The following is a 66846-nucleotide window of genomic DNA, read 5'->3' on the forward strand; positions in this document are numbered from 1 at the left end:
GAAACCATTTAATGTGTGTGTGTGTGTGTGTGAGACCCCATCTCACTCTATCACTTAGGCTGGAGTGCAGTCACTGAAGTCTCAACCTTCCTGGCTCAAACAATCCTCCCACCTCAGCCCCCTGAGTAGCTGGGACTACAGACATGCCACTACGCCCGGCTAGTTTTTTTTTATTTTCAGTAGAGATAGAGTCTCACCATGTGACCCTGTCTGGTCTGGAACTCCTGGGCTCAAGCGGATCGATCCCCCCATCTCGACCTCCCAAAGTGTTGGGATTACAGGTGTGAGTCACCGTGCCCCGCCCCCCCAGCCTGTATTCTATTTCTTCTTCCTTTTTTTTTTTTTTTTGAGAGGGATTGTCCCTCTGTCCCCCAGGCTGTAATGCAGAGGCAAGATCGCGGCTCACTGCCACCTCCAGTCTCCTGGCCTCGGCCTCCCGAGTAGCTGGGATTTACAGGGGCCTGCCACCACGCCTGGCTAATTTTTGTATTTTTAGCAGAGACGGGGTTTCATTCACCACGTCGCCCAGGCTGGTCTGGAGCTCCTGGGCTCAAGTGACCCTCTTGCCTCGGCCTCTCAAAGCGCTGGGATTAGACACAAGCCACCACGCCCGGCCTGTATTTTACTTTTTAAGGGCGGGAGCCCTCTTCCGTTTTATAAAAGGAACAGTCGAATTCCTACTGGAAGCGACGTGCGCAGGGGAAGGCTTTGTAGACGCCGGCTAGGGTCTGGGATTTAAGGAACTGAATTTCGACGGGTGAAGACAGTGGGAAGAGGCGGTGGCACGATCCTCGTTTCACAGACTAGGAAGTCGAGCCTCAGGGGAGTGACGGGGCTTCTCCGCAGAAGAAATCGAGGCTAGGAGGACCCAGACGAGCGGCTACAACAGTCTCAGCGGCCAATTCAAGTCAGCCGGCAGAGGGCGCAGGGCGCAGCGAGCAGGCAGCGCCAGATCCGCTGGGGCGTGGCCTTCTGACGCACCGTCACAGTTCCCTCTGTGGCCACCCATTGGCTCCCTCTTACCGCCCTTTTCCGGGGCAAGGGAAGCTAGTAGCGGAGCCGGAAGTGAGGCACCCTTGGGCTCGAGACAGAGGCGGTGTTTAAAGCTGAGCGACCCAGTACCACTGGGACGGCCAGCTTTTCCACTCAGGCTCCTCCAGCCTGAGCCAGAAGACCCCCTCCCCCAGAATTCTGGGGGCCTATGGAAGGGAGCCGAGTCGGATCGCGAGGTACCCAGAGCCGACAAACCCGAGCCACAGAGTGTTGCCAGAAGCCCCGCCCCTAGGAGTGATCGGAAAGCCTCACCCATCCGGGTGAGGAACCTGGAGGGACCGCCTCAGGGCGGAGCTCGCCGACCATGGCTACGCCCCCGGGGGCCGGTCCTGCAGCTCTACGGTTCGCCGCCGCAGCTAGCTGGCAGGTTGTGCGCGGACGCTGTGTGGAACATTTTCCCCGAGTACTGGAGTTTCTGCGATCTCTGCGCGCTGTTGCCCCTGGCTTGGTTCGCTACCGGCACCACGAACGCCTTTGTATGGGCCTAAAGGCCAAGGTATTGGAGCAAGTAGGACCTGGAAGGGGAAAGAAAGGGGCGGGATGCGAGCACCTGAAAAGGGCCCACAGCTTGGGGATGAGACTAGTTGGAAAAGGTCAGCTTGCCCCGAAGTGGGGATTCTGAATTCAGTACCATACAGGTGGTGGTGGAGCTGATCCTGCAGGGCCGGCCTTGGGCCCAAGTCCTGAAAACCCTGAATCACCACTTTCCAGAATCTGGACCTATAGTGCGGGATCCCAAGGCTGTGAGTAATCCCCGAACAAGCCCTGACCCCAGTTCAACTTGGTGCAGCAAAGTTGCTCCTCCTGTCTACTGGATGTTGGTGTTAACTTCTCTGTCTTCTATATCCTCAACAGACAAAGCAGGATCTGAGGAAGATTTTGGAGGCACAGGAGACTTTTTACCAACAGGTGAAGCAGCTGTCAGAGGCTCCTGTGGATTTGGCCTCGAAGCTGCAGGTGAGACTGGTTTGAAGGCTATTATGTGACTATTTTCTCTAACCCACCCCTTTTTTTTTTTTTTTTTTTTTGAGAGGGAGTCTTGCTTTGTTGCCCAGGCTGGAGTGCAGTGGCACAATCTCAGCTCCCTGCAACCTCTGCCTCCCAGGTTCAAGCGGTTCTCCTGCTTCAGCCTCCTGAGTAACTGGTATTATAGATGCCCAGCTAATTTTTGTATTTTAGTAGAGATGGGGTTTCACCATGTTGGCCAGGCTGGTCTCGAACTCCTGACCTCAAGTGATCCTCCCACCTCGGCCTCCCAAAGTGCCAGGATTACAGGCGTGAGCCACCATGCCTGGCCACTAACCCACTTTTGATCTACTCTCCTCTGCTGCAGGAACTTGAACAAGAATATGGGGAACCCTTTCTGGCTGCCATGGAAAAACTGCTTTTTGAGTACTTGTGTCAGCTGGAGAAAGCACTGCCTACACCGCAGGCACAGCAGGTTTTATTGGGGCAAAACATGTAAGAGCAGAGTGTGGGGTGGTTGTATGAAGGACTGTGGTCTTTATACCTCTATCCCTGCCCACAGCTTCAGGATGTGCTGAGTTGGATGCAGCCTGGAGTCTCTATCACCTCTTCTCTTGCCTGGAGACAATATGGTGTGGACATGGGGTGGCCACTTCCAGGTACTGGGAATTTGGAGGTGTAGTGTTTAGCATGAGACCTTTTGAGGCAGTCCATTGGAATGGTTCCATGGGCTCCAGGCATAAGAAAGCAGTTATTCTGTTACTATCTGTTCTCTTTATAAGGGGCCTCATTTTCTTTTTCAGAGTGCTCTGTTACTGACTCAGTGAACCTGGCTGAGCTCATGGAACAGAATCCTCAGCAACAAAGACTAGCACTCCACAATCCTCTGCCAAAAGCCAAGCCTGGCCCATGTCTTCCTCAGGGACCATCTTCAAGGACGCACCCAGAACCTCTAGCTGGCCGCCACTTCAATCTGGCCCCTTTAGGCCGACGAAGAGTCCAGTCCCAATGGGCGTCCACTAGGGGAGGCCATAAGGAGCGCCCCACAGTCATGCTGTTTCCCTTTAGGAATCTGGGCTCACCAACCCAGGTCATATCTAAGCCTGAGAGCAAGGAAGAACATGCGATATACACAGCAGACCTAGCCGTGGGCACAAGAGCAGCCTCTACTGGGAAGTCTAAGAGTCCATGCCAGACCCTGGGGGGAAGGGCTCTGAAGGAGAACCCAGTTGACTTGCCTGCCACAGAGCAAAAGGAGTGAGTGGAACAGAGTTGCTTCTCTTTACTAGGAGCACATTCTTTGCCTGCCTTCCCTTCATCCTATCCTCTTTGCTTGCTCTCACCTCAGGAATTGCTTGGATTGCTACATGGACCCCCTGAGACTATCATTATTACCTCCTAGGGCCAGGAAGCCAGGTAGGTAGTCTGAGTCAGGATTGGATTAACAGCCTCCTCTCTTGGAGACTCTCAAGAGCCTGTGTTCATCTAGAAGTAGTAGTTTGATTCTGGTTTCCCTCCTACAGTGTGTCCTCCATCTCTGTGCAGCTCCATCATTACCATAGGGGACTTGGTTTTAGACTCTGATGAGGAAGAAAATGGCCAGGGGGAAGGAAAGGTGAGTAGGAAGAAGCAGAAAGCTGGGGAAGGCGGATGGGTAGAACAAGACTGAGAAATCCACATGCTTCAGAATTCCGAGGGCTCAGGGAATGGTTTCAGATGGTAGGATCTCCCTGCTCCCTTCTGTACAGGAATCTCTGGAAAACTATCAGAAGACAAAGTTTGACACCTTGATCCCCACTTTCTGTGAATACCTACCCTCTTCTGGCCACGGTGCCATGCCTGTTCCTTCCTATGACTGTAGAGACAGCTCTAGACCCCTGTGATAGAACTAAAATGCCCTTTGTACTCTGCCTGTCTCCTGCCTCTTCAGCTCTGCAAGTAGTTTAGTAGGAATGGAGTGGAAGTCCAGGCTTGGATTGCCTGACTACACTGCTAAAAATATTTGTAATGCTTAATAATTAAACTTTGGATTTGTTAAAATACTGCCTTGATGTGAAGGAGGGGAATTAAGGTTTCCGTAAGGTCAGCATAGGTCATTCCTTAGAAACAGAACTGGCCCTTCCAAACTGGAAGGATCCCTTTGCCTTTTTTACTTCCCTTGCTAAGTGTTGTTCAGCTGTGCCTAAAAGGGTTAGCAAGGTTGAGAGCCTGGAAGAGAAATGTCCTTTGGTATTCTGGAAATATGTGTCCTAATGCCAGAATATACTTTGTAAATTCTCATGCTGCCAGATTATCTGGGGGTGGTGGCACTAGAATGGAGATACTTCATGGGAATAATACTCATTGTTCTTGACCCCACTGGGTCAGTGCTGACCCTACCACCACCCACTCTGCAACAGCATCCAGATGCTAGCCTTGTACAGAAAGCCCCAGCATCTCTTTACAGTCAATGAGCTCTCTCTTTATTGAGGTATTTCAAATATACAAACACTTCAGAGCTTTTTAGATATGTGAAGGTCCCATTTAGTGAAGCAGATTAACAAAACATGATTCTAAAAGCCTGCCTCCTCTAGACCAAGGCCACATAAGAGACTTATGTACCAATCAGCATCTTTTCCTTTTAATAATCTTCAGGATGTTGGGTCCCCAGATTCCCATTTGATTATCTTGCATCATTTTCTCAGACTATTTTCTTCCTTGCTTCCTCCCCAGTGAGTGTCTTGGGCATTTTGTGTGTGCAGATAGAGAAGTACAGAGTTACTGCAGGAGCCCTCAGGAGTGAGACAACAGGAAATGACAAAGTAATACAGAGCTGCAGTAGCTGGGATGGGTGAGGAGCCCACTTGGGATGCCCCATGGTAGAGTACTTGTGCCTTGGGAGGGTAGAACTGCCCAGGTCTAGCGCACCTCACTGAAGATTGGATTCACCTGCTGGGTGACTCGGATGAAGGTAGTTCTTCTGCTCAACTCTTTGAGCTTAGCTGCTCCCACATAGGTACACGTAGAGCGGATCCCTCCTAGGATGTCTCGGATGGTATGTTCCACATCTCCTTTAAAAGGAACTTCCACTGTCTTTCCCTCTGAGGCTCTTAAAGTAGGAAAAACTTTATTATCTCCTCCTTCTGGATTCCTTAAGTCCAGGGACTTTTCCCTAGACCCTAGCATTGAGCCCTGGTTCACCATGCTTCTCCTCAGAACTGTACCATCCCCCTCTCAGCAGCCATGAGTTCTGCCTCCATACTATTACTAAGCTCCTGGGCCTCCACACATACCTGTACTCAGCCACGCCCCCAGCATACTTCTTCATGGCCATTTCAGAACTCATTCCATAGAAGAGCTTGTACTTCTTGCCGTCCCTCTCGATGAGCTCACCACCTGACTCACTATGTCCAGCCAGCATGCCACCTAGCATCACGAAGTCAGCTCCTGCCCCTGCCACCATCATGGAGAGGGAAAAGAGATTAATCTGGCCAAGGTGTTCATATGGCCACCCTCAAAAGCAACTCACACCATATTCTCAGTCCTGACAATGATCCCAGCATCTCCCTCTTTCTGCTCCCCTAGCTGACCCACAATCCATGCAGGTCTGATCTGCTCTGGCCTCTATTCCTCAGTGGGTATGATTTCCCCAAGATTTAAAAAAGAGCCTCTGGAGAGTCCCTGCCTGGCTTTCGCTTTCTCCTTTTGCTGTTTTTACCATCGTCTGGTCATTTCATTTTACTGTGCCCAGCTAAGTAAGACTCATTTCATGTGTCCCAAGAGCAAAGATCCCCAACTTTAACGGGAGTAATGGTCTCCTGGGAGGCTGTGCAAAATGAAAAATGCAGATGTGCTGTCCCATTCCTCAGCACCTAATATTTTTAGGTATGGCTGGGGCTCAGGAGTCTGCACTGTGCAGCAATCTAGGAGATGGTCAGATGGCCCTGGCCCACACTTGGAATCTCAGATGTCCCCTGCTGGCTGCCCCAGGTGATACCATAGACTTCAGAGTTACTAATTCATATTATGAAATAATCTGAATGACTTCCTGAGCCTCTCTTAGACCCTCAGAGGTGACTCATCCTCTTGTACAGAATCATCCTTCCGTGCCCTCAAGCTTCTTACCAAAAGCCTTGGCCACATCCCCAGGACAGCTGCAACCTCCATCCTGCAAAGTAAGAGCACTATGAACACAACATGGATTTCCCAAGCCCTCAGCGATGTCCCAACAGCCCAACTCAAAGCCAACAAGAACCCGGGAATTCTTTTTTTTTTTGACGTGGAGTCTCGCTCCGTCGCCCAGGCTGGAGTGCAGTTGCACGATCTCGGCTCGCTGCAAGCTCCGCCTCCCAGGTTCATGCCATTCTTCTGCCTTAGCCTCCCGAGTAGCTGGGAGTACAGGCGCCTGCCAACATGCTCGGCTAATTTTTTTGTATTTTTAGTAGAGACGGGGTTTCACCATGTTAGGCAGTATGGTCTCTTATCTCCTGACCTCATGATCCGCCTGTCTCAGCCTCCCAAAGTGCTGGGATTACAGGCGTGAGCCACCGCGCCCAGCCAAACCCAGGAATTCTAATCCATCTCTGCCACCTCCATACCCTGCAGAAACCCAGCTTATACCCTACCCTGCCCTTGAGCCTTACTGAAATGATGTGGCCTTTGAGGCCATGAGCAGCATCTGCACACTCCATTACTGCACTGAGCTGTGGATACCCCACTCCAGTTTTCTTCCGAGTAGTACACACAGAGCCTAGGAAGAACATGACAAGGTTGAGAATGACGTGCTCCACAGGTGTTTGCCACTGAAGGGGTAGCCAGTGGCCCCAGTGAACCAGCTTACCTGGCCCAATTCCCACTTTGATGATGTCAGCCCCAGAAAGGATTAGCTCTTCTACCATCTCTCCTGTTACCACATTCCCTGCCTGAGACAGAGCAATTGAAATACAGCATCCTTAAGACCAGAAACAGGAGGTCATGTATTGTCACATACAGTATGTGTGGACTGTGACTTTCCAACATTATTACAAAGAAAGGATACCTAGGTCCCCTCTACTGGGCTCTCTGAGGGCTTTTACACTAGCCACTTCAGAGAACCCTGCTCCCTACCCATTCCCCCAACACCAAGCCAAGGTAGGGGGTGAGTGGCCAATGTCACCATTGAACCTAGGGTAAAGCCGAGGTCCATGATGCACTTTTCTAAGGCAACAAGGTGCTATGATCAACAGGGACACATGAAGTGGCATGGAGGAGCATTCAGTGAGGCAAAGGGAACTATTGGACCAGGCTCACATCTGATTTACAGTAGATTTAGCTCCCCTTCCTCAAGAGACCCAAACATATACTGTCCTTAAGCCATTCTGTCATAGAACCTGTCTGGCTTCAGGGAAGGCTAAAGACCCATTTGACCAGTTGTATTGGCTTTTGATGGTCAGTAGACACACCCCTCAATGCTGTGGAGAAAATGAGGGCCACTCTTACAAGCTTGTAAAAAAAATAAATCATTTTTCATGTGACCCCTTTTATGTGATTGTAGTATGTATCCATTTCAGTGGGCAGATGTCTATGTATCACAGGTATGTACAGTGCACAGATGTTCCATCACGGTTTGGTGAGTGACATCAGGGACACTAGATTTACAAAGACTATGAACCAAGGGTCAGACATACTACACTGACCAAATAGACATTTTCAGCTTAGAACTATGGATAATCATCCAGTATCATGATTAAATGGACTAGGAATACCATCATGCAGCAGAGGAGAAATGGACTGATGTAGCAAAATGGAGTGGCAGGAAAGTGAAAAGATAAAAAGGTACCGACTATAATAGAAACATACCATGATGGTGTGCTGGGGGAAGCGCTTCCGTACATCTTTTACAAATTCAACAAAGTGTTCGGAGTAGCCATTTGCCACATCCAGGCATATATACTTCACCTGGGGAATAGCTTCCAGGATCTGTTCCAGCTGCTCAAAGTCAGAAGAGCCTGTGCCTGAGCTGGCAGCCAGATGCTGTGGGAGAAACAGAGCCATTGGCATATCAGAGATGATCTGGTGGGCAGCCAGTGGCTCAGTGGTGAGGGTTGGTCCCCAGAAAGACAAAATACAATTGCTAAAAAACTGGGATAAGGAAGGGCGCAGGGTATGCCCAGTGTTACCTCAAGACAGTCAGGATTCTGGCCAGCAAACTCTTGCCACTGATCAAGGCTGTAGTGCTTATGGACAGCAGTGAAGAGAGAGAACTGGGGAGAAGACAAAGAAGCATCAAAGGGAGAAAACTTTAAGGTCTTTTTTTCTAGAAACAGACCTATTCTATCTGAGGGAGGACATGATTGAAGTTGGGGAGGAAACAAGTCGAAGAAGTCAGATTGAGCTGGGATTTGAGTTCAACCTGTCTTCTCCCTACAAATACCAGTAAGGCTTTTTATCATAAGCTAGTACTTGTCAGATTTCCCATCCAAGTACTGAGTGATCTGGGTTGGATTTCATCTGCCAGCACATTCACTGCTTCCGACTTAAAAGCTGACAAGCTGCTGGTGCAGTGGGACAGACAGCAGACATGAAAGAACCATGAAGAGGCTGGATGAAACCTGTGTTTCTCTGCACTGACTCAGCCCCTCCTCCTAAGGTAACCTAGTACTGAACTATTTTTGGTTATCTCCTTGTTCATTTACCAGCAGTAATTCAGTAGGTCTGGATGTTCACCAAAGGTAATGGCTTAAGGTTGATAAGAGCTGATAAGGGGCTACCCTATCCTGTCTCCATCTCTAGTGGAAAAAAGGACAAATTTCCTAGTTGGAGACATGGATCAAGCTAAAAAATCTGTTTCATTCAGTCCATTTTAATAAAGTTCAAAAATATAATGACTCATCAAGCTCATATTCTCTAGCTCAACAAATTGCAAACAATATCCCAATACTTTGAGAAAGGCATTCAAAGGCCATTGTGAATGCTGGTGTTTGTGTTTTACATGTCTACATGCAAACAGACAAGAGACGGCAGTTGGCTGAAACAGCACAAATCTTGCAACTGACAAGAAACCCAAGGAAGTCATGTATTAGCTAGCAACAAGCAAGTGCTCTACATACGTACTCAAAGATCAACACTGTCTAGCTAAAGCTGGTATCGAATTCTGCTTTCTCAACAAACATTCTATCATCAACATACTGATAAGCAAAGAAAAGTCACTACAGGATAGGAAGTCAGCAGACGTTGGAGATATACTAGCACAGTGTGGCATGATGAGCACATCAGATTACATACCAAGCTTAAAAAAAGATGTTTGCTTGCATCCAACCTTTTTATTACAGTGAGACTTGGCTCTTATCTCTAAAACCTGATTTCTTTACCTCTCATCAGCAATACTGAAAGCCAGGCTCCACATAAAGCATCAAGACAGTCCCCAAAAAGGTTCATGTATTACAGCATGTCTGTTAACTCTGCAGTCAGAGTCACCATTTCTGAATTCTACTGGTCAGGGCAGATGGACAGTGGGCAACAGCAAGATTCCTAAGCAGTTACTGAATGGCAATACAAATAAAGTAAAAACAAAACTGCATAACTATCAACCTCAAAGAAATGACAAGACATTCCACAAAGACATAGCAATCAAAAATAGAAAAAAGGATATGAGGTCCTTAAGACTAATGGAGCCACAAACAGTAGCAGAATTCATCAACCAGGGCTACATGGATCAACCAGCAGAGTGCATGTTCTCAGAGTGCCCAGATAACTCTCTACCTTCTCAGCAACAAGTATAGAGGCAGGTAATAGTACTGATAGGAGCAGCATCTTCCATTTCAAAGTGAACAACTTGTATATAAGAAAAACACATCCCATTTGGGGCACATCCCAGAAACTCCCAGGAACCTAGGACTTAAAGAAGAGGAAGATTAAAAAAAAAAAAAAGAAGAATGGCAGAAGTATTATTTTATTAATGAATTGTTCTTATTAAAGAAAATTAATAAGCTGCTTCTACTAGGATCTTCTAGTTGGGATTTTTGAATGCTTAAACTGTAGTTTCTGGACGAAAACAGTGAAAGCTCAATGTGGACAATCGTGTAACTGAAGGGATGCATGTGACTGGGAGGGGGTGACCTGGGTGGTGGGAAAAGTTGGCAAGGTGTACAAACTGCTAGACAGGACAAAAGGGAAAATTCTGTTCATATATCAGAAATATGGGAGCAAAACTTAGCTTTGAATCACACTAATTCAGAGAGCCTTTTGAACTTATCGGAAAAAGGGACTTTAGTAGTGGAAAAAACCGTAAATCAGAGCATCCTGACTGCTAACTGCCAGAGAGCTGACTGGGCATGGGCGTGGGGATGCAAACACCTCTGCAGTCAGCTGGGCTAACTGGACACCAATAGGGATGGGGCATGAGGAAAGCCCTACCTTACAGAGAACCTTGGCCATCTCAAAGGTGCCCACAGTATCCATATTGGCAGCAATGATGGGAACCCCAGTGTATGTCTGCTTTGAGTTCCGAAATGAAAAGGATCTTGTGAGATCCACCTACAGATATGAACAGGAAATTGAGCATTTCATTAATCCACAAAATGTACCATATTAGGACAAGGACAGGCATCTTTCTTGGTTGTGGCCCATCGGGAGCGTGGGGTCAAGAAACAGCATGTAGAGAAGCTTGCTCACCTCACTTCGAGACTTAAGGGTACTGCGTTTCGGCCTCAAAAGGACATCCTTGAAGTCTAGTTTCACATCGTTGTCAATATGAGGCATGGCGCTTAGCCTCGGGGTAGCGATGAATCTGAGGGCTGGAAGGCAGGAAGTCATTAGGAGCAATCTTCCCCTGGGCTTTAACGCCCTGTTACGGCTGGCGGGCTCTCCTCGCTTAAGCTGTGGAAGGTCGGGCAAAGGCCGAAGTGTGGTCCCTGAGGCCTGTCGCCTCGACCCATCCCGTGGCTGCGATTACCCTAGGGCTCCATCCCAGGTACTGTTTGTTGACGAGAAGAGCTGGGAAGGGGTTGTGAGAGACCCTGACGGTGCATTCCTTACCCCGCTACACTTCCTTCTTCCACCCCTGCAAAGAGCAATGGGGCAAGAGGATGACCCACGGGGACGAAGGAGTGTTAGCGACGGGGAGCGGAGAGGGTTCATAACTAGTTTCCGGAATAGGGGTACTCACTTCCTGTTGCCTTGGTCCAGGAGGCAGTTGACGAAAGACCACCTTGCTTAGCAACTAACCTCTGCAATCCCGCTGAGCCTTCTGGGCCACGCCAGGTTCCTTTAGTAGCCGGCGAGAACTACTAGCCGACGAATTCCAGCTTCGGTGGCGGCCAGGCGAGGCCTTCTGGGTAACAGAGTTCACGCACTGAGGTTGCTGTTGGATCCAAGCGTGGGGGGGCGGTTAGACTACAATCCCCAGGGGAAAACGGGCGGGACCGCCCGCTGGCACGATGGGAGTTGTAGTTCGTTCTGCCCCCACTTTTCGCTAGCCCGGGCTCGCTAGGGATTCAGAATCGCAGAGTCGTCATCTCTGCTGTAGCTAAACTGGATGCCTCATTTTAATTTACGACGTCACTGAACCGAAACGCGGGAGCACTCCCGAGCCTTTCCGGAACTCAGTGGGGGGGGGGGGTGGAGCCAGACAGTGACCCGGAAGCAGAAGTGGCCCTTGCAGGCAGAGTGCTGGAGTGCGGCAGCAGCGACCGGAGCGGTAGGAGCAGCAATTTATCCGTGTGCAGCCCCAAACTGGAAAGAAGATGCTAATTAAAGTGAAGGTGGGAGCACCTCCAGCCTTGCCAAGACGCAGTAGTACTGGGCTGGCAACCGTGCCTTACGGGAGACGTGGGGAAGGAAAACCACGCCTTTCCCCAGCCTGGAGGACGCTGACTGCCTCAGGGCTCGGCGCGAGGGGTGGTGGGAAATAGGGGGACCCAGAAGGGCTTTGAGAGCGGGGCCCGGGTCCCACCTGACGACCCTGGGGTCTTTTGCCATCCCTGCTTTTTTGCCAAGACTGTGCTGTCACCCAGAATGGGGTCGCTTTTGTCGGGTCTCACTGTATTCGAACCCCCGCAGTCATAGAGAAGGCCTAGCAGCGGCTTGACTCCCCCGTCTCTCAGATTCTTGGAGTAAGCGCTGCTCTCCATTCTTCATTCCCAGGGTACCTGTTTCTCCCAGTCCCTAACGTAGGTCACCTCCGAGCACAGCCCTAAAACGTTAGCCCGGGGAAACCGGGGCCTCCCAGGGGCTAGACTATGAGCCTTTACTGGTGGTTGCCAAGGTGTGGTATCTCACCCGTCCTACAGGAACCAAAGCGGGGAGTGTGTTCAGTCAGCATCTGCCTTTCTGAGCCTGGCATCCTGGACCAGCCTCACTTCCTTGGCTGAGGCAGGTTAGTTACCGCTGCCCTAGTTCTTGGTACTAGCCATGGTTTCCTCCATCTGCATCTCTCAACTCCCGTGGTGGTTCTTCACCAAATTGCAGCCCTCATTAGTCCTATCTGCTGTTTCCTCTTTTGTGCCTTCAGTCAAACAGAGATCCCGCCGCCCCCCCCCCCCCCCAAAAAAACAAACTGCTGACAAGTGATGAAGTCTAATGCTAGTTTGGCCTTTTTGTAGCTAAGTAAATCTATCATTATTTCATCAGCTTCTTAGCATGTTTACCGTGCAGAATAGTCATTCTTAACCTTGTCTTCCCTCGTCCTTCCAAACTACTTCTTAGCTAAGATTTGAGGTCAAGTATTAAAATAGTATATTAATGATGATTTTTTTTTTTTTAACGTTGAGTAGCGACCTATGTAAGAGTCGTAACATCAGTTTAATAGGTGAATGGGTCACTGGCACCATTAAAAAGAGAAAATAGGCTGGGCGCGGTGGCTCACTCCTGTAATCCCAGCACTTTGGAAGGCCGAGGCGGGCCGATCCCTTGAGCCCAGGAGTTCGAGACCATCCTGGGCAACATGGCGAAACCCTGTCTCTACAATAAATACAAAAAATTAGCCAAGGGTCTGGGCGCATGCCTGTAGGCCCAGCTATTCGGGAGGCTGAGATGGGAGGATTGATTGATCCTGGAATGTCGATGCCGCCGTGAGCAGTGATGGCACCACTGCACTCCAGACCCTGCCTGAAAAAAAAGGCTGGGCGCAGTGGCTCATGCCTGTAATCCCAGCACTTTGGGAGGCCGAGGTGGGTGGATCACCTAAGGTCAGGAGTTCAAGACCAGCTTGGCCAACATGGTGAAACCCCACCTACTAACAATATAAAAATTAGCCCGGCCTGGTGGTGGGCGCCTATAATTCCAGCTACTCTGGAGGCTAAGGCAGAAGAATCGCTTGAACCTGGCAGGCGGAGGTTGCAGTGAGCTGAGATAGCGCCATTGCACTACAGCCTGGGCGACAAGAGCGAAACTCTGTCTCCCCCACCCTCCCCCAAAAAAAAGAAGAGGGGGGGAGAAAATAGGAAACATCAGTTTAGTGCTAGGTAAGGATATTGTTTTGTTAATTTTTTTTTTTTTTTTTTTTTTGAGACAGAATCTCTGTTGCCAGGCCTGAAATTTTTTATTTTATTTTATATGTATATTACGCAGTGGGTGTTACTAGTTCATATTATTTTTTAGTATGAATCACTGTCAAAATCTTGAGAAACACTGTTGAATACTTTTTTTTTTTTTTTTTTGAGACGGGGTCTCACTCTGTCACCAGGCTGGAGTGCAGTGATGCAATCTCAGCTCACTGCAACCTCCGCCTCCCGGGTTCGAGCGATTCTGCTGCCTCAGCTTCCTGAGTAGCTGGGACTACAGGGCATGCCACCACGCCCAGCTAATTTTATATTTTTAGTGGAGACGGAGTTTCACCATGTTGGCCAGGATGGTATCGATCTCTGGACCTGGTGATCCACTCGCCTTGGCCTCCCAAAGTGTTGGGATTATAGGCATGAGCCACCGCGCCCGGCCTATTGAATACTTTTATTGACTTTTCAATGCATATGGATTCTCATGTCCACTAGGTCCAAAGAAGTTAAGTTACTAATGTTGAATGTTTTGTACACTTTTTGAAAATGTCACCCCACACTAAGAAATTTTATGTCACAACCCATAGAGACACAAAAACTTTGCTATTTGTGATATGCTCTCAAACTTTCAATTTTAAGTTGATTTGATAACCCACTGATGGGTTTAGACCTGCCAACTGATGGGTTGAGACCTGCAGTTTAAAAAATACTGTTTGAAAGGCTGGGCATGGTGTTTCATGCTTGTAATCCCAGCACTTTGGGAGGCTGAGGCAAGTGGATCATGAGGTCAGAAGTTCGAGACCAGCCTGGCCAACATGGTGAAACCCCGTCTCTACTAAAAATACAAAAGTTAGCCGGGTGTGGTGGCACGTGCCTGTAGTCCCAGCCACTGGACAGGCTGAGGCAGGAGAATTGCTTGAACCTGGGAGGCAGAGGTTGCAGTGAGCCAAGACTGTGCTGTTGCCCTCTGGCCTGGACAACAGAGTGAAACTGTCTCAAAAAAAAAAAAAAAACTGAACAAAAAAATCAATGCTGTGTGTGGAAGCTTGAAAAGAAAATACAATATCCTATCACCTGTGGTCTTGCTAAAATGCTGATTATGGTTCTGTGAGTCTAGGATGGGGCACAGGTTTTTGCATATCTCACAAGCTCCTAGGTGATATTGAATGTCTGAGAACTACACTTTGAATAGCAAGATTCTAGATGTTTTTCTATTTCTTTGAATTCATATTTATATGGTACTTCTCTAAAATTGCCAGTCTTCTTTCCTACAACACTTACCCTTCTGCCTTCAAACAGGCCTCTGTGCCCCATCTGTATCTCCCCCTCTCCCCCATCCCCTCTTGTTTGTTGCATTTCTTTATTAAATACATAGGAAAGCAGTTATACATGAGATAGCTGTTAGTCTCATCTGAAGAAAATAATAATTTAAAAAAGAAAAAAAAAAGAGATAGCTGTTAATTACCATGTAAGTGACATATTTTTATTACAGTTCCGTTTTTTTGTTTGCTTGTTTGAGACAGGTTCTCACTCTGTCGCCCAGGCTTAGGGTGCAGTGGTGCCATCACGGCTTGCTGCAGTCTTGACCTCTCAGGCCCAAGCAATCCTCCCATCTGAGCCTCCTGAGTAGCTGGGACTACAGGCATGTACCACCACCATACCCAGCCAATTGTTTTATTTTTTTGTGGAGACGGAGTCTTATTGTATTGCCCAGGCTGGTCTAAAACTTCTGGGGTCAAGTGGTCTTCCCACCTCATCCTCCTAAAGTGCTGGAATTACAGCAGTGAGCTACCATGTTGGACCCCTTTTTGAATTATTCTTTCTTCTTTTTTTGGGGATGGAGTCTTACTCTGTCGCCCAGGCTGGAGTACAGTGGCGTGATCTCGGCTCACTGCAACCTCCGCCTCACAAGCGATGCTCCTGCCTCAGCCTCCCAAGTAGCTAGGACTACAGGCGCCCACCACCACACCCGGCTAACTTTTATATTTTAGTAGAGACGGGGTTTGGCCACGTTTGCCAGGCTGGTCTTGAACGCCTGACCTCAGGTGATCCACCCACCTCGGCCTCCCAAAGTGCTGGCATTACAGGTGTGAGCCACTGCGCCTGGCCTCATTTTGTTTTTGTTTTGAGACAGTCTCACTCTGTCACCCAGGCTGGAGTGTAGTGGCATCATCTCAGCTCACTGCAACGTCCACCTCCCAGGCTCAAGGGATGCTCCCAGCTCAGCCTTCCAAATTGCTGGGACTACAGGTACATGCCACCACACCTGGCTGATTTTCTGTATTTTTAGTAGAGATGGCATTTCACCATGTTGCCCAGGCTGGTCTTGAACTCCTGAGCTCAAGTGATCCACCTGCCTTGGCCTCCCAAAGTGCTGGGATTACAGGCATGAGCCACCGTGCCCAGCCGAATAATTCATTTCAACTGCTGTCTCTGTGTAGCTGACTTCCATATTTTTCTGTAAGATTTTACAATTAAATTCTTCCCGATTTAAATCTCGTTACCTTGTCTCTCTGGTTCTAAAATTAAATGCATCATCTTCTGTCATAAGCCATATCCCAATACCCATCTCATTTATTAATCCCATCAGTCACTCAGGTGTCTGGAATACAGTTCTTTAGAGTCATTTAAAATTATATGGTCCTTTTATAGGACCTAATTTTTCACTTAAAACCTCTGTTTCCATTTCCATTACCCTCATTCTGGTCTGGGGTCTATACTTCCAACCAGGTTTTCCTACCATCATATCCCCTCTAAAGTGTAGTCTAAACCAAGATGTGATGTACAAAACCATAATGTGCAGGTCTTTCTTGAGCTTCTTTTGCATTATATTACTCCCAAAACCCAGATCCTTCATTGATTTCCTCATTGTAGATTACTTTGGCAACTGTCTTTACTATGTGAACTAGTTTTCTCATTCATGTTTTTTAACATACAATAAAATGCACAGTTCTTAAGGGTTTAGTTCAGTGAGTTTTTAACAATAGCATAAGTTGATGTAATTACAAAGTCTCAACATTTGTATCCCTACTCCTCAAGAGTTTCATAGGTTAGTTTTGCTTGTTTTAGAACTGTATATAAATGGAAGTATTCAATGTACAATTTTTGTATCTGGCTGCTTTCATTCTGCGTAATGTCTATTGTAATGTGTGGTTTATTCCTTCTATACTGAATAGTATTCCATTGGACGGATTATATCGTAATTTGTTTATCCATTCTGCTGTTGATGGGTGTTTGAGTTATCTCCAGTTTCTGGCTATTATGAATAAGGCTTCTATGAACATTGTTATGCAAATCTTTTTGTGAACGTGTTTTTATGTCCTTTGGATAAATACCTAAGAATGAAATTACTAGGTCATGTGGTAGATATATGTAACTTTATAAAGAAACTAAGGGGTTGTACCATTTTATATTCCCACCTGCAGTGTGTGAGCATTCCAGTTGCTCTGTACCCTTACTAGCTGGTACCCTTGTAGCACCATAAAAATGCTGATGTCATTCGTTTTTATTTTGGCTCTTATAGTGTTATAATGTTATATAATATAAATTAAGACACTATATATAGTGTTATATAATGTTATCTCATTCAAGGCTTAAATTGATTAACATTGATTTTCATTCACCATAGCACTTTGTCATTGCCCCCTTGTGTTTGGACAATATAGCACTTCCTTTTGTTTTGTTTTGATTTGTTTTTAATTTTTATTTTATTTTATTTTTTTTTTGAGACAGAGTCTCCCTCTGTCACCCAGGCTGGAGTGCGGTGGAACGATCTCGGCTCACTGCAACCTCCACCTTCGTTCAAGTGTCCACCATGCCTAGCTAAGTTTTTGTATTTTTGGTAGAGACAGGGTTTCCCCATGTTGGCCATGCTAGTCTCGATCTCCTGACCCCAAGTGATCCACCTGCCTCAGCCTCCCAAAGTGCTGGGATTATAAGCATGAGCCACTGCGCCTGGCCAGAACTTCCTTGTATACAGCCTTATTCTGTTAATTTTATGTCTAATTGTTTCTTGGTTGTACATCTTTGCTTGATAAAGATTGTTGGCAAGGCTGGATGACATTTCTTTTGTATCTCCTCCAGTGCCTAGAGCAGTATGTTAGGTTTAGGTTCATCTTTTTTTTGTTTTTTTTTTTTGTTTTTTTTTTTTTCTTGAGACAGAGTCTCGCTCTGTCGCCCAGGCTGGAGTGCAGTGGCCGGATCTCAGCTCACTGCAAGCTCCGCCTCCCGGGTTCACGCCATTCTCCTGCCTCAGCCTCCCGAGTAGCTGGGACTACAGGCGCCCGCCACCTTGCCCGGCTAGTTTTTTGTATTTTTCAGTAGAGAGGGGGTTTCACCGTGTTAGCCAGGATGGTCTTGATCACCTGACCTCGTGATCCGCCCGTCTCGGCCTCCCAAAGTGCTGGGATTACAGGCTTGAGCCACCGCGCCCGGCCTTATTTTATTTTATTTTTTTTAGTAGAGACGGGGTTTCACCGTGTTAGCCAGGATGGTCTCAATCTCCTGACCTCGTGATCCGCCCGTCTCAGCCTCCCAAAGTGCTGGGATTACAGGCGTGAGCCACTGCGCCCGGCCTTTTTTTTTTTTTTTTTTTGATAGGATCTCTGTTGCCCAGGCTGGAGTGTAGTGGCGTGATCTCAGTTTACTGCAGTCTCTGCCTCCTGGACTCAAGGGATCCTCCCACCTTAGCCTCCCNTTTTTTTTTTTTTTTTTTTGAGACAATCTCACTCTGTAGCCCAGGCTGGAGTGCAGTGTTGTGATCTCGGCTTACTGCAGCCTCAACCTCCCCAGGCTCAGGTGATCCACCTCAGCCTCCCGAGTAGCTGGCATTACAGGTATGTGCCACCACACCCGGCTACTTTTTGTCTTTTTTGTAGAGATTGGGGTTTGCCATGTTGCCCAAGCTGGTCTTGAACCCTTGAGCTCAGTGATCTGCGTGCCTCAGCCTCACAAAGTGCTGGGATTACAAGCATAAGCCACCATGCCCGGCCACTATAGAGTTTTTAGCTCACAAATTTGTCCACCCTAAGCCTCCAGCTATGAGTCAATTACACTTTAAGTTTTCCTACCCTGGTACTGGCTCCCCAGAAGTTTCTGTTTTTGGGCTTCTGCTGTTAAGTTGTGATTCTCTGTATCTGCTTTTTTGTCTCTCCAGTTTTAGGGGCAGGAGTTTGCCCTGTGCCCTCAATTCTCTGATAGATCCAACAAGAGTTATTAACTTTCAATTTGTTCAGCATTTTTCTTGTGAGGACAGGAGTCCCAAGGACTCCCAAGCTTGTTACAGGCCAGACTAAAACCTCCACCTCCTGGGTTCAAGCAATTCTCCTGTCTCAGCCTCTCAAGTAGCTGGGATTACAGGCATGTGCCACCATGCCTGACTTTTTTTTTTTTTTTTTTTGTATTTTTAGTAGAGACGGTTTCACTATATTGGCCAGGCTGCTCTCGAACTCCTGACCTTGTGATTCGCCTGCCTTGGCCTCCCAAAGTGCTGGGATTATAGGTGTTAGCCACCGGGCCCAGCCTATCTTCCCTTTTATAAAATGGTCTTCCTCCTGGGCTTCGAATTTCTATGCATGTCAACCTCTGTTCATGGCACCCATGAGTCAGAAATGCAGGCACCACCCTTATCTCTGCCCTCCCTCCTCTCCAAATTCAATCTATTACCAAGTCTCATCAGTTTTATTTCCTATACAACCTTCAAACCCACCCCCCCTTTTTTTCCCATTGGTACTACTTCTACCCTAATTCAGGTTCTCCTGTCTCTCATCCCAAGAGGACTCTAGTCTTCCTACCTCCAGCCCAACCCTTCTAATTTCTTTTCTATGTTGCTTTCATCGTGAATCATGTGAAATGCAAAACTGATCATATCATCCCTAATTGAAAGCTCCCCCTTACTTTCAGAAGGAAGTCCAAACTCCTAAATATGGCAAAAGGATTTTTAATGAACTGGCCCAAGCTTACCTCTTCAAGCACATCCTTTGCCACTTTGTACTCATCATGTACCCATATGCCAGTCCTCATCCAGCTGTCTGCATTTCCCAAATACGCTGTGTTGTCTCGCATGTCTGTGCTTTACACGTGGTAGGTGATTCCTCTGTCCTCTGCCTCTTGGACTTGACTTTTTCTCATCTTTCATGGGTCATCTGGTAATCACCTTCATGAAGCCTTTCTGTATGAGCCCAGGCAGAATCACAGTTCTCTGGGCCCCTCAGCATCCTGAACATCCCTCTACTACCATGCAGAACGTATCTCGTAAGGTTGTTGTAAGGATTAAATGAATTCATAAATATAAAGTGCTTGGAGCCTGACTCCTGGTAAGTGTGATATACACATTTACTGTATTTAGAGTGTTTACATATCTGCCACCCCCACTGGACAGGAGCACCTTAAGGGAAGGGCTTGTTTCTTCTTGTGCATGTTACACGACTGATGCCTCAAGGTATGCACCTTGTTCATGTGTTTATAGCTAGTAGGAACAGCTGAATTTTAGCTCTCTTTTTCCTACCCCATGAGCCCTTTGTCTTGAAAGCCTTCTAAACTTAAAGGTTCAAGAAGACATGTGTTCAGGACCAGAATATCAGGTACATGATCTCATGGCTACTGCTGGCCCAAGAAGAACGTAGGGAGTGGGAATGCAGAAAAAAGAACAGCTGAAAAGAAAAATGAAAGGACATTGTTCTTGATCTTTAGTATACACAGGAGTCAAACTCTTGGTGAGTCTGTTCTGGGCCTCTGCCACAGGGATTCTGACACATGAAGTCTATGCTAGGGCTCATATATCTGGATTATTAATAAACATTTCAGTGATTGTAATAAAGGTGGTCTAGACACTACACTTGAAAAACCCTGAGGTAAGGGAACAGTTTCATTCAAACCAAAGCCAAAATCCTCTAAAACTCACCTACAAGAAAATTTCCAGGTAGAAGAAAGTTATACAAAGAATATCGACTCTGTCTCTCTGAGCCTCAACTTCCCTTGTGCTTCCCTCTCTCTGGTGAGGGACACCAGCCTCTGTCAGTGGATGATATAGAAAGGCCATGTGCAGCCCTGGGACAGACCATGGTTCCATCCATCTTGGTGTGGCATGGACTGAAAGATGGACAGAGCAGCAGCTTCATTAAAAAACAGTTTATTAGCATCTGTGCCCCTAGTGCAAATGAAGACTGACTCCCTCTCCAGGAGCCCTGGACTCCCCACCTGAGCTCCTGGGGAGCTGCTCTGTAGTGTGCCCCCATCTTGGGGCAGTGTCCTTGCTCATCTGACTCCAGTCTGATTGCTCCTGGCACAGGGCTAAGCTCCACCTCGAGATGCCATAGGGATGGTCTCTCCCAAGTGACTGTCACCTCCAGTGTCTGAGAAGAAGCCCCTGTCCCCAGGGGCTGGGGCCACATCCACCTGGATGACACCGTGCACCTGGGAGAGCTGCGGGCTATCCAAGCTGGCAATGAGCTGGCGGGGGCCTGGTCGCACAGGCACAAACGTCTGGCGCAGTGTCACTGTTTCATTGCCTCCGATGTCCCTGTGGGCAGAGACAAGGTCATAGGCCTGGAGCAATTGGGGGTGGAGTGGGGAGTAAGAGCTGATCGAGGGCAGTCAGGAGGAAGAAGCAGGAGGTGGACCCATTCAGACAATTTCAGGCTCACCTGAAATTTCCACACCTAAGACCAGGAGCCCCAGGGCGCCTCTGCATAGCCAGCTCAGCAGCCACCCACCAGCTGCCTGTGCTGAAACTCTCCCCATCGTCTGGGACTCCTTCCTCCCTACTCCCACATCCACCTGGACAAAGACTGCTGATGCCACCGCAGAGGCCTCTCATGCCATCCCCTCTATCACCACTGCTCCTGCCCCAGACAGAACATCCTCATCTCACCTGGGGTTTCCAAAACCAAGAAAACTTCAAAATGAGACTTTGGGGGCCCAAAACAATATTTCCAAATACTTTCAGTTTTGACAAGAGCATAGGTTGAAGAAAAGAAATTATTCTCTGCTATGATCATCGTTCCAAAGAACAAAAGAGCATTTTCACACACAAAAACATTAAAAGGATGTTATCTTCGGAAAAAAAGGAAAATCCTCCCCAAGAACAGACAACAGACATCTTTAAATGGACATAAACCCGTGTGTGTGTGTGTGTGTGTGTGTGTCTGAGAGAGAGAGACAGAGAGGCAGATGGACAACCCCCCCCCCACACACACACGTGTTTTCATTTTCTCCTTTCCACATGGGCCTCTGAAAAATTGATTCCTAGACCTCCCCTGGGAATCATGATTTCACTTGTCCTCTAATGGGACTCCTTGCCTACCATCCCACTTTTGTATTCTGTTCTGCTAACCACTCAGAGGTGAACTAAATCCTTCAAGAATTTTGTGCTCCTTTGGTGCTTGTGGCACGAGATCCTGGCCCTCTAACCTGACACACAGGCTCAGTCTGACTCAGCCCCTGCTACTTGCACAGCCTCATCATCCCCCACCATTCCTCCTGCTGAGCAGCCCTACTGAATGCCGTCTTCCCCAGACTCACCTCCACAGTCATGCTTTGCAGTCTTCGCCTTGTGTGGAATGAGCACCCAGCTCTGCCTCCCCACCCTAGGCGTCCTTGTGAAGGCCTACTTTTCCTCCAAGGCCTGGCACACCACTTCCTCAGTGATGGCTCCCCTGAGCACCTCTTGCCTCTAGGAAAAGGAACCTCACCCTTCTCTGAGCTCCTCCAGCAATCTGAACGTTTCATTTTATACACTGAACATGATTACATTTATATTGCATTTGCTCGTGCCTGTGGGAATTTGTCTTTCCTGCCTTTGCCTAAACCTTACCTCTGGTGCCCTATTCAACCCAAGCCTGCTGTTGGGGACCCTTTCCAGACACAGAACCTGTGCAGTCACTGTTGTCCTCTAAGAGAATGAGCCAACATCCCTAACTCCAAGGATGAGTTCTTTTCAGGGCAAAGCATTTGTCTTGGAGCCTGGTTCTGAGGGGTTTCCCGTAACCACTCTACTCCCTTTTCTACCACTTGTTAACTGTGAAGCTTAGGAGAAGCTATTTAACGTCTCTGTTCCTCACTTTCTGGGTCATAAAATGGAAGTGAAAGTAAAAGGAGGAGTGGGATCTGATTATCCTGAAGGTGCTTCTGAGCTCCCTGAAGGAGGGAGGTAGGGATATATAATTGAATGTAGTATGATAGGAAGTCTATAAATTAAGTCTATAACTTAATGGCTAGGCTATGTCCTGACTGCTTACAAATTTGCATTCTTAATTTTTGCTAACTTTTTCATAGATACAAGATTCAAGGTTGTGCAAGCTCAGACCAGCCCTCAGAAGTCTATTTATACCATAATTGAACTGTAATATTTCAGAAAATAACCTTTACATTGCAATAACTGATTATTTTCAAGAGAAACTGTTTTCTAGGTGGAAATGTCAAGATCTCTCCCTCCCCTGGTCTCACTGTGAGTTGGGGACTTTACCACACCTCTTTTGTGAGTTGAAGCCGAGTACAAGCCATCTGCTAAAGCTGGGATGTTCCTGAAACTGAGTGTGGGTCATGAAACCAACTCCCCGACAAGGATACCAGAACTTAGACATCGAAATGAGCATTGTCCAATTGTGTACTTGTTCAATCATATTGCCTAGGCTTGAAACATTTTTAAAACTCCTCCTGGACTCTTCTTCAGAGCCATTTAAACCATATGCACACACACGTGTGCTCAGTGACGCAACAGTCAGCCTGTCCTTCCTTCCACAGCATGCCTCGGTTCTGATGAAAAAGGGCAGTTACCCACCTGTTCGCTTATCTTATTAATTAGTCTTAGCTCTTGATGACCTCAGGTCTCTCTGCAAAGTCAAATCTACCCCTAAGAAGGCAGATTGACCACTCTGAGGACATTCTAGAGAGTATGACTCAGACTCTGAGGGAAATTCCCAGGAAGGGTTTGGAACAGACTTCCAGCCTCCCTGGTGACTGCTTTTGGTGGTGACAACAGCCATCTGGAGGAGTGAGTTCTGGAATGTTTATTAAGTGGCCAGTCACCACACTGGGGTGGCACACCTTATGCTATAATGGGGTTCCATGCCACAGCCTTTGATGTGCAAATGAGAGGCAAAGTACACCCATCTTGGAATCTTATTTATCTGAACCAACAGCTCAGAGATGTCCCCCTGGAGGCTCCCAGTTGTACTGGAGGCTCTGTTCTGGGCTCACAGCAGCTAAGGAGCCACAGACTGTCCAGGGAGGATCCGCCTTAAGAAACCATCGTCCAACCCTATCTTTTGCTGTAGGTAGACTCACACAAACTCTACAGGTAAAGACAGGGAACAGGTCCCCCAACACTCAGCACAGTGGCCCTTTCCTTACTTCCAAGCAGGGCCAAGAGGCAAAGGCCTGGTGGGGCTGCTGAGGCAAGTCCAGCTCTGGGGATGCCTTAGGACGAGGAAGCTCCCCCTCCCCACCATGTGGGGGTGTGAGTAAGAGATGTCTGCTGGGCAAGACGAGCAAAGCAGGCTATCCGGAGGGTTCAGGCTCTGTTCACTGAGCTGCCAGAGACCCTGGTAGGGTGACATGAGGAAAGCCCTCCTTTGTGACACATAGCATTCCCAGGGGCCCAGGCTGGGGCAAAGATCAACATAGCTGCCTTCTCCGCTTTGGCCTCACGGCAAAGGTGGCGGCCACCACCAGGAGAGCTGCGAGGGAGGGGTGGGCACGGGGTCCTCTGCTTCCTCCCCTCAGTTTCCCCACCCCAAGCCATTGTTCTTTCTCAGGAGCTGTCTGTCTGAAGGCGAAGCCTGCCCCTGTCCCAGAAGGCTGATCTAGAAGGCCAGGCTCTGGCCTGCTCTGCTTTCCCTCTGTGCTTTTCCTAGGGAGGGACAGGGCAGCACGTGTGAGTCTGTATCAAAGATGACAGCCACAGGCCCAGGAACGCAGCATGTGTGTGCCCTCACTGCACCCAGGGGCTTGTCCAGCCCAGTATCAGGCCTAGACGGCTGGGTAAGAGCCTGAGGGATGGGATTCTCTCCTCTGGAATTGCTACTTGGCCCTCATGGCACAAAACAAGCAATGAGCTTGAGAGCCTGTGCATGGTATGCACCACAGTGGGTAGAGCAGAGTTTGCCCCTTACGAGCTGTGAGACCACGTGAGACGTGACCGCCAGCTTCTCCATCTGGAAGTGGGGGTGATAATGGCAATAATAAAAATAATAACTACCAATGAAGCACTAACTTTGTGCCAAGCAATGCAGTAAACAACCCTAGGTTCAGGGGCTATTGCTATCCCTGCTTTACAGACGAGAACACTGAGGCTTGAAGGAGAGAAACCGCTTGCCCAAGGGCATATAGCCAGTAAGTGCTAGAGCTGGGACCTGAACCCATATCCTTAGGGTTCCAAAACTTTGCTTGTGTGTGTGTGTGTGTGTAAGAGAGACAGAGAGAGAAACAGAGACACACGGTCTCACTCTGTCGCCCAGGCTGGAGTGCAGTAGCACAAACATGGCTCACTTCAGCCTCAACCTCCTCAGGCTCAGGTGATCCTCCCACCTTAGACTCCCAAGTAGCTGGGACAACAGGCGCACACCACCACACTGGTTAAGTTTTTAAAACTTTTTTGTAGAAACAGGGTTTCACCATGTTGCCCAAGCTGGTCTTCAACTCCTGGGCTCAAGTGATCCACTTACCTTGGCCTGCCAAAGTGCCACCACACCCGGCCCAAAACTTTGCTTTTAATCATATGATGATCTTTAATGTGTTTTTGTTTTTGTTTTGTTTTTTTTTGACATGGAGTCTGCTTCTATCACCCAGGCTGGAGTGCGGTGGCTCAATCTCAGCTCACTGCAACCTATACTTCCTGGGTCCAAGCAGTTCTCCTGCCTCGGCCTCCCAAGTAGCTGGGATTACAGGTGCCTGCCACCAAACATGGCTAATTTTTTTACTTTAGTAGAGATGGAATTTTACCTTGATGGCCAGGCTGGTCTCGAACTCCTGACCTCAAGCGATCTGCCTGCCTCGGCCTCCCAAAGTGCTGGGATTACAGGCGTGAGCCAGCACACCTGGCCCTCTAATGTACTTTAAAGAGTTTTTGTGTCCAAAGGAGATCATATTCCTGAAAGTGCCTGGTCAGTTCTTCAGTACTAGGCAAATATTAGCAATGAGTTACTAACGATTCCTATGTGGGGCTTTTGCTCCCTAATTAGTGAGGCAGGGCAAGGACACAGCACAGCACAGCACCAGGTGCCCAGGAGGTCTCCCTAAAGGCTGGTGGGACTGAGCTGGGTAGGGAGGTATTGCCAGCTGGCCCCAACCTGCTTGTTTGGGTCCTGACAGAACATACTTGTCCAGACAGAGAGGAAGCAAAGCTGGGAACCAGGGCAGCCTGTGGGGAAGGCCAGAGTGGCAGCAGGGGCAGGAGGAGAGGCAAGACTTACCCAACATTGAGGATCTTGGGCCTCTGTAACCCAGAGCCCTCGAGTCGGAAGACGACATTGGTGAGGGTGACGGGAAGGGGGTTCTTGAAGACAATCTGTACTTCACACTCCTGGCCAACCACTGCCGCTCCCAGTAACTGAGAGAAAAAGAGGCCCATCCCCCATGTCAGAGACCCTGGTCAAACACACAGGACCGTACACTGCACCAGAGAGGGGAATCTGCTTAGAAGCAAAACCTCCCCGTGCCCCACATTTATCCTCCTGAGAGAAGACTCCCCAGAAGTCAGAGAAGAAACTCCAGCCTATTCCCCAACAAAGGCTGTCACAGAACCAGAGACATAAGATCCCATGCTACAGACGAGGAAACTGAGGCCCCAGAGCCAGTCCTTGACCTTTTCCTACAAAGGCTTATCAGGCCAGCCTGCTCCTGGCTTAGTGCCCGCCTCTGATGTCCTTATCCCCCGGCCTTCACTCTCTGACCACCCCTCATGCCCCAGCAAACTGCATTCACCGTGAGGGAGAGGTCTGGGGTACGCAGACGGAAGGTGTGCTGCTTGGCCAGCACCTGCCCGCTCTCCTTGACATGGCCTGAGACGTTCAGCAGCATGGACCCCTGGTCCACAAGGTGGGGCCGGTATTCCTTGTAGGCCACTGGCATGGTCACACGGTCCGCTGGGGAGAAGAGGCATGGCGTCACTGAGGCCTGCTTCCCCACATCCGGCTTCCCCCAGGGACTCCCCACTGCTCCTGGGGTCTCCATGTCCACAGCCCTGAGGTGCCCAGCCATCCAGGGGGCAGGGCTGGGTAAGGAGCACTTACAGGCCCCTGGTGCCAGCTCCACTTCCTTCTTGGTCTCCTTGAAGATGGTCCCAGTGACACCAGTATAGAAGGTGACTGAGAGGTAGAGGTGCAGTTTTACTGTGCGGCGGCTGCTGCTGTGATTGGTCAGCATGACTGAGACCATCAGATCCTGCCCCATCACCGCGTCCTGTGCCTCCACCTGCATGGCCACATCCTCCGCTGAGCCCCGGTTGGCGTACACATTGGGTTTGCTGCCGTGGGCTGCTGCTGTCTCTACTGCCTTCCGCTCTGCGTCTGAGCCTGGGGGTTGAAGGTCAAGGATGAGGTTCCAATTCCCACTTGGGTGGACGAGCACTTGACAGGAACACTTGTCATGGGGCCTAGAGCTGGCTGGGTTTGGGGAATGGTACCTTCTGGGTGCTTATAGAGGTAGGTGATGTCCTCACGCATGTTGGAGCCGATGGCCTTTGTGACAATGAGTGTGCCGATGGCCTTCTCCTCCACATACACAATCTTGAAGCTGCCATCGTCCTGCCGCTGCCAGTACACCTTGTCACTATTCACCTGTGGGAGGGGTGGGGGTGAACAGGAATGAGTGAGCCAGAGGGTCTGAGGGTGGCCTGACTCCCGGCCTCCTTCCCCTGATCCTAGGAGCTATGGAACAGGGCTTGGTCCCAAGGGTGGGAGCTTCCTGGCAGAGCCCAAGGGGAGACTTTCCAAGACGAGCCAGATGAGGCCAGAGCGCAGGGAAGAAGCTGGTCTGGGAAGCTCCTCTCAGAGCACTTTGGCAATAATAACAGTAATTCTTCACGCTCATTGGCTGATTTTACGACTAGTAAAGCAGTTTCATACCCATTATCTCTTTTGATCCTGAGTACAAGCAGCAAGGCAGCCTTGATTATCCCCTTTTACAGGTGAGGAAACTGACTTGTATAATGAGTGACTTGCCCAGGGTCGCACAGCTGGTCAGTCAGCGGTGAAGTCGGGACCAGAGAACCCACGACCGAAGCCCAAGAAGGCACCTGCAGTCCAGCCCTCACCTCAGCAAAAATGAAAGGCGTGTCATACTTCATGTAGACCAGGCCATTCTTGATGGACTCCACGGAGCAGGGGCCACAGCAGAAGATGCCTAGAGTGAGGTGGGACAAAGGCGAGAGATCTAAGAAGGCAGAGAGGGACCTGCAGATCCTGGGTGGGGTCCACACAGGGCCCCAGCCCCAGCCACTCAGGCCTGGTCCCACTGCCTGGTGGCCTCTGGAACAAGGCCATCAGCCCTCACTCAAACACTTGGGGGTCAGTTGACAGCCAGTGCAACACAGGTATGGAAAACAAAGAGAGAGTGGCTCCATTTGGCTGTCAATTTGCTTTCCTCAGCCCAGGCTGCTCTGCTGGAGGACGGGGGCAAGGTACAGATGTGCAGACCAGCCTGCCTGATAACCAAGTCCCTGACACACTCTTTCATGGCTGAATGACACTGGATGTCCACCGTCTGTGACCCCCAGAGGACAGGACCTCCTATTCTTTATCGTAACCAACCCAGAGTCTACAGTGGCCCTGCCTCATGGCCTTTGTGACAATGAGTGTGCTGATGGCCTTCTCCTCCACATACACAATCTTGAAGCTGCCATCGTCCTGCCACTGCCAGTACACCTTGTCACTATTCGCTTGTGGGGGGTGAATAGTGACACCACCGCCACCACCATTTCAGAGAGATGCGGAACAACCCTCAGCTCTGCAGCCTGCTGCCCTCTCTACTGGGGGGAGCTGGTGGGAAATAGAGTCTGCCCTTATCATACTCAGGAGGCTGCCTAGAAGAGATAGGCTGACAGGAGGAGGCCTGGCAGGAGAGGACAGAGCAGGAAGTGAGTACCATCCAACAGGAAAGAATCTTAGACAACACCTAACACTACACCTCCTTTACAGACGGGGAAACAGCAAGGCGAAGTGCATGCCAGGATCTCACAAGACAGGAGGTGCAGGGAGAATGAAAGGAGCTAAGACTTTCTGAGTAGCTACTACGCTTCTGGCATGCTGCTGGTCCCTTCAGATAGAGAATTTCTCATTTAATCCTCCCAATCACCCTATGTGGTATCTATTATTCCCAAATTACATCCAAACCCCAAAGCCGTAAAGTGCGAGGTGCTTGCCCAAGCGCATGCATCTGAGAAGTGATCAGGCTGGGATCAAGCCCCAGTCTGGCTGGCCTCGAGCCCCCTGCCTGATGTCCACCCCACCACTTCCCAGAGTTGGAGGCCAGAGCTCAGATCTGCCAGTGTCCGGGCCAGGCTGTTTCAGCATCACAGGCATCACTGGGTTGCACCGCTCAGGGGGCTGTGTTCACATATCTGAGTGAGAGGGAGGGCGCTGGGAAGAGGCCAGGGAAGGAATGTAGGCTAGGGAGGACTCTCTGACCTGGGGTGAGTAAGGGAGAGGCTGGACAGAAGGCAACTGGCAGGGCAGGCCTTGTGGCCTGCGGCTGGAGTATCACGGTAGGAAGGGGTGGGAGTGTGTTTGAGAACAGAGTGTATGGTAGTTCTAATTTCTGCAGAAACACATGTATGTGGACACAGAAAAGAGACCCGTGGGTTGTATCAATAGTAATCATGTATTAAGGCAGGGTCATAAGGGCTATTTTCTTCTTTGAACCTATCTGAGCCCTGACTTTTTTCTATACTGTATATATAATTCACAGTGAGCAATGGAACAGACAGGAAGGAACTTGGTGAAAGCGAGAGTATGTGTTTAAAAGGACTGGACTTGTTCTGTTGCTGACCTACCACTCTGTGCCCCAGAGGACGTCACTCCATCTCTCTGGTCACCCTTTGGAGTGGGTCCCAAGTCTGGCCGATCGTCAGAATCACCAGAAGAACTTTCAAAAATATACATTGTTAGCATCTATCCTTAGAAAGTCTAATGTATCAGGTTTGGGGTAGAACCTAGAAATTTACTTTAAAAATATTTTTGAAAAAAACCCCAAATACCTCCTGAGAGAGAATAGGGAACCTTTACATTTTGTGTTCTTCAATTCCACACTTTTTTTCCTTCCAAGCATGTATTATTACTTATCAAAATGACTTTAAAAGGGTCCTTCAATTAATTATCTCCAGGATATGTAAGTTAAAAAGCAAGTAAGAATAGTGAATATGAATTCTCTTTCTCCGAATACTCTTACAGCTTTGAATTTTGAACCTCCCTTGTATATTAACCATTATAAATAAAATAAACCATTATAAATAAGTAAAATTTAGGCAAATAGAGCGTTATACAGAAAAGGTAAAAATAAACTAACGTCCACATGGTGGTTCATCTGATAAACCCGTTTGAGAAGCCGTGGGGTTACAGGGCTTAGCTCTCCAGCCCAGCCCAGCACTGACACTCTGGACTGTGTTACTCAGGTGGGGGAGATGAGCAGGGGCATGGTGGGAAGTGGGGGGGCCCGGCTCACCACTGCTAGTCTCCTGGGGTGTGGCATCCACCACCTGCCACCCATCAAAGCCCGAGGGAAGATCTGGCCTCTTCATCCAGCAGTCGTTCCACACGTGGAAGTTCCTGGATGGACATGGAGGAGGGGCTGGGTCTGAGCCCCAGGGTCAGGAGTCCACGGTTTCCCCAGCCTCCCCTGCCCACCCTCCACCTCCAAAGCTCAGGTCACCATTCTTCAGCACAGATGGGCAGTCCACCCCAGCTCACCAGACAGAATCATGGTTCAGGTGCTCTAGGGGCTTCATGTTCTCATCGAAGTAGATGTCCATGGTAAGAGATGTGTCTGTGTCATGGGCGGAGTTGAAGTTGGTGACAGTACGGGTGGCCAGACCCAGGCAGCGCAGCACTGTGGCAGAGCGAAGGTTGGGGTTCAAGGCATGGGTTGGGGGCAAGTGAGGCATCGTGTCAGGAATATCAGGGGCAGAAGGGCAACCAGGATTGCCAAGCTGGGCATAGACTGCCAGGGTCAGGGTCACTGGGGCCAGAAGGCCTTTGGGCTACAGAGCACTTGGGGTCAGGGGAAGCTAGGCCACCTGCCTGGCTCAGTCCCTGCCTGTCCCTTCTCCCTCCTTTCCCTTAGGCCTCTCTCTGTTGTTAACACTAATTAATGATAATTAAGACCAGCCTATCATCCACCCCCGCCTGCACCCTGCACTGTAGCCACAGCTGGGCAGGGCTGGATAAGCCTGGCTTTCCTCCCTTCTCCCTGTAGGGCCCGTGCCACTCCTGTCCCAGTCCCTCCACTACCTGTAGTGGTCACACCAGCAAAGACCCAGCACTGGCCATATGGGACGGAATAGCCGGTGCGTAGGTAGCTAAGCAGGATCTCCACGCTGCCCACCCACGCTGATGGGTTGGTGCCTCGGGAGTAATCACCAGACCAGTTCCCAATCAGGACTCCATTGTCATCCAGGGAGTTCACCTGCCCAGGACAGGATGAGACGGGGCTGAGGTGGAGGAGGGGCTCAGGACCTGCCATGTGGTCCTTAGCCCAGCCCTGACCCTGCAACCACCCCTTACCCCTAAATGCCTCAGGATCCAGACATCAGCCTGAGCTCCATCCAGCCCTTTCCTGAGCCACCTGCCCCCCTCCCACCCAGGCTCTGACACAGGAATGTGAATCCTGGGTGTGCCAAGTTTTGGGTTTGGCCCTGCATTCCACAGGAGCTGGGACAGGAGCCAGGAAAGGCGGGCTGCGGGGCAGGCAAGGGAGAGAAGAGAAGGGATACCCCTTCCTGAAGTATCCTTTGCAAGGGCAGGGACAGGGCTGGGGGTCCTCAAGGAATCCAGAAAGGGCAGGATGAGGGTGGAGGTGTGGTGAGGCAGCAGGCAAACACACAGTAGGACTCAGAGACATGAGGGTGCTCACCATGGCAGAGATGACCCGGGAGACACTGACTGGGTCTCCACGGCCTCCATATGGCATCCCCCGCCGGTCCAGGATGTATAGGCAGGCATCCAGCACCCCGTGGTCAAACTGGAAGGAGGGATGGAGGGCAGAGGTGACAGCCTGAACCCTAGGCCAGCACCCTGCTCCAATACCCCAGCCCCCACACCCACCCCAGCTCCCCTGGGTGCATGTGACCCTGGCCAGCTGCATCATACCTGGCCGTAGTTCCAGGTCCGCTCGCCAATCTGTGCTTCGGTCCCGTAGTAAATTCTCCCAGACTCATTAAGCACATACTCCTGCCGCCAATCCTCATGGTCCACGTACACAATGTCCTCTGTGTCCCCAGAACACACAAAACTGGTTCCCTCCAGTTCTCTCCCTGGGCCTCACCTACTCCTGGCCAGTTCTGCAGGACTCATGTCCACAGAAGAAAATGCGGGGATGCCCCTAGCCTGACAGGACTGCTGCAGGAGAATGGGGTAGCATGAGAGATGGTAGAGGAGATTGGCCTTTGCCAGGGGCCTTCGCCAGGAGAGGTGTGGCTGGCTGTGTGACCCTGGGCTGGCCACCTTTCTGCACCAGGCCTCGGTCCTCTCATCTGCTCAATGGGAGGCTGGCTTCTCCTGGGGTGAGGCACCTAGGCACCCTGCCGCGTCCAAGGGCAGGAAGCCGTTCCCTGTCCTTCCCTCCCATCTACCCTCTGCTCCAGACCCCAGCTGCTCACCTGGGCACCAGGGGTTGAAGAGGATGTAGATCTCGTTGCGGGGGTCAAAGGGCAACTGGAACTCCCCAGCGTCTGACTGTGTGCGGACTGTGAACTGAAACTTGCCGATGATGGCATTGGGGGAAGTGTGGACCCGTAGGTTCAGAGTCTGCCCACTGGCCTTGGTCACCTGGGCTTTCCAGCCTCCACTGCCCCCCTTGCCCACTGGGATGATCACGTGCGTGCCCTTGCCCACCTCAGGGTTGTTTCCTAGAGTCGGAAATCAACAATTAGCTGGTGAGGCCTCCCTGAGGAGAGGGGATGGAACCTGGGACTTCTCCCAGCCCCACCCAAAATGTATATGAGCCACTGTGTATATCCCTACATTGGGCCGTCGTCTTATTCTCTGACAATCTCCCTCAGAGCAGCTCTGTCCCCACCCGATGCTTGCCCACATGTTAGGGCAGGGCCACAGTCCAACATCCCAAACCTGTTCCCCTAACACTGAACTCTGAGGTGGGGAGGAGAGATGAGGGCTCTTGTCACCTTCTGCCTGCCTGTCACAGTGCCTAGGCTGGAGAGGCAGATCCACCTGCCCTGTATGAAAGGGCAGTCCTGATCCTGAAGGCCAACCCTGCCTGCTCCCTGGGGCTGCAGGTTCTAGTGCCCAGGGCATCCCTGGTGAAGGTGGTAGGGGTTCCTGGGAAATTAGAGGGTGAGGTGGGCAAGGTTAGGCCCTAATCAAAGGGTAAAAGGAGTCGCCTGCCCCAGGCAGCAGCATAATCACCAGCCTGAGAAGTCAAGCTCCCTCAAGCAACGCGGTGAGGGAGGCACCTGCCCTGGGTCACGGGGACAGAGGGGCAGAGACAGAGGGAGACAAAATTGGCAGAGATGGGGGACGTGGAAGGAGAGAGGGAGAGAGAGAGAACCAGCCACATCCTGGGGAATGAGAACAGACGCAGAAAGGACAGAGCAGCAATGCCAAAGGAGGCACTGAGGCAGGCCCTGAAGAGGAGTACTCTGAGACCGATGCCCCAGGAGGCTTGAGGAGGATGCGCTTGGGAAAAACTGAAACACCAAGATCCTCTCTGAGACCCACCCCCAGGGGCACAACCACACACTTGCACCTGCCTTATCTGGCAGAGGTGAGGAGTGGGACAGGGAGGAGCCTAAAGACCTCTCTGACTCTAATGCCAGCCTCTCCCCACCAAACACAGGGCCTTCACCCTTCCCACTCCAAGCCCCACTGACCGATGAGTAACTCAAGGGTGATGCGATCAGAGGATTCATAGGTCCGGGACAGGAGGAGAAGCATGCGGAAAGGCTGCCCGCGACGTACTATCAGCTCATCGTATTCATACTCGTCTGTGTGGTGCTCTTGGCGGTTCTGGTCCGAGCGCGAGCTCAGCAAGTCCACACCGGTCACTACTAGCATGCCCTCTGCAAGGGCACAGCTCTGGGTCAGTGAAGCCCCATGGGGAGCCCAGGCCCTCATCATTAGCCTCCTATCCCCCCAGAAATGCCAGGATGAGTCTCTGGTCCCATTAAAGCCTTTCAGCTCTCAGCTGAGGAGGACAGACTGGCCTCACCTCGGATGGTGCCATCTCCAGCTGCATTGACACCGCTGCCCCGGGAGACAGGCTGGCGGGAGTCTGAGCCCCGGGAGCCAGGTCTTCGAGTCCCAGAGCTGGACCCTCGACCCCTGGAGTCAGAGGGTTCGGGTCCCCAGTCGTCATCTGCCACATTTCGGCATGAACAGCAGCCACAGCAGCGAGCCCAGAAGGAACGGCCTCCTCCTCTGCGAAAGCGTCTGTCTGGCTCTGGCTCTGGCTCTGGAGAAGGCGTGGTAGGGGGCTGCAAGGGGTTGCCACCCCAACGGCCAACGTCAGAACGTGGCCCGTCCATCATGCCTGTTAGGAAGAGGTGGGGGTGGCTCCTTAACCCAGGTAGCCCCAGCCAGCTGACCCAGAAACCCTCCATTAAGACAGCTGATTCGGTCCCCGCCCGATGACTGAGACAATCCCACCTTGGCCCAGAGATTCTCCAGAAACATCCAGAGACCCTCCCCGAAGACCATTCAGACTCACCCAGAGAAGCTTCTCACACTTCAGAGAAAAGCCTTCCCCTCACTTCCACCAAACCACATCCGAAAAACTGCCCAATGAAAAAACCCACTCAAGGATCCATCCCAGGAAATCCACATAGTTCCCTGCATGGACACTTGTCACAGCCTCAAGACCCAGCTGCACACACATCAGAGTGCTCCAGCATCCCTGGGCCTGGTCCCTCCACCTGCTGGCTCCGCAGTCTAGAGGTGCACAATGCTGACAGCTTCTAGAACTCATTTGTTAGCAGAAATTCCCCAACTCAAGGTTCTTCACAAGACAGACAGGTGGCCCCGGGGCCTGGGGTCCTTGGCATTCCCAAGTCAAGGAAGACCCCACTTGGGGCTGCCAGAAGGGGTAGAGCATGGCAGGTGCCCGGAGCTGTGCCCAGTCCAGGGAAAGCAGAGCCTTGGTGTTGGAGAACAGCCTGGCTGGGGCTGACAGGTACACAGCTGGCCCACACCCCACCGTGCTGGATCCCGGCACTGCCTCCGATAGTGTGGGCCGCCTGGGCTCAGCACCACAGTGCCCGTGGTGGCCCCTCACCTGGCAGCAGTGTTGGCAACCGCAGCACTGAGTCCTGGGGCTGAGATGGAACAGGTCAGGATGGATGGGACAGGCCTGGTAAGTGACTTATATGGGAAGGAGGGGCCAAACTGCTGTGAGGGGTGGAGGGAAGAGGCGAGGCCTCTGAGTGGGAAATGGGGAGAAGATGCTAGGGAGGGAGCAGGCGTGAGGTCTGGGCTTAGGCTGGGCTTTGGTGTGATCCACCTGTGTGATGGCCCCTGGCACCAGCCTGATTCCTGCCAGACTGGGCATGTGAGGAGCCCCTTCTCCCGGATGAAGAAGCTGCAAGGGCAGCGGGGCAGGCAGGTCCTTCTACCCACAGCCCTGTCTGGCCGACCTTCTGGTCCCAAGCTCAGGCTGCCTACCTCTGCTCTCATAGGCTCCTGCTACTGAGCTCCATGAAGCCCAAGCCAGGCTCAGCCCTATGAAACTGGCCCAGGGGCCTGGTGCTGGAACTCATCCTGCCCAGGGAGGTCCCGGGATCCCAGGTTGCAGACTGGTGACATCAGCAGAGAGGCCCTCAGACTGGCTCAGCCAGCTAACCCCTGACCTGCTGGCTCTACCAGATATTCTGACTCCCCACACCCCCAAGTCTGTCCCTTCTTTCTCAGCTGCTCTACAGCCCCAGGCATGAGTGAGCTGCCCCTCAAGTTTGGGATTAGGGAGATCAGAGTAGGAGCAATCTCATTTCACGTCCCCCACCCCCACTGTAGCCTGGGGAGTTGGGGGAGGCTTAGGCCTTTCCACTCAGGCTTGGGTGGGAACTGAGACCCCCTTCCAGGGGTACAGAGTACCTTTCTCTCACTGAGAGGAGTCTCTGCTCGTTTGGACTCGAGGATTCTCTTTTCTCCAACTTGGAATTCTTCTGGGAATCCAGACCAACCGGCTCAGGCACCTGTGCTGTGTGCATCCTAACTCCACCCCGACACTGGGGAAACACCAAGGATGGCACAGAGGCGATCCCAAGGCAGAAAGGAGGAGGCTAGGCATCTTCAGGGAGGATCTCCTTGGGTCTTGTCCTTGGGCCCGTCAGCCAGGGCCTTATTCCTTCTTTCTTTTCTTCCCACTGGTGTCCCAGCTCTGCCCACGGGCCGCCGAGCAGAAGACAGCGAAAACAAGTTGACAAGAAGACACAAGGAAGCAGAATCCAGGAGGGGCTGTTTGGCATCAGGCAGGGAGGCGCCATGGGAAGTGGGGACAGAGAGGCCCCAGGAACTGGCAGGGAGCCCTCCACACCCACACTGCCTTTTCTTGTCCAGCTCCAAGCACCAGAACCTGCCTGGGGGTGGGGGCCGGTGCCCCACCTCCAACACCCTCAGTAGACACACCAGGGGATATCAGACTTCCAGGCAGGTCAGCCAGAGGGCTCTGTGCAGGGGCTGGGTGTTTCTGCATCACTGCAGATACGGGAAGGGGCAGGGCCCTGGTTGTCCGGATGTGTGTGAGCACACGTGGACCCAGGCGGATCCCAGAGAACCAGGAGGATGCCTTTGTCACACTCTCTCCCTAGCTTTAATCAATCTTTCTCTCCCCACCCAGCCACGTTTGAGTCAGTGCCCTAACCCCTGAGCCAGTCCCCTCCCCCCACCACCACTCAGGACTGTATAGGTCAGGACAGGGTGTGTACATGGTATGTGTGGGGGGACACCATGGGAGCAGACACTCAGCTCAGGACCTCAAGGAGCTGAGGCCAGGCCGCTGCCCAACCATTCCTTACCAATACAGAAGCAAGAACATGAGTCTAGAATCCTAGACCAAGGGTAGAGACAACTTTGGTTTCAGTGCTGAAGCGCTCTGGCCAAGAACCATGGGCAAGTCTCAACAGCAGTTTCCTCATCAGAACACTGGGCCTAATAATCTCTTCCCTGAGACTCTGTGAGGATTAAATGGTATCAAGTATTCTCAAGGATACTTCAACCGTAGAATGCTACTCATGGGGACCGATACTGTGGTTCAGGCAGGGCGGAGCAAGAGCACCCTGGCCCACTCCTGGGAACATGGAGCCCCTGAGCCTCCCCAGCTATGGTGAATGGGGGCCAGGGCAGAGGGAACATCTGGAAGGTGCAGGGGTCATGGGAAAAACTTGTATGATGCTTCTAGCTGGAGAAACTCACAGCTGCTCTGTTCAGGCTCTGCTCAGCCAGAAGCAGAACCTGATCCCAAGCCCTGTTCCTGCTTGGAATCTAGACCCAGTCCCAGCCTCAACCCCAAACCAGAAGGTAAACACAAGCTCAGCCCTCACCCTGAATTCTGCCCCAGACACTGAGGCCTTGGTTCTCCCTGAGAGGAAACAACAGGATGGCGCAGAAACAATGAGCTGACAACACCCCATGTCTCTTCCCTTTCTTTTCCAAAAATAAATGGCTGTAGTGATGAAGGTAGTGGTGTAGTGGTAGCAGTGACAACAGGTTGGTAGCCTGAGAGGGCCTCTCCATTCTTTATTCAGTCCCAATAAGTTAAAGGGCAAGGGTAGGGGGCAGGGACTCTTAGGTGAGGATGCTGCTAACTGAAGGCAGCAGTTCAGCCAGGTGCTCCAAGATGCCCATCGCTTGGCACAGCGGGTTACCCTGCAGGTTGAGGAGGACCAGCCTGGGGCAGGAGGCAAGAGGCTGGAGCGCTGCAGGTTGCTGGAGGCCTTGTGCAGGAGAGTCAAGGAAAGCTTGGCAGGTTCCTCCCAATTCATTTGCTCCTGTGTACCCTCAAGAGCTGGGGACTGTTGCCTGGAAGTCTGTTTGATGGGCATCTCATGTGCTCCCTGGAGGGAGTCAGGCTCTAGGCAGGGACTGCAAACATCTGCCCACAGGGTCAGCCAAGAAACAATGAGCGGCAACACCCCAAGCAGACTGGTGTAGTATCAGGGGAGTGGTGGAGGGACCAGCCTGGTCCAAAGAGACATTTACTATTCAGCAACGACCAAGGGCTGCTGAGGGAAAATACCAGTGTAAGGTTGCTCTAACTTCCAATTTTTAAGAGGGGAATCAGAACTCTAGATAGTTTTTAAAGTATGAAACTTCCTGATTTTCAAAAAGCTACATGGAGCTGAAGAACAGCTGCAGGCTGCCCATTTGTGAACTCTGATTTAAGAAAGTCACTTACACTCTGCCAAACTCCACCAGTGCAAGTCAGTGATAGCCCAACAGCCCCAGGCTCTCCCCCTTCAACTCACACTACAGAGCCCCTGTCTCCTGCCCTGCCAGAGGGTGGCACATACCCTGCCTGCTGTCTGTCCCTCCCCAGGGTGGCACCTCACCTTACCCACTGTCTGAAAGGCACCCAGAAGGAAGGATACGGTTGTTGCACAGTAGCAGCTCCTGCAGCCGGGGTAGGTTGGTGACGCCATCCAGGGACTCTATGGCATTATCACTGGCCTGCAGCACCTGGGGGCAGGGAGGGCAGGGAGGCAGGACAGGCGCTGTTAGCCGGGGATGGTTCAGCAACTGAGGAGCTCAGGCTGACAGGCCCACAGCGCACACAGGGGCTCACGGGTCAGGCTGCGTGATGGAGGTGGAAGGCACACAGTTACCTGTTCGAGGTGGAAGGTCCTGCACATCTCTTTGTGGGATGGGCAGACTTCTGAGGTAGAGGAAGAGGAAAAGAACCGCCCATGACAGGGATGGAGACACGGGTACTTTACCTCAAGGCAGCGCAGGGCAGCCAGTGCAGGTGGCAGGGTTCGGAGACGATTGTGTGACAGGTCAAGATGGGTGACCAAGAGCAGCTGTTCCAGATGGCAGAGCACTGTCAGATCCTGGGAGGTAAAGGGAGGAAGGAGGTGATGGGCTTCCCAAGAGACCTGGGAGAGGGTCCTCAGCCAGCGTTTATTAGGCACATGCCCTCTGTGCCCCACAGGCCCTTGGGGACCCCAGCCAAGGAGAGGATGGGAACACATGGAAAGCTGACCTTACAGTCCACAGCAGTACATGACATGGGACAGTGAGTACTGTGAGTAGGGTAACCAGTGGGGTGGGTGAGGAGGAGGAGGCCTGGAGTTCGGAGGTACAGGGGCCAGTGGAGGGTGCTGGGTAAACAAAGACTGGTCCCCCATGGGGACTGGTCCTGATGAGGCAGAGATGAGTTTGGCAGGAATGGAGGTGGGCTGTGGTGATGTGATAAAACTAATGTGTTGGGAAGGTGGACTAGGAAAAGTGGAGCCTGGACAACTTCTCAGGAATCTCTGGAAAGTATTTGACCTTCAGGTATCGGGGGTTGCTCCAGGGTGAGATGGGCTGGAATGTGTGGGAGGAGTGGGCTAGGGGTCATTCTGAAGGAAGATGAAGCTGTGACCAGCCTGGGGAAGAAGCAACACAAGGAGGTCCTGGTGACTCGGGATTTGAAAGTGAGTGACAAGAAGAAGAATTGGCTGAGAGACAGAAAGGCCTGGAAGAGGAGAAAGCTGGGAGGGAGGGATGAACTCTATCTTGATTGGGAGGAAGTCCACGAAAGCACCTGAGACTGGGGGCAAAGTCAGGGACATGGGGAGGCCAGCAGGATGAGGGCCAGGGGAAGGCGTGCGTGGTAGCTCATACCTTGTGAGCCAGGTGCAGCACACGCACCTCAGCATACTCCATCTTGAGCACGCTATTCTCCAGCAAGAACTTGCTGCGCAGGTCATCCAGATATGCTGCCCGCATGGGGTCCACGGCCTGGAGTGGATGGGGTGGGCAGGGTATGCATGTCAGCCACCTGCCTCCTGCCTGCTGGGCCTCCCCCTGGCCTGTTCTGCGGGCACAACTTGCCTTGAGGGTCTGGAAGTACTGCAGGGTCTCCTTCTCATACAGCAAGGGGTCCAGTGCCCGCATCAGCAGGATGATGGTAAGCAGGCACCCTGAGGAGAGGGTGGGGAAAAGGAGGGTTTCTCCTGGATCCTCCTCTGCTCCTACCCTCCTGAGGCCCTCCTGCTGTCCTCTCAGGGCCACACTGGAAAGGGGCTCCCTCAGCGGGCTGTGGGAGCAGACTCTCACGGAATGGGGCCTCACATTTATTCTCAGGCTCCAGCTCCTGCAGCTCCTTACAGGATTCCAGCTCAGACTGCAGCACTGTGGACTTCTCCACTGACAGCTCACACCTGAGGGTGGGCAGGGTGCGGAGGTGTTGAGGCCCGCAGCCCTGAAGCACTGGTCAACATCCTCAGTATCTAGACTGAAACAGCTCCTTGAGGCCCCAACCTCCTGCCCTGGCTGCCTAATGCCCAGAGTCCAGAGCCCCTCTCCTTGTTTTGTGCTTCCCTATCACCACCTGAATAGCTGCTCGTCCGTGGTGGAGTCTCGGCACCAGCCCTCCTGGCGGCCTGGGGAAAGAGTAGGTGGTTGAAGGGTGCACCCTGGAGAGGAAAAGAGTGATGGGGACTGCTGCAAGGGGTGGAGGCTGCAGGTTCCATCACCTTTTAAAAGCACGCATTCTTTCTGGACATCACCTGCTGTCCAAATGACGCGAAATGTATGTTGGGGCAATTGGTCGTTGAGGGAGGCAGCAGGCAGGTCACAGAGCTGGGAGTACTGGGTCAAGGAAATGCCCCGGCCTAACTACTTTTTTGACTGTCCCACCCAGCCCTGCCCCAGACCCCACTTCTGCCCCACCAATCCTGGGATACCCAGACATGGCTGGGCCGGTTCCTGCCATCTGGGGTCCTCCACTCCACAATCAGGGGAGAATCATCAACCATGAGCAGCAAGATCTCCATCCTGGAGCCCACCTGGCACAAAGGACAAAGACAGACTTCAGCCCCATCAGCACCAGGCCCACAATCCCACAGTGCTCTTGACAAAAGCTGCAGGACTTACTAGGAGGGGCCGAGAGAAGGAGACAGTCAGACAGGCCTCGTCCCGGCTCACATGCAGGCAGCGCAGTGCATCCTGGGGGTCAGCTGCAGGGAGACACAGTGTCAGATTTCCTTAAACCCTCTCCCATTCCTACTAAGCCCTAAACACCCAGCCCCTTTCCTCAATGCTTACCTCGGCCTAGGAGCCAACGGTGATAAAACCAGGCACTCTGATCATTGGGGTCAGTGAAGAAGGCATTCTGCACCAACTCCAGCTCTGTAGGTTTCCGGGAGGCATGGTGCTGTGGTCAGGACACTGGTGGGCTCCTGGCCACTCCAACACCCTACCCTCTCCTTGGAGTACTTCCAGCCCCCAGTGTCACTTATATGCTGTCCTTGCACAGGGGCTATGTATGTCAGTTTTATCTTCCCCATCAGACACTTGAGCTCCCTGCAGTCAGGGACTGATTCTTAGGCACCCCTGGAGCCAGGCATGAAGTAGGTGCTCAATAAACCTGAGTGACAGGTTCAGGAACAGGGTCAGGCATGGGGACTGGAAGGGTGGCACTGCAGAGTCCTCCCTTCTGTAGGAAGGAGGACCCCTGACCCTGCTTACCTTTGAGCATCACATCCTCAGGGAGGCGCCCCTGTGGTCCAGAATCCGGCTGGGGGTGCAGCTGGGGCAAGAGACAGGAGCGGTAATGCCAGGACGAGTAGTTGGAGAAGTTTCGGGTGATGAGGCTGTCAGTGAAGGCTAGCTCTTCTGCAGGGGGCACGGCTGCCTGTGTGGCCACAAACCGCCGATAGTCCCAGCAGTGAACTGGAGGGGAGAGGTGACAGCATATCTTAGAGGCAAGGCAAGAGGAGCTACCTGGCTGGGACCCCTAGAGTCCCCTCAGAGAACTCCTAGAAACACTTCAGTGCACTCCACGGAGGAGGCATTTGACTCCAACATCCCTTTCAGCACCAGCTCAGTGGACCCATCCTGGATATCCCTCCCCATTCTGGGCCTTACTGAGGCCCCAGTACCAGAATGTGGGCAGGTGAGGGCTGTGGGGACAGAATCTGCAGGCACGTACAGTTCCGCTCATCCACCTCCAGGAAGCGGGCACAGAGCTCCAGCTCTCGGGCCCAGTTGGGTTCAGGCAGGCGGCCTAGCAGCCAGCATCGGTGGTGCCAGGTGCCATAAGACTTGGGGTTCACCCGCAAGCAGCTCTCCAGGAAGCCCAGTTCTGCCTTCACCAGAGCAGCCAACTCTTCAGGAGACCTGTACCCCGAAGGGAAGGGGGGTCAGGGCTCTCCTACACTCAACCTCAGCTCATCCCTCACTTTCTGCACCCAGCCCCCTACTGTCCTCCATCTATGCCACTGGCTGCCCCATTTCTCCTCCACCCCTGGACCCACGCAGTGTAGGCGCAGGGCCAGGGCAGTCTTCTGAGATCCTGAATCCCTACGCACTTCTGAGTCTCCAGCTGCTGCAGCACCTCTCGTCGGCAGTTCCAGAGGGTGGCAAAATCAGGGTTGGCTCCCAGAATCTGACTTGTCAGTTCCAGCACTGACTCATCCAGCTCACCAGCCTGGCGCTGAGAAGATAGGTGGCAGGGTCAGAGATCATATCACTTTCCCACTACAGGACTAAATAACGTAAACTCAAAACCACCCAATATTCTGTGAATCCCACATTATACAACAGGTACTATGAACCATGCTTTATGGCCTTACAGGTATTCTCTCATTTAATCTTCACAACGGCCTTATGCAGTAGGTGCAATTATTAGCCCCATTTTACAGATGTGCAAACTGAGGCCCAAAGAGATCCAGCAACTTGTCCAAAGTCATACAGTTATAAGTGAGAGAACCCAGAACTGGATCTAGGCAGTCTGACTTTAGGGACCAGCTCTTGGCCTCCATACTATACTAAGAGAGCTACTTGGGGTCGGGGCTACCTCTGAGGGCCCCACCTTCTGGAAGACGGCCTGGGTGGCTGACTGGTATAGCTTCAGCTTCTGCTCTCGTTCTAGCCTTTTGGCCTCCGCCTGCTCTTCTGACGTCTTCACCTTCAGGCGTCCGTGCTATAAGGATGAACGGGTTGGAAGAGTGCAGGTTGCCTTGCAGGAGCTGACCTGCAAAAGCCCCACACTGTGGAGCCCTAGGTTCATACGGGGCAACCAAGTGCACGACCACTGCGGGTGAGGGCGCGGGCGTGCGGAGATGAAGGGCTGGGCTCAGGGTTCTCACCATGGTGCCGGCTCAGGGTTCAAGACAGGGAAAGGGTCCAGTGGTAGCCCTCGAAGTCTGAGGAGAGAGGTGTCAATCACGTAGCCCCGCCCCCTACTAGCACCGCCCACAGCGGTTTCCCGGAAGCAGCAAGCCTGCCTGGGCAGAGACCCCCAGGGTGTAAAGAGGTCCTGGGACAGGCTTTGCACATTCAGCAAGAGGCGAACACCCGTACTAGAACTTCCATCCGTATGGCCCTTCCTACAGCCCGATTCGCCCGGGCCAGAGCCCGAGCCGGGGCACCTGGGCGTTAGGGACCACTCTGCGCACCAAAGGTTGCCGCTCCCCGCCCGTCCCACGGCTCCCGGGCACCCCCGCCCCCCGCGGGCGGACCCACCTGCGCTGGGAGGAGGCGCGGGGGATGCGGAGCTGCGGCGCCCGCCACAGAGCCCAGGCGCTGGCTAGAGCGGCGCCACGTCCTGGCTCACCGAAACGCAGCGCCCTCTGCAGGCTTGGGGAGGGACTTGCGACGGAGGAGGCCGGCTCGGAGGCGCGTGCGCGGGGGCTCTGCGCTTGCTGTCTGGAAACGCCTCGTACCTGTTAGCCACCTAGTGTGTACGAGTGCGCACGCGCGACTGTACCGTGCGTATGAAATAGTAGGGAGGACCATGCCAGTTGGCAACTCAAAATGTAGTGTAGTTAGTGGAAGAGGTTTCTCCAACAGCCAGAAACCCGCACCTTCACTACTCCACTGACCTCACCCTGGCCACACCGACACCCTTCTATATGTCAAATCTAACAGGTGGAGTTGCCTGTCATTTTCTCTAACCTCTGAAGCATTTGACGCTACCCACTTCTTTATACTTGACACCCCCATCCTGGCTTCTCCTCCTGCATCTCTGCCTCTCTCTTCTCATCTGTTCACCTCCACCCCTAAATGTTGGTGATCTCCAAAGGGTCCTTTCCTCACTGCTTTTTCACTTCACACACTGTTCCTGGGAGAATGTTTAAATCTAAGCGTTCAACTGCTTTGAGTTGGAGCTCCTCAGAGCTGTTTTGGCCCACAAATCTGGCATTACACTTTCCCTGGGTGAGTTCATTCACACTCATTGTTTTAATTACTACCTGTAAATTGATGACACCCAAATTTATATCTCCAACCCAGATATCTTGCAAGCTTAAATAACAATAAATAATATACATGCACATACATATTCAAACAGCTATTGGATATCACCTGGTGTCCCAGAGACACCTCAAACTCCAAAAGCCAAAAGGTATAAATTTTCTCTCATCCATCCTCTCTAAACATTGGCCTTTACATTTTCTATTGTAGTGAGTGGCACTATTTCCTCCTCACTTCTTAAACTCGCTTAAATACTCTATTCCCACTGCCACTAGAAGTTCAAACTCCGAATTTCTTATCCAGATTGTTGAAAGTCTTTTCAATGTTCTCCACCTCATCCCTTGTTATCAGTCCATCCTCTGTGCTGCTGAATCAATTTTTCTAAAATGCAGATTTCATGTCCTATCTCTGCCTGAAAGTGCTGAGTGGCTCCTTTTCAGGATAGAATTGTAATCTCTCAGCTTAGCACATCAGACCTACTGGCATTTGGGCTCTGCCTACTCTCTGGCTGTATGTCCTGCCTGACCCTGCCAAAAACCTTTCATGACAGCCTACAGAAATACTTGAAGTTTCCTAAATGTGTTAGCCTGTTCCCTCTCCTTGACTCTCCTTTCTCTACACTCCTCCTTTGCTGCAGTAAATCCTGTTTAAGATTTAACTTTTTGAACTCCACAGAACAAAGAAAAAAGATTTAACTCAATTGGCACCTCGAGGAAGTTCTCTAAAATGCCCGTCTGATTTGATAGACCTACATATGTACTTTCAAAGACTGTGATTTTTTCCCTGTGCCTACTGTAAGGAAGGTTTTCTGGTGGAATCTTCATGAGGTTCATGGTGGCTAGTGAGTGTCCCACATGTACATGTGTGTGATGTCTTTGTGAATAGTGTGTCCATGTGGCATATGCGTGTTTATAACTCACACCTGGGTAAGAAGGTAGTGCTTTAAATCTTTTTTTTTCTTTTTTCTTTTTTTTTTTTTTTTTTTTTTTGAGACAGGGTCTCACTCTGTCGCCCAGGCAGCAGTGCAGTGGCACAATCTCTGCTTACTACAACCTCTGCCTCCTGGGTTCAAGCAATTCTCCTGCCTCAGCCTCCCGAGTAGCTGGGACTACAGGCATGCACCACCACACCCAACTAATTTTTGTATATTTAGAAGAGACGAGGTTTCACCACGTTGGCCAGGCTGGTCTCAAACTCCTGACCTCAGGTGATCTGCCCACCTTGGCCTCCCAAAGTGCTGAGATTACAGGTGTGAGCCACCACGCCCAGCCAGTGCTTTAAATCTTTATATATCCTCTTTCTCAGCCCCTGGAAATGTGTGTAAAGTGTCCATTATATGCTTGTCCTTTCCTAGATCCTATAACAAATTACAGAGGAAAAGAGACATTTTTCCTATCCCTGTGTATTTGTAGTCCCAGTGAGTAAAGAGTTAAACCATTTATTGGTTCTCTTTGTGCCAGCCACTGTGATGGGAGTTTTGCATATATATGAGGGATGTGCATGCACGTAGAATTACAGGTAGGAGGCAATAAGCAGAGTGATTAAGAACATAGATGCTGGAGCCAAACTGCCTGGCTACAAATCCTAGCTTTGCCACTTACTTGTCCCAGTGTGACCTGGGGCAAGTTACTCAACTTCTGTGTTGAGGTTCCTCTGTGTCTCAATTTCTTCAACAGTAACACAGGAAAAATATTATCTAGCTGCTGCAGTTGAAGTTAATCTGTTGAAGTTAAGCTGAAATAAAAGAATCTATGTAAAGTGCTTAGAACAGTGTCTGTACTAAGTAAGGGCTCAGAATAGTAATAGGAAACTGAGGCTCAGAAAGATTAAGTAACTTGTTGAGGGCCACCCATGTAATAAGTGGCCAAATGGGACCTGTGTCTAGTCTGATCCAGCCCTCCCACCTCACCACCAGCCTTTTTTTGTTGTTGGTCACCTCCTTCTCTAGCTTCCTGCTCTGCGCACACTCACAGGCACAACCAGATACTTGGGAACACAGATGCCCCCAAGTGCAGATTTGCCAGGTATAGCCTTGCATCATAGTCACTAATCACATTGTGATTAGCAATCTTGAAACTGGGAAGGGTGAGTCAAGCAGGCTTAAGAGAGGAAGTGAGTCTCATGAAAAAATCTGCATCAGAGAAGGCAGGGCCTGGGTTTTGGAAAGAGCGGGCAGGAAGGGTATTTCAGGTATGTAATATGACGTGAAGGTGGGGGAGAGAAAGCCAAACAAACTTAGCTGGCTGCAGAGGGAGGCTGAGCCAGGTGCCTTTGGAGATAAGAGCAGTGGAACTGATGACAAGCCTCTTGCTTGAAGGCAAAAGGAGCTGTCAGGAGTTATATTTGGCCTCCTATGTGGAATAAGTGGGAACCATACAGGTGTCTGAGAGCCACAATTTTTTTTTTTTTTTGAGACAGAGTCTTGTTCTGTCACCCAGGCTGGAGTACAGTGGCGTGGTCTCTGCTCACTGCCAGCTCCGCCTCCCAGGTTCACATCATTCTCCTGCCTCAGCCTCCCGAGTAGCTGGGACTACAGGCGCCTGCCACCACGCCTGGCTAATTTTTTGTATTTTTAGTAGAGACAGGGTTTCACCTTGTTAGCCAGGATGGTCTCAATCTCTTGACCTCGTGATCTGCCCGCCTCAGCCTCCCAAAGTGCTGGGATTAAAGGCATGAGCCACCACGTCCGGCTTTTTTTTTTTTTTTTTTTTTTTGAGACAAGGTTTGCTCTTGTTGCCCAGGCTGGAATGCAATGGCATGATCTTGGCTCACTGCAACCTCTGCCTCCCGGGTTCAAGCGATTCTCCTGCCTTAGCCTCCTGAGTAGCTGAGATTACAGGCATGCGCCACCATGCCCAGCTAATTTTGTATTTTTAGTACAGACAGGATTTCTCCATGTTCGTCAGGCTGGTCTTGAACTCCTGAACTCAGGTGAGCTGCCTGCCTTGACCTCCCAAAGTGCTGGGATTATAGGCGTCAGCCACCGCACCCTGACAGCCACAATCTAAATGTTTGAAGAAGAGATTTTTACTGCCCTCTATGTATAGAAAGAAACAAACAATAATTGAGTATCAACATAGCTCCAGACATCTTATTTACTGCACTCACTACCTATATGAAGTAGGTATTATTATCCATATTTTACAATATGGATAATTTTACATGTAAAATAATTCATTTTACAACGAAGCAACAGGGAATACAGTGGGTTTGCAGAGGTTAGTTTCTTGTCCAGAGTTACACATCTTCAAGATTCAGAATTCAGTTGGCTCTATAGGTGGGAGTGACCATTGCCAGAGGCCTGAACTTGAGTTTCTTGAGACCTGGAACCCCGGCGTCTTTTCACCCCTGCCAATTCATTCTTTACTCCTGCTCCCAACATACATACATAGAAGCACACACACATAGTCACTTATAATGGCTCCAGGACCCTGAGCCCATCACAGATCAGAGATAATTTGGAGGGAGGAAAGGGGGCCACGAGCCCTGGGTCAGGGCCTTGGGTGAAAGCTTGGCTAGAAGCCATGGTCTGAAGGCAGGGGGAGCAAGTGTGAGACAGGTAATGGAGGTATTGCTGGGCCGTGTGCAGTGTGTGGTAGCGTGTGCCTTCATTCAGTCCCTTGATGTTCAGGATCAGTGCTGGGCCTCACAGCATGTTGGGTGCCAGGGATCCAGTAATGGACCAGAAAGACAAGTCTCTGTCTTCCAGAGCTTATGGTGGAGTGTAGCACTGTCCAATATAACTTTCTGTGACAATGGAAGTGTTTGGTATCTGTGTCATCCAGCACAGTTGACAGTAGCCCCATGTGACTACTAAGCACTTGAAATGTGCCTAGTGCAATGGAGGAACTGAATTTTTCATTTTGTTTCATTTGAATTAACTTAAAAAATTTTTTTTTGGCCAGGGGCCAGCTGTAGTGCTATAGTCCCAGCACTTTGGGAGGCCAAGGCAGGCAGATCACTTGAGGTCAGGAGTTTGAGACCAGCCTGTCCAACATAGTGAAATGCCATCTCTACTAAAAATACAAAAATTAGCTGGGCGTGGAGGTGCGTGCCTATAGTCCCAGCTACATGGGAGGCTGAGGCAGAAGAATCATTTGAGCCTAGGAGGCGGAGGTTGCAGTGAGCTGAGGTCGTGCCACTGCACTCTAGTCTGGCAACAGAGCAAGACTCGGTCTCAAAAAAAAAAAAAAAAAAAAAGTAGGTGGGACTACAGGCACACACCCAGCTAATTTAAAAAAATTAGCCCATGCCTGGCAAATTACAACAAAATTTGTTTAGAGACAGGATCTTTCTATATTGCCCAGGCTGGTCTCCAACTCTTGGCCTCCAAGCAGTCATCCTGCCTCAGCCTGCCAAAGTGCTGGGACTACAGGCATGAGCCACCGCACCTGGCCTAATTTAAATGTAACTAACTGCACGGGGCAAGCGGCTAGTATTGGACAGAGCAGATCTCTTGGGTGAGACACGTAAGATGGAGTAGGACAGGGGCCCATGAGGGCCCACAGAAGGGACACCTTACCCAGACTCAGGTTAAGAGGAACTTGTTTTAGATCTGGTGATTGTAATTGTTTACATTTTTTTCTGTTTAACTTTTGATGCTTATTCTATTCTTCTATAAAACTTGTCACTGAGGCATAACGTGTTATACTGAAAGTGCACAAATCACAAATATGCAGCTCTGATCCTCCTATTTTAAAACTCTCCCAGACACAGGTATGGGTAAAAGGTTTAGCGGGGGACGGAAGACACAGAATGGAGGTAAATGTGGGGAAAGAGGTTAGAAAACCCCCTCCTCAGGGATAATTTGGCAGGACCTAGAATCCACATCAATGTCCCTGTGGCTGTGGGTGGGCAGTGGGCATTGAGAATGAGGATGGAGAAGGACTATTTCTGAGGACTAATAGGCAGGATTTGGGAGCAGGCGAGACTAAGATGCAGGGATGACGGGAACTTCGAGGAAGGCTTACAGTTGTAAAGCTGAGGACTTGAGAATTTGTGGTGTCCATAGAGGTCCCAGAACATGGACGTGGGGAGGGATGGTTGCATGAGAAGAGGAAGGGCTACTTCTCACATGTTTGATTTTGAGGTGGAGTTGTCCTGAGGCAGCAAGAAATCCTTGCCTGGAGAGAGACTGAGAGGTCAAGGCAGAAGTCAGCGTGGGTGTCAGGTGTGTGCAGGTAGTAATTACACCCAGCAGAGAATGGGTGCTCTGGGGAGAGGGGAGGTGAGGGGAACCCACAAACAAGCTTTGGTAGAGCGTGGTGAGAGCAGGGCTGAGGGTGTGAGGCGGAGAAGCCTCAGTGGAGGGCAAAACAAGAAATGGACAGCGAAGAGAAGAACTTCTGTGCTCTTGAAGCCATAATTAATGTGAAATTATAATGACTGAATACTTTATAGCTATGATGGCAAGAAACTGAAGCTCTGTCTGAGGCCACACAGCCAGAAGTGATAAAGCCTGGCCTCATGCTCAGGCTAATTCCAGAAGAAGCTCTCTTGCTGGCTTTCCCTCCAGCCTCGCCCACCATGCTTTGCTGGAGCTGGTCAGGGCCAGAAGTGTGGGAAGAGGGTGGAAGGAGGTGTCCAGAGACCTCTGGGAAGCTGGGGTGGGGGTGCTGGATGCTGGCCTTGTAGGGAAGGGGGGCCAGCAAGGAGAGGCAACTCAGGCCAGATGGTCTGGATCTAATCTTGGGACCCAGAGGAAATCAAATATTGGGAAATCTGAGTTCCAGCACAAGTTAGGGTCAAGAAAAATGAAAGGGGAAGAGCAGTGCTGGGTGCCTGCCATGTGTCAATGACAGCAGAGTTGAAGCTTCCCCACGGCACAAGCAGAAGTGCTCAATTCTTCTCTCTTGCAACAGGGACCTTCCTCTGCCCCCAGCTTCCTGATTCTTTATAACCCTGACCATCACAGAGCAGAATGTAACAGCGAGACAGGGCTTGACGGATCCCCAGCAGCCCAGAGATACTCAGTGAAGTCACATACGCGGAGGTGGGGCCAGGTTTGGAAACCGGGTTTTCAAATGACTGTTAGTGGTTTTGCATCCATCAGCTCTATCTTAGGATATGTTGAGCAACAAAATGGTGAACTGTAGGTTTGCTGGTAGGATAGTAGATATGGTTGTAACAGGCAGGACACCCATCACCAAATAATATGAATTAATGTGTCTTTGTCAACCTGGAGGGAGGTCCCTAGTGGTGGCACATTTTCAGTGACATGCGGGATGAGCACAGATGCCACTCATAATTGAAGGTCACTTGCACATGATTGGGAGGAATACTGGATGATGACATCTGGCGAGATTGTTGGGCCAAATTTGTCACATGGTATTGAATAGGGACAGAATTACAGTTTGGTTCTTTGGTCTTCAGATAATCAGCTGCACAAGAGTAAGATATGTGAGGGGTGGAATAACAATAGTAAATGAAGACAGGAGGACTCTGAATGATAAGGGATTGGAAAGAATTGACCGTGATCTGCTTACCAAAAGCACTAACATGACTTTGGGATGCACTAAGAGAGCTTTAGTACCCAGAACAATGGGGCTCATAGGCCCCAGACTCTGTGAGAGTCAAACCCTGTTAGGAGTGTGTGGCCCATTTTGAGAGGGACAGAGACAAACTGTAGAGTCCAGAGGTAGAAATCAGGATGGTGAGAAGAGCCCATGACCAGAGGGAGGACATGAAGATACTGAACTGGGAGAGAAGATTCAAGGGGCAGATGATAATAGTCGTTCTACTCCTGGATAGAAACCGAATTGATTCTGCGTATCTTGAGAACAAAGAACAAAGACCAGAGAGTGGTTGCAGATCCTTTATGAGGAAGGACTTTCTAATAATTAAAGCTGCCCGAAGGTAGAATGGGCCTCAATGAGAGGTGGGAGGCATTCAAGCATATGTTGGTCAACCACTTTGTCAGAATGCAGTAGTGGACATTCAGAGACCAGAGTCTCTCCACTCTGAAGTTCTGATAGATTCTGATCCCTGGGATGGAGCAGGGGACTAGAGTAAACTCAGAGCCCAAGAAGACCCTCTCCACTGCCCATTCCCTGCAACTGCCCATTCCTTGGACACTTGGTTTGAATGCTTGCATTCTTTCTCTTCTCCCTGCTCCCCAGTTCTTTCTGAGTCAGGCTGAGGAAATTCCTTGATGGCCCATGGGGATTGCCATGTGCCTGTAGCACACTTCCTGGCTGGGGAAGAAGACAGAACAGGTTAGCCAGTGAGAAGGGAGGGCAGGTCCCCAAGGCTGCCCTAAAAGACAGAAGGGCCCCAGAGGGAAAGTCCCTACAAGAGCATTCTAACTCTCCCAGGGTGTGGTGGGTGCTGACTCATGTTGGCGTCTCTTGGGGAAGAGTTGAAGGAAAAGCAACCAAGAACTGGTGGTGCTGAAAAGCTGGAAAAACTTCTTGAGCCAGCCAGAACTGAAGCCTCTGTGACATGAGCCAGGCACTGCATGGTGACTGGTGATGATAATGACCTGTTGGCTAAAAATTGCCCAGAGCACTAGTGGAGGTGGGAATGTAGCCAAGAAACTCACTGCCTGGCAAGGCTGCTGCCCAGCTGCAGGGGGCACCATCACATTCAGTTTTGGGCATATATGATGTGAGTGGTACCAGGAGGCAGAAGCCCTGACGTTCTATGTCAGATGAGAAGCAGAAGCTGTGGAACAAAGTGACACTGTGGGTCCTGGGGAAGGATGGGATGCTGTTGCTGGTAGATGAACACAGGGGACAAAGGACAACAAAGGACATACTCCTCTGGGAGAGGAAAGAGGAACTGCTCCTTTGGGGGGAGGACTCAGGCCTCACCCTTTCCCTGTCCCATTTATCTGTCCAACAAATACTGACTGAGGGCCCTCTGTGCCTGATCCACGCTAGGGTGGGGGCTATGACAGTGAGCAGAGCACAGACACAGTCCCTGCCTCACGGAGCATATAGGTTAGCCCTGGGCTGTTTAATCGAACTTTCTGGATGACAGAAATAATCACATAAGCAAATGTAGAAGTACAACTCTGTTGACTGCTCTGCCTTTATGGAGAGGCATATGGTGCTGGGCGAGCACCTGATGGGCAGCTGCCTTGTCTGGGGATGGGGGTGGGCTTCCTAGAGGAAGTGAGCGGGAGCAGGGGCTGTAGGTGAGCAGAAGGCCTGGTTTGGGGTTCAGTCAAATGCCTCTTCTGTGCCTCTCAGCACCAGGTCCTGTGGTGCCTGCATTATAGCTCATCCTGTGGGTGTGGCGCCCCACTTCTCCTGCTGTGAACTACCTACCCAAAGGGACTCATTCGACTGCATTTCCTCTCACCTAGCAAGCTGCCTGCACCGTGGTGGTTGCTCAGCTAACGTTAACATAATTTAGCCAGTCAATTATCAACCAACAATTATTGAGCACCAGTACAGCTCAATAAACAGCGGTAACCAAGACAGACAAGGTCCCTGTCATCATAGGGCTTACATTATAGTTGGGGAGACAGTCCCTGCAGGAGTAGATACACACCAAAGACAATTTCAGGGAATCTAAGTGCCCCTGAGGGAAATGAAACAGGGTATTGAGACTAGTTGGGAAAGAAAGAATTAATGAATAAATGGTGAGCCATGGAGGCACCCACCCACTGGGCTGGGGTGAGAGATTAGGAGGAGGAGTTGGGGATCTTAGAACCCAGGGCGGGGAGCTTGGTCGGGGTGGCTGCACTCCAGGCTGTAGGGCCAGGCCTCACAGCACTGGAGGGAGTGGACAGGGAGTGGTTCCAAAGCTCAGAATTCAGTGTAAAGGAGAATGCCTAGAACTGCTGACAGGAGCAATACTGTGTTCCTGAGTCCCCTGTGGGCCCAATCATGACTCAGACTTGAGCTCTGTGCCTGGCAAAGAACACTGAGGGGAAAAGGGGCATGGAGGACCTGGAGTAGCCCCACAGAGGCATCCAAGGCTCCCACGGCTGGCAGCCCTGTTGGGAAATTGTCTTTTAGGACACTGAACAGGCGTTTTGAGGCGGAGGTGTGGTATGTGGGGCCGAGGCCAAGGATTGATGGATACTAGGGATCAGTGAGTCCTCAGAGGATCAGTCCTGGAATACAGACACTCCCGTGGCTGGCCTAGCGTACCTCCTCCCGGGGAGGAATGGTGGAGCCCTCACCACTGGTTCTCACTGGGCCTGTGAGCTCAGCCACACTCTGGGTTCACACCAGGTACTGTGCAGTTCTTTGCTGAAGGTTTCAAAGTTTCTGTGCATGGGGAAGGAGACAGCAGGGGAAGGGAGGATGAAGGGTCCAAGACCTAATCCCTAACTTTGGGAAGGAGTCATCCTTATCCAGGAAATGGATGAAGACATCTATGGCTTGAACACTAGTCAAGAGCTAAGTGAATTTCATAGTAAGAGGTTCCCCAGAAGCGAGCAAAGCAAGGGCAGAAGACACCAAGAGAAACTTCTAGGAGGTTGAGATGGGCCTGGCTGAATGAATTCTGGCAGGCAAAATGGGGTTGGGGGCTGGGTGAAAGAAGAATGAGTGGTAATCCAGAGATCAGAACAGTTGGAGCAAAGGTGTGGAGGAAAGGGAGTGTGGTCAAGTTTAGGTATGAGTAAGACTCAATGTGGCCAAGAGGAACTTAGGCTGGGTGAGCTTGGGAAAGCTTTCACCATTCTGCCCAGTCCCCAACCCTTCCTCTACCCAAAGTAGAAGGCCTCCAAAGTCAAAACCAAACCAGATGCCTGGCGCAGTGGCTCACCCCTGTAATCCCAGCACTTTGGGAGGCCAGGGCGGGTGGATCACTTGAGGCCGGGAGCTTGAGACCAGCCTGGGGAAACCCCGTCTCTACTAAAAATACAAAAATTAGCCAGGCATGGTGGCACACGCCTGTAATTCCAGCTACTGGGGAGGCTGAGACAGGAGAATTGCTTGAACCCAGGAGGCAGAGGTTGTAGTGAGCTGAGATAGTGCCACTGCACTCCAGCCTGGGCAACAGAGTGAGATCTGTCTCAAAAACCAAACCAAACCAAACCAAGTGAAACATAAAACAAAACAAAACAAAACCAGATACAAGGCAGCAGAAGCAGCATGATGTAGGGGAAAGAGCTCACACTTTTATACAGAGTTATGCAGATTTGATCGAATCCAGACTCGCGCTGTAAAGACTTGCAATCCTGGATAAGTTACTTAGAATTTCTTTTTTTTTCTTTTTTTTTTTTTTTTTGAGACGGAGTCTCGCTCTGCCGCCCAGACTGGAGTGCAATGGCCGGATCTCAGCTCACTGCAAGCTCCGCCTCCCGGGTTCACGCCATTCTCCTGCCTCAGCCTCCCAAGTAGCTGGGACTACAGGCACCCGCCACCACGCCTAGCTAGTTTTTTGTATTTTTTAGTAGAGACGGGGTTTCACCGTGTTAGCCAGGATGGTCTCGATCTCCTGACCTCGTGATCCACCCGTCTCGGCCTCCCAAAGTGCTGGGATTACAGGCTTGAGCCACCGCGCCCGGCCGTTACTTAGAATTTCTGAGCCTCAGTTTCCTCAGCTGTAAAAGAGTACTTACCTCATGTGGCAGATGAAAAGAGTAGGGCCTGGGTAGAGTGTTTGGACATTGCAGGTGCCCAATAAACCTGAATTCTCTCAGCCCCTACAATAACACAGGTCTCTGATGATAGGGTGTTAATGTGACAGTGAAGGGCCAAAGCCAAGGCAGTTTTTCTCCCTCTTGCATGAGGCCCTCTAGGGATGCTTAGGCTGTGTCTGTTCTGGCTTTGCTCATTTCTTCTGGAACTGCCTCTCCAATAAGGAGCTAGCCAAGACCTTCTTACTCCCCAATATGGGGCATATGTGTTGGTATTTGCTAACAGAAATTGCACAAAACCGGGCCCACTTCCTCCCTTTGCCACTTCCCAGCATTCCTCATGGGCTCCTCCATTCTCAAGGGTCTATGGAAGGGTCCTCATGTCCTCCAGATTCATCACTATCAAGCACAGGCAGCTTCCAGTTCCTCTCCACTGCTGGCATTTAAGTCCAGGCGGCTGGTGGTCCCTTGGCCTTGCTTCAAGCTGAGCCTGAGCCTGCACCTGGACTCTGGCTGAGGAAACTATTCACCCCCACAGCTGGCTCACTGCTGAGTTCCCTGGGAGGCTTGGAGCAGAGGGCACTGGGCAGCGGCATCCCACTGGCTGCTAGAGAGAGAATTGCAGAACTCTCAGCACTTGACAACTCTGTCCAAACCTCTGAACTAAGAGACTTGACCAGACTCTAGACTGGCTTTTAGCAGCACAAGGCTGTATCCCTAGGGTGACCCCAGCCCCTCTTAAAGTGTCAACTTTAGAAAGCTCAGTGCTGCCAGAAAAATTTATTATTTGTTCTAGCCAACACGTGATGATAGGCTCCTGACCTCGCTTTCTTAGGGCGTTTGGCTCAAAATGGCTTGCCGTTGTAAATATGTATCTCTTGCAACTCAGAAGCATCAGGTCTTCCTTTAAAATGTAGTCATCAAGGCCAGGCATGGTGACTCACACCTGTAATCCCAGCACTTTGGGAGGTGGAGGCAGGTGGATCACTTGAGGCCAGGAGTTCAAGACCAGCTTGGGCAATATGCCAAAACTCTGTCTCTACTAAAAATACAAAAAAACCCAAAAAACAAAAAACAAAACAAAAAAAAACTTAACCAGATGTGGTTGCACATTCCTATAGTCCCAGCTACTCAGGGGGCTGAGGTGGGAGGATCGCTTGAGCTAGGGAGGTACAGGTTGCAGTGAGCCAAGATCGTGCCACCCACTGAACTCCAGCTCACGCGACAGAGTGAGACCCTGCCTCAAAAAATAAAGGACAGAGCCCTAACTTAGATACATGCCAGCCAGAGACAGAGAGACAGCTGGCCTCATTCCATTCACTCTGAGGCTCTGCTAACCCCCTGCTTCCTCCCTTTAAAGCTCCCAGATCACCTCTGCACAAATCAGAATGGAGCTCAGCTCTTTCCCCTACTGTCAGTAGTTACTGAATAAAGCGTGCTTTCACTGCTTTAACTAACATCTGCTATTTCTCTTTGATACCACCTGCAGAAGACCCAGCCCGTGCTCCTCCTTAGCCCCTGCTCAGTCCTGAAGCGACTCCTGCCTCTTCTGCTGCTCAACATGAGGCCCATCAGCCTGGTCAAACCAGCAGCCACAGGGCTCTGAGGAGAACCCCGAGGCCAGGGCACCCATGGGCATGTGTGTTGGGGGAACTGAGTGCAGTGTCAGGCAGGGAGTCAGGACACACTGAGGGGGCAAGGATGCCCTTGGTGGCCTGAAGGCAGGAGCTGAGACAGAGGTGAAGCTTCACAGAGAAAGGCAAGGATAAGAATGTTCTATCATCCCCAGGAAGGTGAAACCTGGATGAAACGAGAGTTGTGTCCAGCCTAGGGAGATGCCTGGCTGTGGCGATCCCTCCTGCTCCTTTGAGTCCCCACCCTGGGTCTTGCCATGGTTGCCTAATGTTTTCATGACGCCACCTGGAAGCGCTTTGAGAAATGGACCTTTGTCTCATAAGGCTTGCCTGTACCTGTCCACCCTGCCCTGCCCAGGATGGGCACACAGGAGGCTGCACAAACGCCAGCTGACCAGGAGATGGAGGGTTAAAGATGGGATTAGAGCACAGGGGCCAGTGAGGACAGGCAGGTGATGGGCTGAGGGGTCAGGAGGAGCAGTGCGAGGAGGGGAAGCCTAAGAAGGTGGAGGCAGCAGGGCCCAGGGGAGTGCGCTTGGTGGAAAGGATGGGCCAAACGAGGGGAAGACCAGGGACTGGACGTGATGGGGAGGGCTGTGGCAAAGGACTTCTGAGGTCGTAGGTGGGGCTCTCCCCAGGGATAGGGAGGGCAAAAGCCTAAGGGACCAGATGCCTCAGCAGCAGTGCCAAGGCCTTTGGCGCGGGTGGTAGGAGACAGATGCCTCAGAGACAGTGCCAAGGCCTTTGGCGGTCGTGGGTGGGTAGGAGCCAGGGTGAGAAAGGGAAAGGGCAGCCCTGGGCCCAGCCGCCTGCCTGGATTTTTCCACTGGGCCTGGGTTCCCATGGGGCCCTCATGCGTGCTCCTCAGTCTCTGTGCCTGGATCGCACCCCACTGTCACTCACATCGCCTCCTCACTTCCCTGGCCTGCCAGAGACCTCCCCTCCTACTCATGGGCCCAAAGGGGACTTCCTGAAGGAAGGTGGAAACTCCTCCTCAGTGACTTGTCCGTAAACCTGGAGTCAGTTATCCCTTGGTCCAGCCCTGCACCCATCCTCTTCCTGTTTAATGTACCAGTTGGTCAAAGCTCACATCAGTGGAGACACCTGGAGATAAGAGGCTCCACAGTCAGCCTCATTCTGATACTTCACAACCCTTGGGCGGTTGTTCTACAAAGAGGAATCTCCATGTGACATGCATCTCACAGCCATGTTTGGGTCCACTTCCTTGGAGGAGACCGGGGCTGGGCCAGGCTGCTCAGGCTGGTCTCTTCTAGGCATTCACACTGCTTCTCTGCTGTCATTAGTCTCTATTTAAGCTGTCACACTTTCCTCTTACCCTCTCTGCTGGTGGAGTAGGGAAGTTTCTGGTGGTGGGAGCAGCTGCATTAGGACCTGGGAAGGGGTTGGGGCTCTGAGTGCACTTAGAAGTGTTGGACACAAGGGCCAGAGTGGGCCTCAGACTGGAAATTATGATCCCTCTGCTGGAGAGAGAGGCCCAGATTTGCACGCAGCAAATCTCTTCTCTGAATATCTTAGATGTTTGCTTGTAAGGTATGGGCTCTCTCTGTGGCCACCCAAGAATGCAGTAGCACTAGCTGCCTCTGGGCTGAGGGCAGGGATGAGAAGGAGACTTTTCACTGTGCATCCTTCAATATCTTTTGGATTCTGAGCCATGTGAATGTGTTACCTCTGAAAAATATAAATTAACAGGCCGGGCACAGTGGCTTATGCCTGTAATCCTAGCACTTTGGGAGGCCGAGACAGGCAGATTGCCTCAGCTCAGAAGTTCGAGACCAGCCTGGGCAAGATGGTGAAACCCCGTCTCTACTAAAATACAAAAAATTAGCCAGGCGTGGTGGCTGGTGCCTGTAATCCCAGCTACTCAGGAGGCTGAGGCATGAGAATTGCTTGAACCCGGGAGGTGGAGGTGGCTGAGTTAAGATCATGCCACTACATGCAGCCTGGGCAACAAAGAGAAACTCTGTCAAAAAAAAAAAAAGTAACAATGCAAAACAAAAATTTCTTCTTCTCTCCCTGGGTTCCTTTGAGGAATTAAGCGTCTTCAGGGACCTGTCAAGAACCTTGACTTTCTCCAGTTGGGGCGGGCTGCATCTCGGTCAGGCCCTCAGTGCCCCACCAGTGCTACGTCTGGCAGACCGGCTTCTCCTTCACTGCTCAGGCACATTCTTTCTTTCTCTGTGCCTGTTGCTGGTTTCATGGCATCCCTCAAGCCAGGGATACCACCACCACAGTCCCACAATAGTCCCAGGTCCCTGTTGACTCTGCCTCCTACAATGTCTCATCTGCTCACACCTTCACTGCATCACATCCCAGGGATACCGATAGCGGGCTAGCCTTCTGGCTACTCCTCTGGTGTCTGCCTCTCTCCTCCCTCTAGTCCATCCTCCCTACACGTCAGCCCCAGTGAACTTCCAAAATTCAAATCTGATGATTTTATGCTTCTGCTTAATTCCTCCTGCAGCTGACAGTGTTAATGCTCTGCCCAGATCCCCCTTGAACTTTTTCATTTTTGTGCATGACACCCCACTCTCTCCTTTCTTTTTTTGTTTTTTATGTTTATTTTTAGAGAGTCTCGTTCTGTTGCCCAGGCTGAAGTGTAGTGGTGCGATCTTGGCTCACTGCAACCTCTGCCTCCCAGGTTCAAGCGATCCTCCTGCCTCAGCTTCCTGAGTAGCTGGGATTACAGGCACACGCCACCACACCAGGCTAATTTTTGTATTTTTAGTAGAGACAGGGTTTCACCATGTTGGCCAACCTGGTCTCGAATGCCTGACCTCAAGTGACCCACCTGCCTCTGCCTCCCTAAGCGCTGGGATTACAGGTGTGAGTCACCGTGCCCAGTCCCCACTCTGTGCTTTCAAGGTTGGCACCTGCAGCCCTTCTTGGAGGACTGCCTTTGGCCTCCTGGACTGCTTTGCCCTGGGTGGCAGTGTACCCAGTGACTGCTCCATGGTCACTGAGCACCATGTGCTGGTGGTAGTGTTGGTGGGAATAAAAGCCCAGAAAAACCTCATCCCAGGCTGGAACTGCTCTGAGGCCTTACACGCCAAAGCTGTTCCCTCGCATCATGCCAAAGCTGCTTTCTGCAGCTGAGAAGGTGCTCGTGCTTGGCTTCACCAACGCTGCTTACTGGTCTCCCTGGGAGTACTTCATAAATCACTCAGGGTCTAAGGTGGATCCTCAGTGGAAACCTATCATCCACCATTTAAGTCTCAGTCATATATCTTTACTCCACTCTCTCTCTGGAAATGTATTCCATATCCAATCTAAATTTAAGCCACATCAAAATTCTAGCTGTTCTGCTACTTTTATGTCTTAGTACCTGCCTTTAAAAAGCAAAAACAAGGCTGGGTGCTGTGGCTCACGCCTGTAATCCCAGCACTTTGGGAGGCTGAGGTGGGCGGATCACAAGGTCAGGAGATGGAGACCATCCTGGCTAACACAGTGAAACCCCGTCTCTACTAAAAATACAAAAACTTAGCCGGGCGTGGTGGCGGGCGCCTGTAGTCCCAGCTACTCAGGAGGCTGAGGCAGGAGAATGGCATGAACCTGGGAGGCAGAGCTTGCAGTCAGCCAAGATCGCGCCCCTGCACTCCGGCCTGGGCGGCAGAGGGAGACTCCGTCTCAAAAAACAAAACAAAACAAAACAAAACAAACAAAAAAACCACCACCACCCCCGGCCCATCCTTTACATGTCTGGTTAGTCTCGCCCCCTTCCTCAGTTCTCCAGGCATGCTGCTTCCTTCCTCCTGTGTCCTCAGGGCACTCTGGGTAGTTTACTGTCGCTGTGGCACTCATCTCGCCAAATTCAGCTAGTCTTCCCTGGTGTCTTGCATGGGGCTGGGCAGAGAGTTTCAAAAAACAAATGTTTTTGAATGAGTATTGATTCCCTAAAATGTCCTAGTGTTCTCTAGTGTCAGGCTTCTCACATCCTGAATCTCTTCTATCTTCAGTCAAAAATGACTGTCCATGTGCCATTCCCTTGGGTGGTGTACTCCATGGCTTATGTTTCTAAGATGAGTGAAACCTTGTCAGAGAGAAGCACAGTGGTCTGCTGTGAATAGCACTGTTCCTTCTGGTTTCTTGGGATACCAGGACCGAGGTCTTACTTCACATCTTATGGACTCTTGGGGTCCCAGTTCACTCGCTGCCTTCAATAAATGGAAGGTCTAGATGACTTCTAAAATCTCCATGGCTGAAATGAAAGTCTTCTGTGGGCGGGGGCCTGGTCTGTCTTGCTCTCTGTTCTATCCCGAAGCCAAGAATGGTGCCTGGTACAGAGCAGGCTGTTAGATTTATTTGTTGAGAGAAGGAATTGACAATTTCTTTTTTTTTTTTTTTTTTGAGATGGAGTCTCACACTGTCGCCCAGGCTGGAGTGCAGTGGCGTGATCTCCACGCACTGCAACCTCTGCCTCCCAGGTTCAAGCGATTCTCCTGCCTCAGCCTCCCGAATAGCTGGGATTGGAGAAATGCTCCACCATGCCTGGCTAACTTTTGTATTTTTATTAGAGATAGGGTTTCACCATGTTGGCCAGGCCGGTCTCGAACTCCTGACCTCGTGATCCACCTAAGTCGGCCTCCCAAAGTGCTGGGATTATAGGCGTGAGCCACCACGCCCAACCAGGAATTGACAATTCAGTGGTTATGTATTGCTTGGTGCTTTATATATATATAAAATTTCATTTAATTCTCAAAGTGGTGGAGTCAGGATTTGCATGACAGTTTATATGAGTTTGAAGTCCATGCTTCCCTCATAGTATCTTGAGACTTTAGGAGACAATACCATCATGCAAGGCTTTGTTCCAATAGTGGTTTTTGTTTGTTTTTTGTTTTTTTGAGACTGGGTCTCACTCTGTTGCTCAGGCTGGAGTGCAGTGGCATGATCACGCTCACCAAATCCTCCCACCTTAGCCTCCCAAGTAGCTGGGACCACAGGTGCATTCCACCATGCCCAGCTAATTTTTTAAAAAATTGTTTTGTAGAGATGGGGTATCCCTATGTTGCCCAGGCTGGTCTCAAACTTCTGGGCTCAAGCGATCCACCTTCCTCAACCTCCCAAAGGACTGAGATTACAGGTGTAAACTACTATGCCCAGCCCCACTGGTGGCTTTAATGATGGCTGTGCAAGGCTAGAGGTGGTCCTGAGGCCCATCTTCTTTTTATATCACACAGGCTACTGCCTTTGCCCCTCACCAACCTCAGGGGATAACAGGAATTTAGGCTGGTAAGTGGAAGAGGGTGAACAGGCGCTGAGGAAATCTGATCACTGTGATCTTAATTAGCTGCCACAGCAAATGGTGGCATTTAGGTACACAGTTCCAAAAGTTCTATACCAGTCACGTACTGATAAGCCAGCCCTCTCTCTAAAAGAAAGCCTTGATTGGTAGCATTTGTAGACTTCCATGGGACATGTACTATCGCCATGGCTGATTCAAGACACCACATGAAGTCACTGAATGAGGAATTAGAAGAGATGCGCATCAGCAGCTCTCACAAGCCGGTGAGTCACTCCACTCACCACTGGAACGGTAACCAGGGACGGTCCCCAGAAAGCCACAGGAAGCCTTCTGCCAACCTCATGGGCAGCCTGGAGAAGCCTCAGCTCTCACTCTGAAGATTTTGAATAAGTAAAATGATTTATGCTTCTCTGAGTTATGGCAGCCATCCCATCACTTTGGATGGTTATCTAGGCTGTTGGGTGGAAGGATCCCTCAAAATAGCCCTTGGCTCCTCTTAGGAACACACCCCATTGCCTTGCTTCAGGCTAGGACAGCCTCCCGCATAGGCAAGGCAGCTCTATAGGGCTCATGCAATTAGTTCTGCAGAAAGCAATTCAGGTAGTACCACCCCGAGAGGAAAGATGAGAATTGTCGGTGTCACAGCTATTCCTCTGTCCCTCACTTGGATTCAGGCAGTACCTTCTCCCCAAGTTCCAGGAAATCATAAACACCAAGGAATCTGCCTTTGCTGGACTGGGCCTCAGTCAGAGATCAGGCCCAGCTAGAAGGTAGTAGGCATCTCTGAAGAGATGGTGGAATGGGGGTGGAAAACCAGTGTGACTGGATGTGGCCGCTTCCAGCTGTGGAGTGACTCTGCTCCTCAGCTGGGGCATGGGAAATAGGTCTTGCAGGGCAGAGCAGGAACAGGTCTGGAGGAAAGGGGTCTTGTCCTGGGGCAGAACCCCTTGAGAAGCTTCACATTTATACATCTTTGAGTCCTTCTACCAAATAGTTAACGTGTTGCCGAGCACAGAATCAGCAGTCAAAAACATATTGAAAGAGAAATGAGACTTTTATTAGCTCCCAGAGCATTTTTCAATACTAAGGCAAAAAGTAAAAAGAAGGACAAGGAAAACCAAGGCGCAAAGAAAGGACCTAGGCAGACCCCAGAACTCACCACGGACACACAGCAGAGTCCTTCTCTTCATATCAAGGGTATGGGTAGGCAAGAAAGGCTGCTGTTTCATTGAGATAGGACCAACCACCAAGCCCAAATGAGAAGACAAGCGGAGACGTGGTGTCAGACCAGGAGGGTTAGAACTTGCTAGTGTAGAGGGCAATAATCCACTTGGGCACACGGAGGAAGGAGGGCAAGTAGGAGGCCAGCCAGCCCACGCCGGACACGTGTGAGAGAACAGAGCTCAAAGACAAATAGTCTTGGACAGGGCGGCCTGGGAACAACAGGAGTAGGAGGATTAGATTCTCATTTCCCACTCCTCAGATACCCTCACCTTGGCTGAAGAGACCGAGGGAGGAGTGGGCAGGGAACAGAGGGAATAGCAGTCAAGGCTGGCTGCTGTGCCAGGGTCCTCACCGTCCACATCCCGAAGGCCATAGCGTCGAGCAAGGTCACAGGATGGTAGCACCTTACCACTCAGGCTCAGGATATTGGGATCTGCGGGCACACAGATAGGTAGAGATGGCAGGCAGGGGAGTGTGCAGAGTGACAAGGTTTGGGCCCAGTTGGACAGGGCACTGCTGAAACAGACTCAGGAGCCCTGGAAAACTCTTTCTTTCTGTTCCTAGGAAGGCTCTTGGGCCTCGGACTTTTCCCACACTTCCCAGGAGCCCACTCCTAAGGCTCCCAGACTCAAACTGGGAATGCTGACCCCTTGGGCCTCAAAAAACAGAGAAAAGAATGACATGTTCCTCAATCAACTCCCGAGCCAGATCTGGCCACTGGATGCTACCACCCTACACATCCTCCATGCCCTTTCTTATTACCAGCTGCCCCCAAACTTCACCTGTTGCCAAAGCCACCACACATTTGCCACTCAATTCTGTGGTTTCTGCAGATGAGAAGATTGATTTGAACTGAAAAACAGGGGCAGAGAAGTGAAGGGTTAATTTCCAAGAGCACTGCCCAAGTCTCCCGGTTTCAACTTCTGTTCCAGGAGAAAGAGATCAAAGACCAAAGAGGCCAAAGACCTCAAGCAGGGCCTGCAGGATCCAAAGTATTGGCAGGTGCCAGAGCCACTCCTCCCGATATCCAGGCGAGCCCTGTTTCCTGGCACCAGGATCTGCTGTCTTTGCTAAGTGGAAGGATCTGGTAGTGCCAAATAGTGTTTGGACCTTCTAAGCTAGCTGGTGTGGGGGTCGAGTGCATAGGCTTTGGAGCTAGACAGCCTTTCCACTTAGGACATATGTGACCTTCAACAAGTTTTTGCCGGGCGCAGTGGCTCATGCCTGTAATCCCAGCACTTTGGGAGGCCGAGGCAGGTGGATCACGAGGTCAGGGGTTCGAGACCAGCCTGACCAACATGGTGAAACCCTGTCTCTACTAAAAATACAAAAATTAGCTGGACATGGTGGCGGGCACCTGTAATCCCAGCTACTCAGGAGGCTGAGGCAGGAAAATTGCTTGAACCCAGGAGGTGGAGGTTGCAGTGAGCCGAGATTGCACCACTGCACTCCAGCCTGGGCAGCAGAGCGAGACTCCATCTCAAAAAAACCCAAAAAAACAAAAAACAAAAAAAAAAAAAACAAGTTTCTAAACCTCTCTGGGTTTCAGTTTTGCCATCCGTAGAATGGAGCTGGTATCTCCCTTACAGGATTAAAGGAAATAATGTGTGTCCCATGCTCAGCCCTGCACCTGCCACAGTAAGCACCTGGTGAATGGGAGTATCTGCTCTTGTTATTGTCTTGTTATTGAGGACGGAGAGGCTGACTCCCCTGTGTTCTCTGCTTCCTTCGCCCTCCCCTTGCCAACCTGCTTAAACACAGGATCCTTCAGGACCTCCTCTTTTGCCATATGCTCCTTCAGCAGTTCTGTCTGCACAATTCCTGGCCACAGAGACACATAGCTGACCCCATGGCGCCGCAGCTCGTGGGCACAGTCAGCAGCCAGCTTGTCACACTGTGGAGAGGTGGAAGGCAAGGTAAGAGCCACCTAGCCATGTCACTTTCCTGCCCTGCCCTCTCTGCTTCTACTGTGAATGCTCCACCAACCCTGCCCTTCCCAGGAGCCCCAAGGTCTCAGCTGCCCACTCTCCCCAGTGTGATGGCTACTCTAGCCAACCGAGAGGTGCACAAGCAAAGGAACTGTTCATGGATGAGGCAGAGGAGGAGCTGAGAGGAGCCAGCCTTACCATTCTGACCACTGGGGACTGTACCTTCTGAGCTATAAGTACCATCACTGTCTTTTACCTCCTCAGCTCCTATGCCACTGGGTCCTCACCGCAGCTTTGCCCACACCATAGGGGACGTTGAACATATACTGCAGGCTTCCAGGGGAGGAGATGACCACGATGAGCCCCTGGCCAGCTGGTACCATCAGCCGTGCCCCATACACAGAGCAAAAGTAGTGGCCTCTAGAAGGTGCAGCAAGGGAAGAAGGAATGAACCATGTTAGTGCTGGCCTGGGTGCCGCAGCCTCTGGCAGCTTCCCCTGCCTTCTGGTGGTGGTTGTCCACTAGGAAAGCTACACAGGGCAGGGTAGCAACCTGAGGAATTAGGGGCTTGAGGCCATATTCTGAGAGGAAAACTGGTCAAAATAACCACTGACAGGCCTGGGCGTGGTGGCTCACGCCTCTAATCCCAGCATTTTGGGAGGCTAAGGTGGGCAGATCACGAGGTCAGGAGATCGAGACCATCCTGGCTAACACAGTGAAACCCGGTCTCTACTAAAAATGCAAAAAAATAAGCTGGGCGTGGTGGCAGGCGCCTGTAGTCCCAGTTACTCGGGAGGCTGAGGCAGGAGAATGGCATGAACCCGGGAGGCGGAGCTTGCAGTGAGCCGAGATCATGCCACCACTGGTCTCCAGCCTGGGTGACAGAGTGAGACTCCGTCTCGGAAAAAAAAAAAAAAAAAAACCACTGAAACAGATGAGAAATAGCAATCTTTAGAAGATGAAATGGAAGGCAAGAGCCCTGTCACAATAACAATTACAAACAAAATTGCTCAGGGGGAGAAAATTTAAGAAATATATAGTATCTACATGGAAAAACTATAAAACCATGACAGAATAAGTGCAGACAAAATCTTTAAAAGCTAAGAACTGACATGTAAATCATCATTTCTATGTAAATCAATCCATAGATTCAGTCAAATTGGATTATATCTCAATAAGACCTTTTGGAGGAATTGATAAAATAATCTAAAGCTCAATGGGAATAATAATGTGAGAACAGCCAGAAAAAGCTGGGCACAGTGGCTCACGCACTTTGGGAGGCCAGCGGGGCAGATTACTTGAGCTCAGGAGTTTGAGACCAGACTGGCCAACATGGTGAAACCCCATTTATACTAAAAATACAAAAATTAGCCAGGTGTGGTGATACGTGCCTGTAGTCCCAGCTACTCGGGAGCCTGAAGCAGGAGGATCTCTTGAGCCTAGGAGGCGGAGGTTGCGGTAAGCTGAGATTGTGCCACTGCACTCCAACCTGGGTGACACAGAGTGACCCAGGTTGTCACACTGTGGAGAGGCGGAAGGCAAGGTAAGAGCCACCTAGCCATGTCACTTTCCTGCCCTGCCCTCTCTGCTTCTACTGTGAATGCTCCACCAACCCTGCCCTTCCCAGGAGCCCCAAAGTCTCAGCTGCCCACCCTCCCCAGTGTGATGCCTACTCTAGCCAGCTTGTCACACTGTGAAAAAAAAAAAAAAAGAGAAAGAGAACAGCTAGGAAAATTCTGAAAAAAGGACTAATGTCTTGTGGGTGGGGGGATTGCTTTCCCTACCCCTGTTGTCACCCATATGAAAATGCACACGGGCCAGACATGCTGGCTTATGTCTATAATCCCAGCATTTTGGGAGGCTGAGATGGGAGGATTGCTTGAGGTCAGGAGTTTGAGACCAGCCTGGCCAGCACAGCAAGACCCCATCTCTAAAAAATAAAATAAAATAAATTAAAATGTACAAGACATAATAGTTAAAAGAATACAGTACAAGTGTAACAATAGTCTGATAAGTCAATGAAACAAAACAGTGAATAATTAGATACAAGTATATGTGAGAATGCAGTGTATTACAAAAGGAACCTGTCAAGTCAGTGGGGAAAGATGGATCATTTGGGACAACTGACCAGTTATTTGAGTTGGGGGAATTGGGTCTCTGTCTCATTTATTATTTTAAAATTAAGCCTAAAAGGATCAAATATTTAAATATAAAAAATAAAAGCACAGAAG

The 66846-nt window shown here is 50.8% G+C and overlaps 6 protein-coding genes and 2 long non-coding RNA genes across 19 annotated transcripts in view; 3 read left to right on the top strand and 5 right to left on the bottom strand.

Moving 5' to 3' along the window:
* Nucleotides 1–1359, bottom strand: part of NEDD8 (neural precursor cell expressed, developmentally down-regulated 8) — a 24079-nt gene extending 22720 nt beyond the window's left edge. The window contains exon 1 of the mRNA XM_025391132.1: nucleotides 1306–1359. Within this exon, the coding sequence (XP_025246917.1) occupies nucleotides 1306–1359 (54 nt within the window). The remainder of the gene's footprint in view (nucleotides 1–1305) is intronic.
* Nucleotides 616–4059, top strand: TINF2 (TERF1 interacting nuclear factor 2). Of its 2 annotated transcripts, XM_025391269.1 has the most exons (9): nucleotides 616–1549; nucleotides 1692–1796; nucleotides 1909–2010; nucleotides 2387–2494; nucleotides 2582–2678; nucleotides 2823–3276; nucleotides 3368–3435; nucleotides 3543–3634; nucleotides 3768–4059. In XM_025391269.1, exons 1-9 carry the CDS (start codon nucleotides 1358–1360, stop codon nucleotides 3900–3902), a joined length of 1353 nt encoding a protein of 450 aa, XP_025247054.1. In that variant the 5' UTR covers nucleotides 616–1357; the 3' UTR covers nucleotides 3903–4059. The 2 variants fall into 2 exon arrangements, with proteins under 2 accessions (XP_025247054.1, XP_025247055.1); XM_025391270.1 differs by lacking the exon at nucleotides 1692–1796.
* Nucleotides 4060–4458: 399 nt separating this feature from the next.
* On the bottom strand, nucleotides 4459–11572 carry GMPR2 (guanosine monophosphate reductase 2). 9 transcript variants are annotated; one of them, XM_025391279.1, is made up of 11 exons: nucleotides 11203–11572; nucleotides 10651–10772; nucleotides 10393–10512; nucleotides 9739–9873; nucleotides 8157–8240; nucleotides 7837–8010; nucleotides 6839–6920; nucleotides 6642–6748; nucleotides 6124–6166; nucleotides 5292–5451; nucleotides 4459–5107 (listed from the first exon to the last, which is right to left on the bottom strand). In XM_025391279.1, exons 4-11 carry the CDS (start codon nucleotides 9835–9837, stop codon nucleotides 4918–4920), a joined length of 939 nt encoding a protein of 312 aa, XP_025247064.1. In that variant the 5' UTR covers nucleotides 9838–9873; nucleotides 10393–10512; nucleotides 10651–10772; nucleotides 11203–11572; the 3' UTR covers nucleotides 4459–4917. The 9 variants fall into 9 exon arrangements, with proteins under 9 accessions (XP_025247064.1, XP_025247063.1, XP_025247065.1 ...); XM_025391278.1 differs by having other exon boundaries at nucleotides 11144–11572; XM_025391280.1 differs by lacking the exon at nucleotides 11203–11572 and adding an exon at nucleotides 11014–11119.
* Nucleotides 11573–11633: 61 nt separating this feature from the next.
* Nucleotides 11634–15967, top strand: LOC112628485. Its single transcript, XR_003120433.1, has 3 exons — nucleotides 11634–11738; nucleotides 12267–12352; nucleotides 14993–15967. It is a non-coding gene; the product is annotated as an uncharacterized LOC112628485 (long non-coding RNA).
* Nucleotides 15968–20582: 4615 nt separating this feature from the next.
* Nucleotides 20583–34983, bottom strand: TGM1 (transglutaminase 1). Its single transcript, XM_025392107.1, has 15 exons — nucleotides 34908–34983; nucleotides 33846–34166; nucleotides 33508–33696; nucleotides 32278–32526; nucleotides 31769–31887; nucleotides 31533–31640; nucleotides 30911–31085; nucleotides 30371–30509; nucleotides 30126–30229; nucleotides 27721–27809; nucleotides 27091–27244; nucleotides 26699–26980; nucleotides 26391–26551; nucleotides 25880–26016; nucleotides 20583–20988 (listed from the first exon to the last, which is right to left on the bottom strand). Exons 2-15 carry the CDS (start codon nucleotides 34162–34164, stop codon nucleotides 20760–20762), a joined length of 2454 nt encoding a protein of 817 aa, XP_025247892.1. The 5' UTR covers nucleotides 34165–34166; nucleotides 34908–34983; the 3' UTR covers nucleotides 20583–20759.
* Nucleotides 34984–37337: 2354 nt separating this feature from the next.
* RABGGTA (Rab geranylgeranyltransferase subunit alpha) lies at nucleotides 37338–43551 on the bottom strand. Of its 2 annotated transcripts, XM_025393111.1 has the most exons (17): nucleotides 43301–43551; nucleotides 42925–42981; nucleotides 42648–42758; nucleotides 42145–42269; nucleotides 41766–41953; nucleotides 41303–41506; nucleotides 40880–40963; nucleotides 40709–40791; nucleotides 40519–40620; nucleotides 40309–40414; nucleotides 40164–40215; nucleotides 39905–39993; nucleotides 39665–39753; nucleotides 39455–39571; nucleotides 38563–38676; nucleotides 38218–38305; nucleotides 37338–37563 (listed from the first exon to the last, which is right to left on the bottom strand). In XM_025393111.1, the coding sequence occupies exons 2-17, from the start codon at nucleotides 42925–42927 to the stop codon at nucleotides 37415–37417; spliced, it is 1704 nt and encodes a 567-aa protein (XP_025248896.1). In that variant the 5' UTR covers nucleotides 42928–42981; nucleotides 43301–43551; the 3' UTR covers nucleotides 37338–37414. The 2 variants fall into 2 exon arrangements, with proteins under 2 accessions (XP_025248896.1, XP_025248897.1); XM_025393112.1 differs by having other exon boundaries at nucleotides 42925–43441.
* Nucleotides 43552–62498: 18947 nt separating this feature from the next.
* DHRS1 (dehydrogenase/reductase 1) overlaps nucleotides 62499–66846 on the bottom strand; it is a 9194-nt gene continuing 4846 nt past the window's right edge. For both annotated transcript variants that reach the window (XM_025393120.1, XM_025393121.1), the window contains exons 6-10: nucleotides 64903–65035; nucleotides 64435–64581; nucleotides 63470–63539; nucleotides 63040–63120; nucleotides 62499–62896 (exon numbers count right to left, since the gene is read on the bottom strand). In XM_025393120.1, the coding sequence (XP_025248905.1) occupies nucleotides 62760–62896; nucleotides 63040–63120; nucleotides 63470–63539; nucleotides 64435–64581; nucleotides 64903–65035 (568 nt within the window). In that variant the 3' untranslated portion in view covers nucleotides 62499–62759. The remainder of the gene's footprint in view (nucleotides 62897–63039; nucleotides 63121–63469; nucleotides 63540–64434; nucleotides 64582–64902; nucleotides 65036–66846) is intronic.
* The window catches only part of LOC112629489, a 6143-nt gene continuing 3743 nt past the window's right edge, over nucleotides 64447–66846 (top strand). Inside the window, exons 1-2 of the long non-coding RNA XR_003120605.1 lie at nucleotides 64447–64603; nucleotides 64688–64851. This is a non-coding gene — a long non-coding RNA (uncharacterized LOC112629489). The remainder of the gene's footprint in view (nucleotides 64604–64687; nucleotides 64852–66846) is intronic.

Source organism: Theropithecus gelada, chromosome 7b (genome assembly GCF_003255815.1).
Source record: "Theropithecus gelada isolate Dixy chromosome 7b, Tgel_1.0, whole genome shotgun sequence".
NCBI classification, from domain to species: domain Eukaryota; kingdom Metazoa; phylum Chordata; class Mammalia; order Primates; family Cercopithecidae; genus Theropithecus; species Theropithecus gelada.

Bases quoted from the DNA above. Each gene is read 5' to 3' on its own strand.
- RABGGTA (XM_025393111.1), bottom strand. The intron at 42,270-42,647 runs GTGGGGCCCTCA...CTATCTTCTCAG, and splicing joins CCCAGGCCGTCTTCCAGAAG to CGCCAGGCTGGTGAGCTGGA. The intron at 38,306-38,562 runs GTAAAGTACCCG...CCCTGCCCCCAG, and splicing joins CTGCCCTGCGCTGCCTTGAG to GTGCTGCAGGCCAGTGATAA.
- TINF2 (XM_025391269.1), top strand. From the start codon at position 1,358: ATGGCTACGCCCCCGGGGGCCGGTCCTGCAGCTCTACGGTTCGCCGCC. The intron at 2,495-2,581 runs GTTTTATTGGGG...CCCTGCCCACAG, and splicing joins CTACACCGCAGGCACAGCAG to CTTCAGGATGTGCTGAGTTG. The intron at 3,436-3,542 runs GTAGGTAGTCTG...TCCCTCCTACAG, and splicing joins TCCTAGGGCCAGGAAGCCAG to TGTGTCCTCCATCTCTGTGC.
- TGM1 (XM_025392107.1), bottom strand. From the start codon at position 34,164: ATGATGGACGGGCCACGTTCTGACGTTGGCCGTTGGGGTGGCAACCCC. The intron at 31,641-31,768 runs GTATGATGCAGC...CCCTCCTTCCAG, and splicing joins GGACCTGGAACTACGGCCAG to TTTGACCACGGGGTGCTGGA. The intron at 31,086-31,532 runs GTGAGCACCCTC...TGTCCTGGGCAG, and splicing joins CCCGGGTCATCTCTGCCATG to GTGAACTCCCTGGATGACAA.
- GMPR2 (XM_025391271.1), bottom strand. From the start codon at position 10,791: ATGACTTCCTGCCTTCCAGCCCTCAGATTCATCGCTACCCCGAGGCTA. The intron at 5,452-6,123 runs GTAAGAAGCTTG...TGATGGTGGCAG, and splicing joins GGATGTGGCCAAGGCTTTTG to GGGCAGGAGCTGACTTCGTG. The intron at 5,108-5,291 runs GTATGTGTGGAG...TCCTACTTTAAG, and splicing joins GGGGGCGTGGCTGAGTACAG to AGCCTCAGAGGGAAAGACAG.